This window comes from Aethalodelphis obliquidens, unplaced genomic scaffold (genome assembly GCF_003676395.1).
Source record: "Aethalodelphis obliquidens isolate GAN/ISIS:26980383/991018 unplaced genomic scaffold, ASM367639v1 scaffold14, whole genome shotgun sequence".
NCBI lineage: Eukaryota > Metazoa > Chordata > Mammalia > Artiodactyla > Delphinidae > Aethalodelphis > Aethalodelphis obliquidens.
Window position 1 is genome coordinate 16,742,032 of NW_020837958.1, and position 72,089 is coordinate 16,814,120.

Here is a 72,089-nt window from a genome sequence, read left to right on the forward strand (position 1 = left end):
ATGAGTTTGACTTTTTAGATTCAGCATATAAGTGATACCTTTATTATCAATGTTGAAGATAAGGCAATTGAGGTAGAGTTGTAATGGGACTAGAGCCCCACCACTGCTGTTAGAGTAGGTAAGGTATGTTTCAATAACTGAAATATGGCGAGGTTTTAAAAAGAGATTCATACAGGCAATGGTGTGAAGTTGGGAGTAAGATATTATTTTCAAACAGGTTATACTTGGTACAAAAAAGGTTACTGGTGGACTTTGAAAGATGATGAAACCTTAGAGTGAATAGGGTTAAAGAAAGAACTGATGTTGGAAAAATAGGGCAGTGGGTATAGATAAGACTTCTCAGACATTGAGGTTGGTCCATATTTTTTTGAGCCTCACAGTATATTAAATAATTTAAAAATGTCAAAACAAGATTTTAAAACCATTGGATGTATTTTACATGACTATACTTAAAATTAACTCTATCAACAACTCCTCCCTAATAAGACATAATTGTTCTATTTTTTGTATTACAAGATTCATAAAAATATTAATTCATAATCCATATAGGTAGCTTGGTCTGGTGACGGGACAAAAGTTTTATAACAGCTGTCTCTTTGGTTGACTCTGTCACTGTATCGCTTTGACTGTAGGTATAACTTTTTTAGGAGGTAAGGAAAAAGGCTAAATTTGTGGCCTGTTTTGAGTATAAGACTGAGGACAAAAGCCTTCCTCAGCCTCAGGATTGAAGCATCTGAGATCCTGGAATGGTTGAGGACTGTAGATGGGGAATGAAAGTCACTTAGTTTGGAAACCATACACTAGAGTTTACTTTAGGAAGGAGATACATGTTTCAAGAAAGCAAATTCACACACACTCTAGACAAGGTATGGAAAAAAGTATTTAAAAATTTTTGCCTAAATCTGATTTGACCTTTCACAACAAGGTACCACTCATGGTAGTCGGGGAAAGGTAAAAACTTTTTGGTCGAGGCCAGATAATTTAACTAATTCTTTTAGATAACGCCCAGCCTTTTGGCTAAAGGGGCTCAGATACTCATATTTCTGCCCTTCTGTGTTCCTTCCCAGAACGGTTTATTGGGGAAGGGGGGGTTAAGTCACAACTGGTATTGTTTCTCTGCAGGTACACATAGACCAAAAAGGGGTAGTTTTAAGAAATGACTGACTAGATGCTCAACTTTCATATGTACTTTGTACTAAAATTATCCTCCCTGAGAATGTGCCTGCAGCAGAGGTGCATGCCACTTCTCCTTTCCCATCTTCCACCATCTTTAGGCAAAGCACACCTCTCCCTTATCCTGAATCTACTCTGGTGCTTCACCCCGGAGTGTAAAAACCTCCTGGATATCAAACAGAGGGACATTTTGAAATGTTGGTGCCATAACCTTCTTGTAGGGCTCTGAACCTTTCCTTGTTATAAAAGTGTTTCTGTTAAAGTAGAAATGGGATAGAAATATATGAAGTTGATGAGAAAAAGGAACAGGTAGCCTTCTGATTGTTAAAGAAGAGCTTTCCCATATAGTTTTATTATTATTTTTAATATCTTTATTGGGGTATAATTTCTTCACAATGTTGTGCTAGTTTTCGCTGCACAGCAAAGTGAATCAGCCATATGCATTCATATATCCCCATATCCCCTCCCTCTTGCGTCTCCATCGCACCTTCCCTATCCCACCCCTCTAGGTGGTCACAAAGCACCGAGCTGATCTCCCTGTGCTATGCAGCTGCTTCCCACTAGCTATCTGTTTTACATTTGGTAGTGTGTATATGTCAATGCTACTCTCTCACTTCGTCCCAGCTTACCCTTCCCCCTCCCCGTGTCCTCAAGTCCATTCTCTACATCTGCATCTTGATTCCTGTCCTGCCCCTAGGTTCATCAGAACCATTTTTTTTTTTTAGATTCCATATGTATGTGTTAGCATACGGTATTTGATTTTCTCTTTCTGCCTTACTCTGTATGACAGACTCTAGGTCCATACACCTCACTACAAATAACTCAATTTCGTTTCTTTCTATGGCTGAATAATATTCCATTGTATATATGTACCACATCTTCTTTATCCATTCATCTGTCGATGGACACTTAGGTTGCTTCCATGACCTGGCTATTGTAAATAGTGCTTCAATGAACATTGGGGTGCATGTGTCTTTTTGAATTATGGTTTTCTCAGGGTATATGCCCAGTAGTGGGATTGCTGGGTCATATGGTAGTTCTATTTTTAGTTTTTTAAGGAATCTCCATACTGTTCTCCATAGTGGCTGTATCAATTTACATCCCACCAACAGTGCAAGAGCACTTTCCTCCACATCCTCTCCAGCATTTATTGTTTGTAGATTTTTTGATGATGGCCATTCTGACCAGTGTGAGGTGACACCTCATTGTAGTTTTGATTTGGATTTTTCTAATGATTAGTGATGTTGAGCATCATTTCATATGTTTGTTGGCAATCTGTATATCTTCTTTGGAGAAATGTCTATTTTGGTCTTCTGCCCATGTTTGGATTGGGTTGTTTGGTTTTTTGATATTGAGCTGCATGGGTTGCTTGTATATTTTGGAGATTAATCCTTTGTCAGTTGCTTCGTTTGCAAATATTTTCTCCCATTCTGAGGGTGGTCTTTTCATCTTGTTTATGGTTTCCTTTGCTGTGCAAAAGCTTTTAAGTTTCATTAGGTCCCATTTGTTTATTTTTGTTTTTATTTCCATTTCTCTAGGAAGTGGATCAGAAAGGATCTTTTGTGATTTATGTCATAGAGTGTTCTGCCTATATTTTCCTCTAAGAGTTTTATAGTGTCTGGCCTTACATTTAGGCCTTTAATCCATTTTGAGTTTATTTTTGTGTATGGTGTTAGTAAGTGTTCTAATTTCATTCTTTTACTTGTAGCTATCCAGTTTTCCCAGCACCACTTATTGAGAGGCTGTCTTTTCTCCATTGTATATTCTTGCCTCCTTTATCAAAGATAAGGTGACCATATGTGTGTGGGTTTATCTCTGGGCTTTCTATCAATTTCCATTGATCTATGTTTCTGTTTTTGTGCCAGTACCGTATTGTCTTGATTACTGTAGCTTTGCAGTATAGTCTGAAGTCAGGGAGTCTGATTCCCCCAGCTCCTTTTTATTCCCTCAAGAATGCTTTGGCTACTTGGGGTCTTTTGTGTCTCTATGCAAATTTTAAGATGATTTGTTCTAGTTCCATAAAAAATGCCATTGGTAATTTGATAGGGATTGCATTGAATCTGTACATTGCTTTGAGTAGTATAGTCATTTTCACAATATTGATTCTTCCAATCCAAGAACACAGTATATCTCTCCATCTGTTGGTATCATCTTTAATTTCTTCCATCAGTATCTTACAGTTGTCTGCATACAGGTCTTTTCTCTGCCTAGTTAGCTTTATTCCTAGGTATTTTATTCTTTTTGTGGCAATGGTAAATGGGAGTGTTTTCTTAATTTCTCTTTCAGATTTTTCCTCATTAGTGTATAGGAATGCAAGAGATTTCTGTACGTTAATTTTGTATCCTACTACTCTGCCAAATTCATTGATTAGCTCTAGTAGTTTTCTGGTGGCATCTTTAGGATTCTCTATGTATAGTATCATGTCATCTGCAAACAGTGACACTTTTACTGCTTTTCCGATTTGGATTCCTTTTATTTCTTTTTTGTCCCTGATTGCTGTGACTACAACTTCCAAAACTATGTTGAATAATAATGGTCTGAGTGGGCAACTTTCTCTTGTTCCTGGTTTCAGTTTTTCACTGCTGAGAACAATATTTGCTGTAGGTTTGTCATATATGGCCTTTATTTTATTGAGGTAGGTTCCCTCCATGCCTGCTTTCTGGGGAGTTTTTATCATAAATGGGTGTTGAATTTTGTCAAAAGCTTTTTCTGCATCTATTGAGATTGTCATATGGTTTTTATCCTTCAATTTGTCAGTATGGTGTATCACATTGATTGGTTTGTGTATATTGAAGAATCCTTGCATTCCTGGGATAAACCCCACTTGATCATGGTGTATGATCCTTTTAATGTGCTGTTGGATTCTGTTTGCTAGTATTTTGTTGAGAATTTTTGCATCTATGTTCATCAGTGATGCTGGCCTGTAGTTTTCTTTTTTTTGTGACATCTTTGTCTGGTTTTGGTATCAGGGTGATGGTGGCTTATAGAATGAGTTTGGGAGTGTTCCTCCCTTTACTATATTTTGGAAGAGTTTGAGAAGGATAGGTGTTAGCTCTTTTGTAAATGTTTGATAGAATTTGTCTGTGAATCCATCTGGTTTTGGACTTTTGTTTGTTGGAAGAATTCTAATCACAGTTTCATTTTCAGTGCTTGTGATTGGTCTGTTCATATTTTGTATTTCTTCCTAGTTCAGTCTCAGAAGGTTGTGCTCTTCTAAGAATTTGTCCATTTCTTCCAGGTTGTCCATTTTATTGGCATATAGTTGCTTGTAGTAATCTCTCATGATCCTTTGTATTTCTGCAGTGTCAGTTGTTAGTTCTCCTTTTTCATTCCTAATTCTGTTGATTTGAGTCTTCTCCCTTTTTTTCTTGATGAGTCTGGCTAATGGTTTATCAATTTTGTTTATCTTCTCAAAGAGCCAGCTTTTAGTTTTATTGATCTTTGCTATTGTTTCCTTCCTTTCTTTTTCATTTATTTCTGATCTGATCTTTATGATTTCTTTCCTCTGCTAACTTTGGGGGTTTTTTGTTCTTGTTTCTCTAATTGCTTTAGTGTATGGTTATGTTGTTTATTTAAGATGTTTCTTGTTTCTTGAGGTAGGATTATATTGCTATAAACTTCCCTCCTAGAACTGCTTTTGCTGCATCCCATAGGTTTTGGGTCATTGTGTTTTCATTGTCATTTCTTTCTAGGTATTTTCTAATTTCCTCTTTGATTTCTTCAGTGATTTCTTGGTTATTTAGTAACATATTGTTTAGCCTCTATGTGTTTGTATTTTTTACAGTTTTTTTCCTGTAACTGATAATAATCTCATAGCACTGTGGTCAGAAAAGATACTTGATACAATTTTAATTTTCTTAAATTTACCAAGGCTTGATTTTTGACCCAAGATGTGGTCTATCCTGGAGAATGTTCCATGAGCACTTGAGAAGAAAGTGTATTCTGTTGTTTTTGGATGGAATGTCCTATAAATATCAGTTAAGTCCATCTTGTTTAATATGTCATTTAAAGGTTGTGTTTCCTTATTTATTTTCATTCTGGATGATCTGTCCATTGATGAAAGTGAGGTGTGAAAGTCCCACTATTACTGTGTTACTGTCAATTTCCCCTGTTATGCTTATGTATTGAGGTGCTCCTATGTTGGGTGCATAAATATTTACAATTGTTATATCTTCTTCTTAGTTTGATCCCTCGATCATTATGTAGTATCCTTCTTTGTCTCTTGTTATAGTCTTTATTTTAAGATCTATTTTGTCTGATATGAGAATTGCTACTCCTTTCCTTTGATTGCCATTCTCATGGAATATCTTTTTCTATCTCCTCACTTTCAGTCTGTATGTGTCCCTAGTTCTGAAGTAGGTCTCTTGTAGACAGCAAATACACAGGTCTTGTTTTTGTGTCCATTCAGCCAGTCAGTTTCTTTTGGTTGGAGCATTTAATCCATTTACATTTAAGGTAATTATCAATATGTTACATTCCTGTTACCATTTTCTTAATTGTTTTGGGTTTGTTTTTGTAGGTCATTTTCTTCCCTTGTGTTTCCCACTTAGAGAAGTTCCTTTACCTTTTATTGTAAAGCTGGTTTGGTGGAGTTGAATTCTCTTAACCTTTGCTTGTCTGTAAAGGTTTTAATTTCTCCATCGAATCTGAATGAGATCCTTGCTGGGTAGAGTAATCTTGGTTGTAGGTCTTTCCCTTTCATCACTTTCAATATGTCCTGCCACTCCCTTCTGGCTTGCAGAGTTTCTGCTGAAGGATCAGCTGTTAACCTTATGAGGATTCCCTTGATGTTATTTGTTGCTTTTCCCATGGTGCTTTTAATATTTTTTCTTTGTATTTAATTTTTGACAGTTTGATTAATATTTGTTTTGGCATGTTTCTCTTTGGGTTTATCCTGTATGGGACTCTCTGCACTTCGTGGACTTGATTAACTATTTCCTTTCCCATGTTAGGGAAGTTTTCGACTATAATCTCTTCAAATATTTTCTCAGACCCTTTTTTCTTCTCTTCTTCTTCTGCGACCTCTTTAATTCGAATGTTGGTGTGTTTAATTTTGTCCCAGAGGTCTCTGAGGCTGTCAATTCTTTTCATTCTTTTTCTTTATTATGCTCCCTGGCAGTTATTTCCACCATTTTATCTTCCAGCTCAGTTATCCGTTCTTCTGCTTCAGTTATTCTGCTATTGATTCTTTCTAGAGTGTTTTTAATTTCATTTGTTGTGTTGTTCATCACTGTTTGTTTGCTCTTTCATTCTTCTAGATCCTTAACAAATGTTTCTCATATTTTCTCCATTCTGTTTCTGAGATTTGGATCATCTTTACTATCATTACTCTGAATTCTTTTTCAGGTAGGTTACCTCTTTAATCTTCATTTATTTGTTCTTGTAGGTTTTTTACCTTGCTCCTTTGTTTGTAACATATTTTTTTGTCTTGTCTTTTTTTTTTCTTTTGATAGGTGGGGCTGTATTCCTGTCTTACTAGTTGTTTGGCCTGAGGTGTCCAGCATTGCAGTTTGCAGGCAGTTGGGTAGAGCCAGGTCTTGGTGCTGAGATTAGGACCTCTGGGAGGCCTCACTCCAATTAATATTCCCTGGGGTCTGAGGTTCTCTGTTAGTCCAGCAGTTTGGACTTGGAGCTCTCACCACAGGAGCTCAGGCCCAACCTCTGGTCTGAGAACCAAGATCCTGCAAGCTGTGTGGTGTGGCAAAAATGGAAAAAAGAAAAAAAGGAGCAGTACAATATCAAAGAATAAAAAACAAAATAAAATTAGAAAGATAAAAAGTATATTAGGAAAAATAAAAATATAATTGAAACAACCGGTCACTGAGGGTTCCTCCCATCCCCTTAGGTGTCCGTGGTCCCCCACCAGTGCCTTGTAGGTGCCCTAATTATGCGGAGACATGAATTCTGTGTCCTCCTAGTCCACCATCTTGACTCTGTCCTCCATATAGTTTTAAAAATAGAAGATGTTTGACATAAAATTGTTCTGGTATTTAATTTCATTGGATAGATTTAAAAGAAAAACTTAACAGTTTTAATTAGTAGTACCAATATTTATAACATGCCAGAAAACACATCTTTCACCACTGTTTGTAAGCTAATAATAAAAATATTTTAATGTTTACTTAAAATGTTGGTGTGCTTTCTAAGTGGGGGGAATATAGTTTTCTAAGTTCTTTTAGATAGTGCGTGAGTAAAATATTTTGGAGTCCTCATGGTGCCAGGGAGGGAAAATGGTCATTTGAGCCATGTGATGCCAACTGCTGAGGTATCACTGGTCTTGTCTGTTGCTGAGGTTTGCAGTGGATATAAGTCCTGAACTTCTACTGGCTGCTCTCTGCTTGGTCAGGAGTGCTCCCTGGAAGCTTTAGCCTTAGCTTGGCTCTCACTGAGTTTCTACCACATTTTCCATCTTGCCCATGGCCTACGTAGGTCACCCTGCAGCCTCTGCAGTGCAGTCACTGGGGACATTTGACCCTTAATATTTGTGTCCCATTTGGCTTACCATTTTGCTACCTTTTAGTTCCCTAGAGGCCATGTGAGAATATGTAGGTCTTATCCATACCCCAACTGAAAGCAACTCAACACTATTCCATTGCATTTACTCTGTGACTCCATCTCCCCCCGTTCTGCCCAAGGCTGGTGAAGGGGGCAGCCTCAATACAGACCCTTCCCAGAATACCAAATGAGAATCCAGATTGACATCTTTTGTCCTTAGCTTTCTCCTCAATTTATCTAATGCCCCTACCCCTCTTTCTGCTAAAGCTGAGAGATAGCAGACCATAGTAAAAAAAAAAAAAAAAAAGTAATTTTACATTATAATTCAGTATTATATACATACCCCTCCACATATGAATATAAAACAAGAGTTTTTCAAAATAAGATTTGACCTTACAACTTTTGACTGTCAAAATACTGGCTTGGACTCACTAAGTTGAATTCACAGCCCACTGACATATAGTATCAGGGCTACATTTCATCCTATATACTTCAACATGGCTTTTTATTTTTAATTTTTTTAATTGAAGTATTGTTGAGTTACAATATTGTGTTCATTTCATATGTACAGCAAAGTGATTCAGTTATATATACATATAATGTTCAGATTATTTTCCATTATAGGTTATTACAAAACATTGAATATAGTTCCCTGCATTATATGGTAAATCCTTGTTGCTTACCTAGTTTATGTAGAGTAGTTTGTATCTGTTAATCCCATACTTCTAATTTATCCCTCTTCCCCCTCCCTTTCCCCTTTGGTAACCATGAGTTTGTTTTCTATCTGTAGGTCTATTTCTGTTTTTAACATGGCTTTTTAAATTTAAAAATTTACCTCATATGCTATTCTTGAATTTTTCAAACATAGAGAAATGCTGAAAGAATTTTACAGTGAACACCCGTACACCTACCACCTAGAATCTAGTATTAACATTTTACTATACTACTTGATTTGTCAAATGGCTATCCATCTATTCATCTCTTTATCCATCCATTCAACCACTCTTTGATGTATTTCAAAGTCAGTTTCAGACATCACATATTCTTTCCCCTCTCTCCTTCCTTCCTTTCTGTTTCTCTTTCTCCCTTTCTTCCTTTCTTTCCAAGCTGGCATATGTTGTAATTGTTTTGTATCTGGTATGTACTAGGTTGTTAAATATTTTGAATATCACTAGGGACCAGAGGTAGAATAGAAGCACAAAGCTATGAGCAGAACTAAAGTCACAGGCCTGCTGGGGTCCTCGTTTGAAGTAATATGTGGTACTTACTAAAGAATTACAGGGACTTAAAAGGCTCTATGTGAGATGGGGTCTGGGAGCTGGTTCACTGTGTGAATGCAAAGACAGGGCTCCCCAGTCCTCTCAACCTCAACCTTGTTCTAGCTCAGGAAAGGAGGCTGAACAAATTTGCAGACCTACTGATAGGACCAATGGATTTATAGAGACCCCTTGACCTACTGAGTGAAGGGCAGCACAAAGTTTGATTCCTCAGAATTGAGCCAGCCACTTACTGCTTCTGTGACCAGATATTTACTGTTCATAATAGCATCAGAGAGTAGGAGCACCAAACAGCCTTGTAGGACTTGGTTCTGCACTGGAATCAGTGAGTTAGGTAAAGATGATGGAAGCATTCCTGGATAGGGAGGGAGGAATACTCTAGAAGGAGACTCAAGATGGGTTAAACTTCAGAAAGAAGAAAAGGGAACTCAGAAGGAAGGAAACAAAGTCAGGAAACAGTGGTGACTATATAAATTGATAGAATGGAAGTTTATCAATATTATTGGTATTTTCTAAGAAATAACTTTTGATTTAACTGATTTTTCTTTTTTTGGGTCTGCTTTTTACTTTATCGATTTTTTTCTTTGTTAATTTCTTTCTTCTGCTTTTGTAGGGCTAAATTAAGTCTTCTTTTTCTAGTTTTTTACAGCGAAAGCTTAGAACATTATTTTTAGACCATTCTACTTTTCTAATACAAATATTGTAATGCTATAAATTCCCCTCAAAGCATTGCTTTAGCTGTGTATATCAAATTTCAATATGCTGTATTTTCATTTTTATTCAGTTCAAAAGATTTAAAAATTTCCTTGTGATTTCCTTATCCATTATTCAGAAGTATGTTTTAAAATGTCCAATTATTGGGGGATTTCTATGTAATTTTCTTTTATGATTTCTAGCTTATTTCCATTGTGGTCAGAGAACATACTCTGTATAACTTTAATTCCTTGAAAAATTTTGAGATTTGTTTTATGGCTTAGAATATGATGTAAACTAATGTGCCATGTATGTTCTACTTTGTTGGTTGTGAGTGTTCTATAAATGTCAGTTTGCTCAAGTTGCTTGATGGTGTTGTTCACATCTTCTGTTATCTTTGCTGTAATTGTGGATTTGTTTATTTCTCCTTTCAGTTCTATGAGTGTTTTCTACATATACTTTGAAACTGTGTTAGTGAAGCCATATACATCTAGGGTTGTTATATTTTCTTTATGAATTAACTTTTAAAAATCATTATGCAATGTTCCTCTTTATTTCTGTTAATATTTTTTGTTCTGAAGTCTACTTTGTTTTATATTAATATATAGTTGCTCCAATTTTCTTTTCACTAATGTTATTAGGAGATACTGTTGTCCATCCTCTTACTTTTAATGTATCTGTGTCTTTATATTTAAAGTGTTTCTTGTAGAAAGAATATATTTGGGTCTTGCTTTTCCTTCCAGTCTTACGATTTCTTACTTTTGAGTGTTTAGACCATTTATATTTAATATAATTATTGATATGATTGGGTTTAATCTTGTCATTTGTGTTCTATTTGTCTCAATTGTTCTTTCTTCCTTTTATCTTCTTTGCTAACCTCTTTCGAATTAGGTATTCTTTTAATGATTTCATTTTGTCTCTACCGTGGGTTTATTAGCTGCATATCTTTGTTTAATTTTGTGTGTATGAGTGTAGCTGCTCCAGGATTTACAATATATATATTTAACTTTTCATAATCTTTGAATAATATTTATTATTTTATTATAAGCTAAGAAATTTATACCATACAATTCCATTTATCTCTCCTGTTCTTTGTGCTACTATTGTTATATATCTTGCTACATATGTTAAACTCAGAAAATCTTGTTGTTATTATTATTATATATATATTTTTGCGGTACGCGGGCCTCTCACTGTTGTGGCCTCTCTCGTTGTGGAGCACAGGCTCCGGACGCGCAGGCTCAGCAGCCATGGCTCACGGGCCTAGCCGCTCCGTGGCATGTGGGATCTTCCCAGACCGAGGCACGAACCTGCGTCCCCTGCATCGGCAGGTGGACTCTCAACCACTGCGCCACCAGGGAAGCCCTTGTTATTATTTTTTATGTAAACACTTATCTTTTAAAGAGACTTTAAAGTGAGAAAAAAAAGTCTTTTGATCATTTACTCATATACTTATGGGTTTTGCCACTCTTTATCCCTTAACAAATCCAAATGCCCACTTCAATTGTTTTTCTTTTGCCCAAAGAACTTCCTTAAACATTTCTTTTGCTAAAACTTTTTTTTTTCTGAGAAAGTGTATGTTTCCTCTTTGGTGTTGAAAGATATTTTCACTGGGTGTGGAATTCTAGGTAGGTTTTTTGTTTTTTTTTTTTAGCTTTATAGTGCTGTTCCACTGTATGTATTCTGGCTATACAGGTTCTGATGCTACATTGGATATCATTCTTATCTGAGTTTCCCTTTTGTAATGAGATGTTTTTCAACTGCTTTTATGATTTTATATTTCTCACTTTTTTTTTTTTTTGCAATTTGATCATGATGTGTCTTTTGTTTTTTTTGTTGGGGAGCAGGAGGATTTATCTGCTTGAGATTTGTTGAACTACTTGGATCTGTTGGGTGCTATTATTTATTGAATTTTTGGCCTTTATTTTTTAAAATACTTTTTCTGTTCCTAACTCTCTCTCCTCTTTTTCTAGACTCTAGTTACTCATATGTTAGCCTGATGTATTTTTTTCCCCAGTCCTTTTTCTCTGTTTTTTTCATTTTGAATTGTTTCTGTGGTAACCATTAGAGTGATCTAGGGAACAAATCACTTCCAATTCCATGAGAAACCATTACAGAAGAAAGCTGCAACTACAACAGTTTGCCTGGAGTTAAGGCATTCAGCTTCAGAATTTCAAATAGGAGAGGAAATAATATTCTAAACATAAACACATTCTTTCCATCTGTATTCTTCTGTGTGGTTTCTTAAGTCTTCTATTATCAAGACTCTCTTACCAGTTCAAATTTATTTCTTCTCATTCCCTAATACTAGAGCTCTTCTTAAGTCAAGTCATTCTTAACCACTGTCCAGTAATCAGACCATACTCCTTCCTAGCTTTGTTTCCATTCTGTTCTCTTATATGGAATGGAAATGTCTTTCTTATTTCACCTTATTTCAAAACAGTGAAATATTTGAGACAAAAGATTAATATGAACATTTGTGTAACCCAAATCCTTTCTTCATATTTTATTCTTAGGAAATAAAACATAAAGATAGAATTTCTGGCCTTTCTCACCTTCTGAAATGGCCCACGCTCTGTCTGTGGAGTGTGTTTCTCTCTAAATAAATCCACTTCTTACCTAAAAAAAAAAAAAAAGGGCTTCCCTGTTGGTTAAGAATCTGCCTGCCAATGCAGGGGACATGGGTTCGAGCCCTGGTACAGGAAGATCCCACATGCTGTGGAGCAACTAAGCCCATGCATCACAACCGCTGAGCCCGCGCGTCTAGAGCCTGTGCTCCGCAACAAGAGAAGCCACCGTGATGAGAAGTGCGTGCACCACAACAAAGAGTAGCCCCCACTCGCTGCAGCTAGAGAAAGCCTGTGTGCAGCAATGAAGACCCAAAGCAGCCAAAAATAAAATAAACAAATAAATTTATATATAAAAAAAAGAATTTCCCCTCCCTTTGCCTCCTTTCCAGATGTAATCATTATCCTGAATTTCTAGGGATATTTTGTATGACTACATACACGTATACTCTCTATATATGTACATGTAATCATATAAAAGTTTTACATTTTCATACTTTATATAAATAGTATATTATGTATATTGCTCTGTATCTGCAGCATTATGAGTTGTATTCATGTTGATTTATAAAGCTGTTATGCATTGATTTTTAACTGTTATGCAGTATTTCATTATGTGAATATATACAATCTACATATCTGATTACTTGCTGGCACGGTTTGTTTCCAAATTTGCTGTTACAAAGAATGCTCCTACAAACATTTGTGTATATTATTCCCTATGCACACGTATGAAGATTTCTCCAGGGTATATATATATAAAAGCAAAATTGTGAAAAGAGTATGCACATTTTTGTGGGTTATTGGTTTTTTTAATATTACAGTGCAATTATGTCACTTTATACTTACATCAGCAGTTTATAACATTTCTATTTCTCTTTACCTTTCCCACACAAGCATACCTTCTGTGACTTATTTACCTAATAATAGTAATACTTTTAAGCAATGCTAAGGAGGTCTGTTATGGTTATGTCGTATTGTATGCGATGATTAATTTTATGTGTCAAGTTGACTGGGCTAAGGGATGTCCAGATAGCTGGTAAAACGTTATTTCTGGTTGTGTCTGTGAGGGTATTTCCCTAAGAGCTTGGCTTTGAATAGGTAGACTGAGTAGAGAAGATTGCCCTCACTAATGTTAGTGGGCATCATCCAATCCATTGAGGGCCTGAAGAGAACAAAAAGGCAGAGAAAGGTGAATTTGCTCTCTTGCTTGGGCTGGGACATCCATTTCCTCCTGTCCTGGAGCATTGGTGCTCCTGGGTCTCAGGCCTTAGGGTTTGGGGAACTATACCACCACTTTCCTGGGCCTCCATCTTACTTACTGCAGATTGTGGGACTTTTCAGCCTTCACAATTGCATGAATGAATCTCTCCTAATAAACCTCTTTCTATAAATCTATATGTATCCTATTGGTTCTGTTTCTCTGGAGAACACTGATTAATACACTGTACTTTATAACCATTCTCCTATTGTAATACAATTATATTGTTTTTTTTTCTTTTCCTAAAATAAAATTCTTTGTAATTATTTACTTAGGATAATGCTGAGAATGAAAATTATTATTTAAGTTTATAAATACATAAAGTTCTTGATAAATCTTTCAAAAGGGTTGAATCAGTGTAACCTTTTCAGGATCAGGTATTAATATTTTATTTTAAAATTTATTTATTTATTTATTTTTATTTTTATTTTTGGCTGTGTTGGGTCTTCATTTTTGCACGCAGGCTTTCTCTAGTTGCAGCGAGTGGGGGCCACTCTTTGTTGTGGTGCGCGGGCTTCTCATTGCGGTGGCTTCTCGTTGCAGAGCACCAGCTTCAATAGTTGTGGTGTGTGGGCTCAGTAGTTGTGGCTCATGGGCTCTAGAGTACAGTCTCAGTAGTTGTGGTGCACAGGCTTAGTTGCTCCATGGCATGTGGGATCTTCCCAGACCAGGGCTCAAACCCGTGTCCCCTGCACTGGCAGGCAGATTCTTAACCACCAGGGAAGCCCAGGATCTGGTATTAATATTTTAATGTGTTTGATAGTTTAATATGTATGTATTTCATTGTTTTTATTAGCACTTACTATATTACTCTTGAGGTTAAACATTTTCCACATACCTGTTAATTAAACAAGTATTATTCAAATTATTCAAATGGTCCTTTGCACATTTAAAATAGATTTCTAACATGAATTTAAAAATTGTACTTGTATTGAACCTCTAAAATTTTGTTTTACATAAAATTTTAATACAAAATTCAAAGTGTAATTGCAACATAATGCATCAGATTTTTTAAAAAATCAGCAATTACAAGCCTCTATATAGTACACAGACTTCAATCTTGTGAGGTTACTTTAACGATACTGCTTTGCTCAAAACCATTTTGGATTTAAATTAATTATATTTGAATATCCTCAATGATAACATTTCTATCTTTGTATGTTGAATTTAATTGTTTTGAAATACAAAAAGTCATTTTTGCCAAATCTGGTGAAAAACTTAGGGTTAAGTATCAAATAGTTTCATCAAGAACATACTATGAGGCTAAGAATTTTCATTAGGAACTAATTTCTAGGTAAATATTGCCCATTATATGTTTCAGAGAACCTTCCAAATGCTTCAGCAATTATACACAAGAATCCTTATTGAATGTTTTACCTGTGGTTTGAGTTTTATATGAACAACGTCATTTATGTCAAGGAAATAAAGTCATTTTAACCTGTGATTTTGACATGGACTTAGAATATAGGAATTTTGGTATCAAGTCCACTCTTTCTATTCATTCAAAATTCATGGCATGTCTTCAGAGCAACTTTTTTATTCTCTTGTCAAGCCAGTTTACTATACTACTTAAGAATGTGGGTGCTAGGGTCAGATTGCCTGGATTCAAGTCCAAGCAATGTGATTTGACCAGCTCTGTGGCCTTGGACAAGTTGATTAACCTCAGTTTCAATTTCTCATCTGTAAAATGGGAATAATAATAGGGCTGTAGTGAGATAATACTTGTAAAAGCTTAAAAATGAGATAATATCCTGAAATGATAATATCTATATGTGCTTAGAACAGTGCCTGGCACATAGAAAACATTCAATAAATGTTAGCTGCTATTATTGTTATTGTTATTAATTATTTTATCATCTGTCTTTTCTCATATTCAATCAGTTACCTTACAAGGCATGGTACCTTGTTCTTAGTTGGTCACCTTTCTTTCAATTACCTATTTGGATACACTAAATACACGTTTGACACTGTCCTGATGTAAGTGGTTTCCAAGCCTGACAGCATTAGAATCACATAGATATCACCACTGCTCAATTCATATTCAGCCAGTCTGGGGCAGGACCAGGAGTCTAGTTTATTAAAAATGCTCCAGAGATGATTCTGAAATTCAGCTAGTTTGAAGTATCATGAGCGCCTTCTCTACTTTCCTGAAAACCTTTTTGAGGTCAGTTAAAAAAATTTTTTTTGACATGACTTTATGCCCTCTAGCTTCTTTTAACAGGTTGTATATTCTTTTGCAGATTTAATTTCACATACAAATAATTATTTAATCTAAATTTATTCTGAAATTTTTACTCTAAAACTTTTTTTACTGTAAATTTTTTTTTTTTTTTACTTGAAATCATTTGTTTCTGATATGGGCTGTGTATGTGTATGTGTGTGAGCCTGTGTGTGGGTTTCTTTAGCACCATCTCAGGCACGAGGGCTGGCCAGCCTTTGGAGCACTGTGGCTCCAGGTTAACGCTTGTTTAAACTTGTCCTTGCTACGATCACACCTTTCCTGGCTTCTTCAAGCCATGCATGAGAACCAGCCTCATTTCTTTAAAGTAGCATCTCATATGCTCAGAAAATTCTCCTATTCAATTTCAGCAAAATTATCTATTTATCTACCAAATTTTACTGAAAAGTAGGAGCTTGCCATAGAATTGGAATGTTTTCCAGGTTTGGTGTGTGACCAATAAGTGGAGGAGAGTGGGTGAAAGTGGAAAGCTTCAATTAAAAGTCATAATATAGGTTTGAAATACCTCTATCAATTTTTATTAATGTTATTTGAAGTTAGACTCTGAATTTTTAATCCTTTCAACCCATCATCTGTTTGACATTTAGTTGTTACCTCTTATTGTGACCCTTTTTTCTTTTTATAAAAGTATACTTATACTGATATCATAAAAGATAGAATTTAGTTCTTGAACCCCTCTGCAAATGTCATTGGACACTGGACAGTAAATGTAGCCCAAATAACCCGATGTCAGGAAATATAAAAATCAAGGCAGCATTTTAATGACAAAAGCTTTAAAAAAGTGATGTCCGTTTAAGGAAAACAGTCTTTTGTAACATTTAGGTAGTGACTATAAATTAGAAACATAGAAATAGGACTTTAAAAGGAAGTCATTGCTTTAATCTTTTTCCTTTAAACATTTATTTTCGAGTATCAAGAGGAAAGATTTTGGGAAGAAGAATAACAATGGCGTAGAAGACTATATAGTATGTTATATATTTTTTATCAATGTGTAAACCAATTACATTATTTTCCTCACATTTTGGCTTTTGTGAGAACTTCAGTGCATATTAGAAATGCTATCTCTTATTTCTCTTCCCATGTCCTTATTAATTAAAAAGCAATCTTTCTATAATTAACAACTGTATATTTTCTTTGACAATCTCTATATGATTGATTTTTTTTTAACAGTAAAAGACTAAGAGACAAAAATGCACTATGAAATATTTCTCCATTTAGTGGGAACATACTTTACAGAGGAGTTATTTCTGCATCTTGTAATGCTTATATTTCTTTGAAATAACATAGGGTTTCAAATAATGGTCAGTTGATAAATACAGGTCGAACACAAAATCTTTGTTAGAAGACACGGACAGAAACATAGAGTATAAATTACAAAAGAAACTATTCTTTTAGTTGAATTCCACTTACATATTATTTCTCTAAAAATTTGTTTCTACAAAAATGAAATGACATTACTTTAGTGACTTTTATTCTTTAAAGGCAGGGAAAAACCCATGTAGTATATTATACTATCAAATGTTGAATCATTTATAACAGCGTGTGTTTTACTACTTCTTACTTTTAAAGTATTCTGTCTTATAATAAGTAATTCCCCTTTCAATCGAGTATGCACCTGCCTTAAACAGAATAGTCTCAGGGTACAATCACTGGAATGAAATGTGTAGAGTGCATTGTTTTTCTATGTAAGATGTAGTTTCTAGTGACAACATCTGGATTTTTTTCTTACAGTTACTTCTCGTTTTCTCTTTTATGTCTAACTGCATATGGATTATATGGACTACTTTGTGCTATTCCTTTGCATACATAATGCATGCTTTTCCCATTTATGATTTTATTTACTGTGGCAGATTTTCAAAATCTACTTGGGTTGTTTATAGTCCTCCAGATCAGAAAATCTAAACATTTAGTTTTTTCATGATTTGACTTAAAATCATTTTGAAGTTCAGATGTATCAGCCTGCATTTACAAATCGACCTACCCATTTTCAAATGTACAAATAAGCAAAGACCAAATAAACACACCTCCCCTACCTCTTGCCATAATTTCTTTCTCTCCGTGGAAATGAGGACTGCTGGCTTTGGGAACGTCTGTGAAATGTTACCGTTTGAGTGTGCCTTCCTGTCCCCCTTTCCCACCCTCTTCCTCCTCTAGCTGCAGGCTCAGTGTGGTGGAGGGGGAGCGGATTGTCCCAGCAGGAAGTATTCTGCCTTATTGCCCATCTCACCCCATTTATCATGTTGTTTCTGAGGAAAATGTATTTTGAGTCTTATGCTAATTAATAAACACATTTATTGAGACAAAATCCACTTGTAGTGTTAAAAAAATATGTATATTTAGATCCAAAGACAGAGAGAGGAGTGGAATTATTTCACTTCTGGACATGGCACAACCTGATTTATGCTTTAGAAAGACCACTCTGGCAGCTCTGAAACCAGAAGCAGGAAACACAATCAGTGCAGAGTCTAGGCTTGGACATGAGGTTCTGGGGAGGGGAAATGGGGTGGGTGTTTTAAAACCAAAGGCCACACACCATCTCTGTCCACTTGGGACAGCTACATTTTTGAGTGGATAGCACTCTCTTGGCTTATCTATGAGGAAGTGTTGGATGGCTGGAAGTGGTTTCTGCTGCAGGAAAAATGAAGCATCTGCCTTGGGGTTATGGCATACAGCTGCCTTAGCTGATCTGGTGCAAACAATTTGATTTTATGACATCCACTAGTCATTTCAGCAGAAGGGAGGTCTGCAGTGGACTGAGTGGCCAGGTTAGGGTTCTTAAGTAGCTTGGATTGTGAGGTACAGATCTGCCCCTTTTGCAAATGAATACTGTCCCCAATCACAGCTAGGTCAAAGTTCTTCTCAATGGTGCAGAGTAGTATCAGAACTCATCCATGGATTCTGAAACCTGAGTTCAAGTGTTGTAGACTTTTACAGCATAAATTCACCTCAAGATTTTTCTATGTATGTATTATAAATTAATAATGATTTTAAAGTTTCATAATCATTCATAAGCATTAGGAAATTTATCTTGGGTCTAATTATCTATCAATCTTCTATCTATCTGTTTATATCTTCTATGACTCCTGCCACAAGGAGAAAATAATATTCATATTACTTTATATTATTCATATTAATAGTTACAGCCCCCTTCTGCCCAGATTACTAGGAATTCCAGTGTTTCTTCTGGAATTCTCCCCTTTTGAAGTTTCTTGGTTTCCTTTCCTATTAACACATCTCAGTGGGGACCATCTCATTGCATTAGCGAAGCTGTACTAACAGCTGTAATACCTCTAAAGGAAGGGGTCAGGAACTCCATCATATTCTGCCCTAGATGCTCCTTGGCTCTGCACAGAAGTGTGGGAGGGGCAGCTTTGTTAAACCACAGATAAGATTCTGTGACACGCTTCTCCTGGAGCAGTAACTGCCTGTTTGTGTTATATTTATGAAATTAACAAGGGCCACTCCAGAGCTTTTTTTCCAGAACCAAAAAGGCCTGCTCTAAGAAGATGTGCCATCTCCATTTTTAGGCAGAGAAGTGGCTGATAAGATTAAAATGGCAAGTTTTAAAAAATCAATACATTTGGCTAACTGGGGGTTTTGTGAGTACATACACACACAACACACATATATATGTTATGCATATATATCATCTATACATACACATAACATATATCATAATCTCTCGATTACTAGTATTGAACAAAATGTATATTTTAGTTGTTTGGACATGCTTGAATGTAGACAAATTTAGTTTTTCTTTTTTTAAGATTTATTTATTATTTATTTATTTAAGTTTATTTTTGGCTGTGTCGGGTCTTAGTTGCAGCATGTGGGCTCTTCATTGCTGCGTGTGGGCTTCTCTCCATTTGTGGTGGGTGGGCGTCTCTCTAGTTTGGGCTTGTGGGTTTTCTCTCTCTAGTTGAGGTGCGTGAGCTCAGTAGCTGTGGCGCTCAGGCTTAGTTGCCCTGCAGCCTGTGGGATCTTAGTTCCCTGACCAGGGATCGAACCCACGTCCCCTGCATTATAAGGCGGATTCTTTACCACTGGACCACCAGGGAAGTCCCAGACAAATTTAATTTTTTAAATGTGGGATTTCTAACCCTATTTTGGACATAGATTTGATGAAAAAACTCACCCATATTCATGCATATAAATCAGTTAAAGATATAACTATTAAAATATCTTGTTTATACTACTTATGAATATCTTAAAAATTGAAATATAGTAATTTGCATATTTATATTGAGTTGTACAAGAATTTACAGTAATGTCTTATATTACTAAGGTAAGAAATTTACCCTAAATTAGCATATCTTTTAAATTTAGCTGCATTATATAGTGAATAACCTCCTTTTCCTTCACCGGGAAACTTGTATTAGTGAAGTAAAATGATAAAAACACATTTCCGTCATCTTATTTGTAACCTATAATTTCTGAAGACGAATTTAAGGTATATTGTCTCTTTAAATGACATTAAATTAGACCTCGGTTTCTGTTTCCTGTCACTTCCTATTATTTTGTACTTGTTCATCAATCCTTGGGGGAAATCAGAGCCTGTATGGCTCTCCCTGATCTGCATAATGCTCAGTGAGGGCGTGGTCAGGAGGTGCCTCCCCTCCCCCCAGACTGACATTCTTACCCAATCTCCCACCCATTGTTAATCCCACTGGTTCCTGGCCCAATGAAGCAAAATGAAAGCCACTTTTAAAAAGTAACTTAAAAAGTAAACTCTACTATTTTCAATGTTTCAATCTACTTTCACAATATACGTTTTGAAATTTAGTCTTTTTTGTTGTTGCTTACTATTTCATGTCTCAACAACAAAGTTTCTTATGGTTAAAATACAGTATTAACCATGGTTCCAGGATTTTCACCTCGGAAAATTCATGTGCAAATGACTTTATTTTGTAATAGTCTGTGGGATTATATATGCACACATTTCTAATTACGGAAACATATTGTTTGCATCAGTGAAAAAAAAAAAAAGAAGAATCCAGGCCCCATGTGGTCACTTGGTCACCTTTTGATGAAAACAATTCTTCTGTTTCACAGTGAATTAAGATATTTTTCATCCACTTTATTTTAAATGTAGGAGTTGTCATAAGTGAATAAGTGATCTTCTGTAAAATTACATTTATAAAGTATAAAATGAAAGTCTCCCAAAGAAAACCATTCCCCAGTGATAACTGCTGTTAATAACATTTTCTAGGTGTATTCATATATATACATACTTTCCTTTTTTACAAATAATATTATGTAATTTGTTTTATTGTTTATTATACCATGGACCTCTTTCCACATTACATAGAGAGTGACCACTTTTCATGGCTGTATGTATGCCACTGTGTTAGGCTTTGGGATCTAATGATACTTAAAAAAAAATAAATTTATTTACTTATTTATTTTTAGCTGTGTTGGGTCTTTGTTGCTGCGCGTGGGCTTTCCCTAGTTGCGGTGAGCGGAGGCTACTGTCTGCTGTGGTGCGCAGGCTTCTCATCGCGGTGGCTTCTTTTGTTGCAGAGCATGGGCTCTAGGTGTGCGGGCTTCAGTAGTTGTGGCTCGTGGGCTCTAGAGTGCAGGCTCAGTAGTGGCACATGGGCTTTGTTGCTCTGTGGCATGTGGGATCTTCCCGGACCAGGGATTGAACCCGTGTCCCCTGCATTGGCAGGCAGATTCTTAACCACTGAGCCACCAGGGAAGTCCCGGGATCGAATGATACTTTTAGATGTTAATAAAAACTTTGATAAATAGACTTAGGGCCAGGGAGGAATTAAAATACTGTCTTCACTTTACTATTGACAAGGCTAAATTTGAGAAGATGGCTTTGACATGAGGCTAAAATCACCCCTGAGTTGTACTCTGCCAGAGGTGAAGTGACCAAAGAAGTGCGTGCTTACCCTGGAGCACAGCAAATAACTGCCCTGGCAGAAAAGGAAAAGCATGCCAGAAAAAAAGATGGAAAGAGGGAGAGGAAGAGAGAATGAGAGAGAGGTTGGGAGGGAGGGCACACTTCTGCTAATAATACTGAGAATTATTGGAACAAAGAAGACCTACATTTAATTTTTCCACACATGTTGCCTAATAGCTCAACAAGAAGTTTGAGCTCATTTACATTGTACCCAAAGATGAATTAATGTGCCATTTCTGTGCGTCCTCACTTTTATTCACCTGTGCCAGCTTAATAGATTAAAAAATTATCTCATTTAAGAAAAATCTGTTGATTGATTATTAGTGAAGTTAAGTGTATTTCTGTATGTTTATTGGTCACTTGTATTTCTTTTGTAATTCATTCATCGTAACTTTGCCTAATTAACTATGTTCATCTTCTGTTAATGAGTTGTGAACATTCTTTGTGGATTAAGTGTATATAAATTATCTGTCATTTAGAAATGCAATACATTTCTCTCTAAGTCGGTCATTTATCTTCTAAAATTTCTAGTGTCCTTTGAATATAGTAGTTAAATTTCTGTTTACTTGGCTTTGTCACTTTTGAAAACAATAGTTTCTGGGTTCTGTATCGTACTAAGCAAAATTCTCACATTCTAGGAATATGAGAATATTTTTCCCCTAGTATTTTAATTTTTTTATTTTTAAGTCTTCAATTCATATGGAATTTATTTTTGTAGTCATGCTGGGAGTATAAACGCCTACACTTTACTATTATAAAAGTTAATTCATTTATCTGTATTGGAGAATTTGTAAAAGTACTAATTAACTGTGCTTAGCTTTTTATTTTAAGCTTGTAAATGAATTACTCATTTACTCATTACAAGGAAGTTTAAGTATTCTATAATATCTTATCTTGAATTTTAATTATGCATATAGACTCTACATTATGAATTCCTGTAGCAGAAATGATAAAAAGAAAACTGCATCACTGATACCTTGTAGGTAGGAGGTCTTCAAAATATTGAACATGATTATTCCATTTGAATTTTTTTCTGATTAAAGAACTAAAAACCTAGGCATGTCCGTAAGTAATTAACTCATTTAATCTTGATCCAGGAAGCATGTTTGATTTATCTCATATTGAAATTAACTCTCAAATCCCATGGCCTCACAACTTAAACAGTAGAGTTGGGATTGGGAAATAGGGGAAGTAATTAAAAAACAATTCAGGTAGTAGCCAATGTGGATAGTAGCCACTAATTTGGGGGATCCAATTGGCTGTATTTAAATATTTGTTTCTGCTCAATATAGATGTTCTTAAATAAACAGAAGAATGAATAAATCCTAGTCGAGCCATATGTTCTTCATTATACTAATCATTGTTGCACATTGGTAGATTTTTATTGTTAGGATAGTTTGAATAAAGTCCTGTGAGAAATATGAAAGTTTGAGCATATGAGGGCAGTCTGGCTCTGACCCCCAATCTCAGTCCAGTTGATAAAGATGGAGTCTGGAATATGCTCGTTGAGTCATGGAAGGTGATCATCTGTAGATGAGAACAATGACCTTGTCTAGAGTTTAAAAGTCATGTGTTTTCTGAAGTAGCTTATGGACCAACCAAGCAAACTAAGCCTTGAAAAATAGGCTTCCTGAGAATTTATGCTACTTGCCTGCCTAGGGCAAAGAAGCAGATTGTAGGGGAATAGAAATATTTACCTTTCATGGATCAGGGAGGCATTAGAATCCAGAGGTTAAAGGCCAGACTTCCTGGGTTCAAATTTCTGTTTTCCTCTTACTGTGTGACTGTGAATAAGATAATTTCTTTGTGCCATGGGGGTTCTCATTTATTGAATGGGAATAGCTGTAGGGGTCTGTGAATATTAATGTGTTAATGTATAAAAAGGGCTGGGGACAGTTCTTGGCCCATTCTGAGCTCCACAGTAGGAGTTCAGTAAGCAATTATTCATCCATTCAACAAACATTTCTTTGGTACCTACCTTGCGCCTCATACAGGAAGGTAGTACTTAGGAATGGGAATGATTGATGGTGAGTGGCATGGTGTCTTCAGCCATGTAAAAGGATTTGCTACCACCTTCTCTTTGCTTGGGAGGGCAGTGGCTTTGGTTATTGAAGAAAAGCTGAGAAAGCCAGGGAGTTATGGCAGCCTGAGGAACTGACACACCAAATTCTTAAGTATGCTTGAAGGACGATTTACTTCTGGTAAGAAATAGATGGGCATATGGGTATGGGAAGAGACCAGGATTAACTGAGCACCTCCCATGTGGCAGACATTGGTAGACATTTATGTTTGCTCATTGATTAATAATGGAAGTGGAAGGAGGAAGAAATATCCCTCCTTGGTGTTAGCCTAACCCCTTCATTTGTTTTCTCTGGTCCCATCCCATCCCATTATCTCTGGTGGACCTTCCCTCTTTCTTGCACTTTCCTGTATCTAACATAGTGGCTTTTCTCTCCTTCATGCCTATTTCTCTATCCTAGGAGAAATCCTTTCACAACTCTTCTGCTCCCTTGATGTACTCTCCCGCTGTTCCCCTCTGTTGCTAAGAACACAGAAGGAGATTTTTTATTCTCTGCCTTAAGTTTCTTACCATCTAGTCATTGCTCACCCTCTCAACTGACTTTTGCCACAGTCAGACTGCACCAACTCTTGTGTCAATCAGCTTTGACTGAAATCTACAATGCAATAGCTGTTCCCCTGAGATATGTGAACCATACATTGTAGATGTTCCAGGACTTCAGACTTCATTTAATTTTATTCTTTAATCTTTTTAATACTGTTAATTTCCTAAATGTTGAAAAGGGTAATAATGCCCCTTAGCTATTAAAATCGCTGGCCTTTTTCTGTCTTCCTTAACCTCTCTGTAATATTTGCCACTATTTTTTTTTGAATTTTATTTATTTTTTTATACAGCAGGTTCTTATTAGCTATCCATTTTATACCTATTAGTGTATATATGTCAATCCCAATCTCCCAGTTCATCCCATCACCACCCCCTCCACCCACCCCCCCCCCCCCCCCCACCCCCCCCCCCTCCGCCACTTTCCCCCCTTGGTGCCACTATTTAATTACTTTGAAAAGTCATCTGCTTCCTGGCTTTTGTGAACCCGTCTAGTTTTACTTCCTTCAGACCATTCACCTGTGTTCTCAATTTTTAAAATCTCTGCTTCCCCACCTCCCCACCCTCCCCGCCATGTATGTTTCCTTAGAACAATATTGTCTACGCTGACTTCTATGCTGAGGACAGCAAATTTTGTGTTTCTACAATTACAACTTCTTTACATTCAAGCTCTGAGTTTCCAAATATCCATCATGTTCCCCTAACACTTTAAATTCCACATTCAATGGCATGTATTTATTTGAGTGCCTGCTATCTGCCAAGAACTCTAGGAATTATGGAATTTAGAGATGCAGAAGACCAAGTTCCTGCCTTAAAGAGCTTGAAGAGGAGGAAGGCAGAAAATAAGACATAAACAAGTGAATAAACAAGATAATTCCAGGTACTGTTAGGTACTATCCAGGGACATTAAAGTAGGGTACTGTTTCAGAGAATGGCTAGGGGGTTGATTTTTGTTGATAGTGCAACTGATGAAGAAGGTATTTGAGTAGCACTTTGAATGATAAGAAAGAGTCAGGTGAACATGTGAGGAAGAGCTCTCTAAAAAGAAGTGACAGCAGTTGCAAAGTCCCTGAGGTAAGAAAGAGGGGTGCATTTCCAGGATAGAAGAAATAAGGCCATCATGGCTTGAGTGTAATGATTGAAGAGGAGGTCATGAAGAGTTTTGTAGAGCATGGTAAGGAGTTTGTATCTTATTCTTGGAAGATATTAGAGAATTTTAAGCATGGAAATGAAAGACAGTGCTGATTCCTATGTGGAGGAGGGACTGTATAAGAGAGTAAAAGTGAAGGCAGAGAAATTACTTAGGAAGCTCCTAAACTATCCAGGAAATCGGTGATTTGCGTGGACTAGGTTGTGGAATTGGAACAGTAGAAATTATGAGATATGGTAAGATTCAGGATATATTTTGGAAATAGACCTCACAAAATATACTGTTGAATTGGACTTTGGGTGTGAGGGAAAAGCAAGAATGGAAGATGTGGTCTATTTGGCCTGAGCCCAAAATATTGGTCCCATTTACAGAAATAGGGAAGATTGAGGTGAGGGAAGGGGTATGTGCCATTAGATAGTTAAGCAGAGATGTGTAGGCAGTTGGAGATACAGAGAAGAGGTCTGGATGAGAGATACGAGTTTGATTAACTATTAGTATTTATTTATTTATTTTTGCTGCATGGCGTGGCATGTGGGATCTTAGTTCCTTGACCAGGGATGGAACCCGTGCCTCCTGCAGTGGAAGCATGGAATCTTAACCACTGGACCGCGAGGGAAGTCCTGGAGATAGTATTTAAAACTGTGGTGATGGTTGAGATTAACAAGGATGAGAGGATAGGTAGAGAAAAGGCAGATGACAGAATCTGGGATTCTTCAATGTCCAGAGGCCTGGTAAAGGAAGGATCAACTAAGGAAGCTAAGAAGAAATAGGTGATTGTTAAGGCACAGAGCTCAGAGAAGAAAATGTTTTAAGAAGGAAGATTATGAACATGTCAAATATTGCTGAGGATTACAGTGGGAAGACAGTGGAGAATTACCATTTGCCTCGACAAGGTGTTGATCATTAGTGACCTTGATAAGAACCTTTTGGGTGGTGTGGTGAAGATGAAAATCTGATTTGAAGGAAGTAGGGAAAAGAAGACAGGAAGTATAGATAACTTTTTCAGAGTGTTGCAGTAAGCAGAGTAGAGAAATGGGGGGCGCTGAGTGTTCACAGGGATGGCAGGAGGAATTTCTCAGAGTGAATTATATTAAGGCATGTTTGCATGCTAATGGTAATAATCAGATAATGGAGGAGAAATTGATGATGGAAAAGACCAACTGTGTAATTTCAGGAGAATGGAGAGTTCATCCAATGTAGTAGGGAAACGGATAGAGCTTGAGAGCACAGATGCAAGTGGGCTTGTTAGCTAGGAATAGTATAGCTCAACCAGTACTTACTGTGGCCCAATTTCCAGTTGGGAAGAAAAAATTTATCAAAGAAGTGACATGTGGATAAACTTCTGCTTAGCTTGGTTTTACACCTTGTATATTTTATAATCAGAATTGACATCTTTATAATTAGTTTTAGTAATAATAAATACTTTACGCTACTTATTATGTGCTAGCCACAGATCTAAGATCTTTACAACAATCCCATGCACAGGGTTCTTTTATTATCCTCATTGTGCAAATGATGAAAGAGGCCAGAGGGGTTAAGTATAAATAATTTCCCAAGGTATGCCATACTATACTGCCTTTCACTGCAGTAGCTATAAAAGTGTATATTACTAAATCTTTTGTAATATAGGATTCTGTTATTTGTAACATTCTTAGTAACTGTAGACAAAACTCTGCCTCCCATCCCTGATTCTATTTCAAAGTTGAGTGTAAACAATATTTAGATAGATACAGAATCGTAATGTTTTATGAAAATATCTGTGACTTCTCTTATTGACAAACGTCCCAAATATTGCTAAACCCACTGTAATCCATTGTCTACATTTATAATGGAAAGAAATGTTAAATTTTAATCAGGAGTTAGAGTAGATAGAGACTTCACCTTTTCCCCATCCAAGGTCATGAACCTCCTAATTTACAGCTGATGCTTTGTATTTCACTTTGCCTTACATCTCAAGGCACTTAATGTTTGCTCTCCCATTGTCAGCAATGAACATTTTTTTGCATACGAAAAGCCATTGCATTGTAGCAACATTTATTATTATTATATTCATGATAGATTGTAATGCCATTCTCTGTCATATATCAAGTTTTCATATATGTGGGTCTCTTTTTTTTTTTTTTGCGGTACGCGGGCCTCTCACTGTTGTGGCCTCTCCCGTTGCGGAGCACAGGCTCTGGACGCGCAGGCTCAGCGGCCATGGCTCACAGGCCCAGCCGCTCCGCAGCATATGGGATCTTCCCGGACCGGGGCACGAACCCGTGTACCCTGCATCGGCAGGCGGACTCTCAACCACTAAGCCACCCGGGAAGCCCTATGTGGGTCTCTTTTTTGGCTTCTCTTTTCTGTTTCATTATTTGTTTTTCAGGCTCTGTGCCAATTCCATATTTTCTTAATTACTTGACTTTTATAATAAGTCTTGATATTGGGTAGGGCAAGTACCCCACCCTGTCCTTTCCCCTTTTTGCTTGAAAGTGTCCTTCATATTTTTGACTATTTTCTCTTCCAAAAATCAGCTTGTGGAATTCCCTGAAAAACTTTGTTGGAAACTTGCTTGTAACTATACTAAATTTATTGATTGTTTTGGGGGGAGAATTTGATCCCAGTATCTGAAAAAGTGACTGAGAACTTCCCAAAATATAAGAAAAATGAAGGACCTCAAGTTGCAAGGGCCTAATGATATTCTAATAATATTCCATTGACTGGATGTACCATAGTTTACTTATTCACTTCCCTACTGAAGGACATCTTGGTTGCTTCCCAGTTTTGGCAATTACAAAGAAAGCTGCTATAAACATCCATGTGCAAGCTTTTGTGTGTACAGAAGTTTTCAGCTCCTTTGGGTAAATACCAAGGAATGCAATTGCCTCATCATATGGTAAGAGTGTGTTTAGTTTTACAAGAAACCATCAAACTGTCTTCCAAGGTGGCTGTACCATTTTGCATTCCCAGCAGCCATGAATGAGAGCTCCTGTCATTCCACATCCTCACCAACATTTGATGTTCCCAGTATTCTGGATTTTGGCTATTCTAATAGGTATGTGTTGGTATTGCATTTTAATTTGTATTTTCCTCATGACATATAATATGGAGCATTTTTTCATATGCTTATTTGCCATCTATTTATTTGACAAGATGTCTAAGGTCTTTAGCTCCTTTTTTAATCAGATTGTATTCTTATTGTTCTTACTGTTGAGATTCTTGTTGTTGAGTTTTAAGAGTTCCTTGGATATTTTGGAAAACAGTCTTTTATCATACATGTCTTTTGCAAATATTTTCTCCAGGCTTGTCTTTTCATTCTCTTGAGGCACGGTATTTTTCATTTTTCACAATTTGTATCGATTCTTTTTAGTATCCATTTTTTCTAGTTTCAATTTTGCCTTTTTTTCATATTTTTGTTCTTTGTCAATAAATTTTCCTTAATTTATCTCTTGCAGCATCCTAGAATGCTTCTTTCATCTAGACTGAATTCATGTTTCATTGTTGAAAAAATTTTGGCTGTCTTTCTTGGCATTTTACTTTTTCATCTGGGGTTTGGGGTTTTTTTCCTCTCTTTTCCTCTGTGCTCACCTTCCACTATCAAGCAGTTTTATGATTGTCTCCTTGGTTTTGCAGGGAGTCCAGAACCCAGTCTTTTAATGCATGCTGGAATTTCTACCAACACGACCTTGTCTTTTTTCTTCTACCACCCTCTACTCATTCCACTGGCTTTCTATAAATTTATTCAAGCAGTGGGTTAGCTGCTGTTTTTTTCCCCAACCCATTTTCTAGGGAAATGCTCTTACTGAACCCCTGATTATGTGGATTACTTTTATCCTCATTATCCCACAAGAACCAGCCTCTCAACAGCCTCTATATACTTCCACTCTTTAGAACCAGCAGGCCAAGAGCTTCAGTCCTTTATTTTTCTCTTTGAAGTTGTTTATCTTGGTTTTGAGCCTGGCTGTGTTGTTTGGATTTTGTTTTTCTTTTTAAAATTTTATCTATTATTGTTATAAATTTGAAGCAGTGCAAAGTTGTTTTGGTGTGAATAGTTTGATAAAATTGCATAACTTTAAAGTTCAGTCATTTAAGAAAAGTTAAAGGAGAATAGCCAGTATGAGAGGATCAGAGTACCCACCAAGCCAGACTTGTGACTGGACTGGAGATTTGTGGACTGGGTACTTGGGTGCATATTTCTGAGTGCATTGTATTTTTTATGGCTCATGGTTCAAAAAACTTTCGAGATTTTTGACACTGTGATGCACTGTGCGGGAAGATTGAAAATTCATAGTCACTGTATTTCCTCGCCTAAATCAAACTGAAGCAAATTGGAAATCTAAAAATGATTTATCTATTTAAAATCAAATAACATTTAATACTTAGAAGGCACACAAAAGGAAAATAAGAAAAACCCTGAGAGGCATAAAAAAAAGATGCACTAGCTCTGGCACATCCTGTCTGATGACGGTGAGCTACAGTTTAAGGAGTTGAAATGAATGGCTTGTCTAATTTGTTCTCTTCATTTTCATTTCTTTTCTCCCAACTGTCTTATTTTTACCCCACCAATAATATATCATACTTTTAAACCCCTGTCTTACTTTGCAAATTTCACAGTCTTATTTTTCTTAATGTGGTCAAAGTCTTTCTGATTTAATGCTTCATCTTGAATTTCATTATCTTTTCTCCTCCCCCCTCTCCTGTCTTGATTCTTAATTTGGGCCCCACTTCTTAATATTTTTTAATTTAATGATTGATTACTTTAGGCAACATAGGTTGTAAAAAGGGTATTAGGCAAGATAGGTGGTAAAAAATGATACATGTCATGAGACCTTAAGAAACTATTCTGGGTACAAGTGGTAATTATGGGTATTGTGACACTTTCTTCCTAATCTGAATATCACATTTTCTAAGCCCGATATCTCTTTAAATTCTCATTACCTTTTTTTTTTTTTTTTTTTTTTTTTTTTTGCGGTACGCGGGCCTCTTACTGTTGTGGCCTCTCCCGCTGCGGAGCACAGTCTCCGGATGCACAGGCTCAGCGGCCATGGCTCACGGGCCCAGCCGCTCCGCGGCATGTGGGATCCTCCTGGACCAGGGCACGAACCCATGTCCCCTGCATCGGCAGGCAGAATCTCAACCACTGCGCCACGAGGGAAGCCCTCTCATTACTTTTAAAGTGGGTAGTTAGTATGGTAGAGTTCAACTTTTATAAAATGACCATATGGAAAGAGTGTATAGCTGATACATATTAACTAATAATATTAATGTATTATTTAATTTTAATAACATGAATTTTAATCTAATAATATTCAATATATTATGTGTTTTGTATATGTATCTCATTCAAGAAATATTTGAGTTGGCATTACAATAAAAGACAGATACAAAGAAACCACTGAAATAAAAAATAAACTAGTAGGAGTCACATTCATTCATTTATTCACTGGGCATTTATTAAGTACCCTCTAAGTGCAGGGATATGGAAAGATGATAGGCCTGGTCCTTGCCCTCAAGGAGCGTACAGTATAATGGGGTTGACATAATCATATGATTTTGTGACGTGTGGGAAGTGCTCTAATAGGGGATGTGTAGGGAGACCTTGATTGGAAATTTGGGGGCCAGAACGTCTTTCTCTTAAGAGCAAGTAATGCTCAATTTGGTGGTGATCCTATAATTTTTAGACTGCTTGGGAGCTTATGTCATAAAAAGTAATACGCAACATTTAAAATAATTAAATATTATTATAAGATAATAACAGAAACCAACCAATATAAGCTGGCTGTTAGTAGCCAACTATAGCATGCTGTCAGTCATTTTTATTTATTTTAATGAATTTGTCACCTTATTTCTTGAAGTAACAGATGAGGTATGAAAATTACTAAAGCAATCTATCTAAACAAAATTATCAGAAATTCATGGCTTTTAAAAACAACGATGGTCTTTTTAATGTGAAGATTAAATATTTGCTTGAATAGATGAATAAAATAACTAACCTTATTAATTTTTATGTTAATTATAACTCTAACAATGAAATTGACTTGTGTTCCTTCTTAACTTGTTGAATTTCTGATCACTATGACATAAAGGAGAATTTCTTCCTTACTCAAAAAATTATATTGTTGCCACTGTGGTACTTCTCCCTGGTTTTGCAAAAATCCTTTTGCTTTTTCATTTAAAATTACTAAATATGTTCTGTAATGCTTGTCACACATTTATGTCAATGACTCTAAGCTATGTTTAAGTTATCCACTGGCATCTAGTAATTATATAGAATCATGAAATGCAAGGCAGTATCTTCTGATGTGTAAAATTTCAAACCTGAAGAGAATTCCTTAATTTAAAACATATCTTTAGACAGTTTTAATTTACATTTTTTATATTTAAAAATTATAGATACTTTGCTTAATTAAAGTTCTCCTTTTGATCAATAGCTTCCTAGGGTCCTGTGTCTCTAAACTTATTATAAATTATTAGAGAGATGGCATAAGTATTCACAGGGTCGTTCTGGGTCATTTTTTTAAAACTCTCAGATTTTTTAAGCAAAATTTTTCATTGTATAAAGATACCAGATTCCTTTTATAAAAGGAGATTAACTGTATATGTTAAAAGTAGTCATTCAGAGCAAATTATCTCGTATGGAATTTGTTTTCATATTTTGCAAAAACATGTGTTCATCCTATGTGATGGAAGAGCATTGAAATAGCTATTTTGTCATAACTGTTTAAACTAAATTTTATTTTCAGTCCTGTTTTGTGCTAGCATTAAAACCCCCAAACAACCAAACCTGAGAATTATGTTGGTATCAGGCACAGAGTATGTGAATTCTGATACCTTTTACACTAGGAATTCTATTTTTTAAATGATATCCTGCCAGCTTTTTCACAATCCATTAATTCCTGGATCAACATCAGAAGGAATGTCAGAGCAGAGTGAAATTCTTGTAAGACACAGATGTCAGGATCAAAAGTCAGAGACATTCTCAGAGCAGCAGGGAAGCAAGCTTGTTAGACTTTAATCGGAACAATTAGTATCTGTCATGTGACAGTCTCGATGCCCTGCCTTACACTTCTAAGTTCCAGGCATGCTGAAAGACAAAGTCCTCTTCCAAGTTTGATGGAAAATTTCATGAGTTTTTGGTCTGATTATTTTTGGCCAGGATTCTTAAGTTTTGTTGATCCTCTGCAAATTTCCTTAAATGGTAAATTATTGATACACTTAGACTAACTAGGGTCCAGCTTATTTTAGAGACAAATTTTCATCTACTCTGAGTACATGTAATACAAAGTGACTTGCTTTATGGATGTTTGTGATCGTTAGTACCGAGGAGGCTTTTCCACCTATTTTATAATATCTCAGAGAGTGAGAGCTTTTATGGTCTGGTCTCAGCTTGCTCCAATGGATGCTCAATAAATGTGAATCATTGATGAAGGAAAAAGTAATTAAAATTAGATGTTGAGATTTTAGTTAAGGAATTTCTTTGAAATCAGCTATTATATTTTGCTTGGCTTTTCATAAAACCAAAATAACCTTCTTTGAATAAAAAAAAATCAACCAGTTTTCTTCACTACATGTTGTCAGTAACCTAATATGATTCGTTTATTTTTTCAGTAATAAGTTGCTTTGATTTTTGCAGTCATCTCTTTTGTAAAAAATATGTAACAACAATTTATTTATTCAGAGGTCAGCTTTGGGGACAACCTCAAACATGAGCTGTAAGTTAACATTTCTGGCAACGAGGAATGGTTCTTTGAGGTGTGAACGTTAATGAAAACAGTTGAGAACATCCAGACACCAAAATTGCTTTTGTTGTGATAGGATTGATCAGTTCGCTTTTGGTAGAAAAGAGCACTCTAATTGGTTAGTGATAGCTGTAAAAACAAGCCAAAAGCCATGGGAGAGAGTACAAATTAAAGAATAGAGGAGAGGGACTTCCCTGGCTGTTCAGTAGTTAAGACTCTGAGCTTCTGCTGCAGGGGTCTCGCGTTCGATCCCTGGTCGGGGAACTAAGATCCCGCAAGCGGGGCATGGCCTAAAAAAATATAGAGGAGGATATAGAGGAGGCCAAGAGCATAATGACATTAAAAGGGGCAGGAATCTTAAGCAGTGACAAGCCTGGCAAGTGGTGGGCACTTTAGTGGCAGAGACTTGACCCTCTGCTCTCTCCATGAGTCCCCCATATAATGATGATGTTATATTTTGATATGACTTGCTGATATTTTCTCAACATTATTCAAAAAAAGTATATTTTGAATTCACTTTTTTTATTCTATAACATTATCTAAGTAAAAATATACACTTGCTAGAGAAAAAAATGCCTTCAAGCAAAATCCCATCATCACTATTTCCAACTAAAATTGTTGCCCTAGACATTTTTTTTTTTTTCGCGGTACGCGGGCCTCTCACTGTTGTGGCCTCTCCCGTTGCGGAGCACAGGCTCCGGACGCGCAGGCTCAGCGGCCATGGCTCACGGGCCCAGCTGCTCCGCGGCATGTGGGATCCTCCCGGACCAGGGCACGAACCCGTGTCCCCTGCATCGGCAGGCGGACTCTCAACCACTGCGCCACCAGGGAAGCCCTAGACATTTTTTATATAAAATTCTGGAACTACCATTGAGACAATCTTATAGTTGAGTGAAAGAAACACTAGCTAAAACTGTAATGGAAGGATGGATGATGATGAACTCCATGATAATCCTTACATATATTCTTTAGTAGTAGAGGCAGATTGTTGCATAGCTTTGCTGTGTAGGGAATAGTAACATGTGCCTCTCAGTAATACTTACGGGCCTTATTAATGCGTATTTTGATGATGATGATGACAAAAAAAAGAGTTGTAGGATTCACAACTGTATACTTAATCAAATACTTGCAAATACATCGTATCATAGTTCTCAAAACAACAGTGAAGTAAACATTATTCAATGTTAGAGATGGTGAAATAGGCTCAAAGTAGTTAAGTATTCAACCTCACTTGGCCAGTAAATGCTGGGGCCAGTGTTGAACTCCGTACCCTGTCCATTGTATCATCACTTCTTCAAATGGTCCAGGTGTGGCAGAAATAGTAAAATGACAACCAAAGATGTGTACTCTGTCAATAAAGGAAAGATTAAATAAATTATGGTACCTGCATACAATTGAATTGAACAGCCATTAAAATAATGCTTATGGAATTATTCAGTGATATAGAGAAAGCTCACAGTATAACATTAACTACTGTGTAAAGCTACAGAACAGAATAAAGAATACAGTCTCAGGTATATAAAAATATGTTTTTATGTGTAAACCAAAACATATGGTGTGTCTTTTCCTAAGTTGTGGGATAATAGGTAACCTAAAATTTTTTCTTACACTTTTCCATATTTAAAAAAAATTTCTAAAATGAGCATGTAATCAGAAAAAATTACCCCCTATAATACTTATTTAAATCAATTCATATTGGTTGAGTTGATGTCATCAGAAATACTGGTAGAGAACTTATGGGTAAATGTGGGGGTGAACGATTCCCCTACCGGTTATAAATGAATTTCCAGTGTGCCCATGAGGCGCAGCAAGAGACAATCTTGTCAACACTGAATCAAAATCAGGGGCTTCTGATATCCTGAAAACAATTAGCAATGATGCTATAATAGAACTTTAGTTTTTGAAGGCTTTTTGTAGCTAAATGACTGCAGTGGTGCTAGAGCTAAGGATACCCAATGTATTTATTTTCCTATTCTTCTCATTGATTCTGTAAAGGGTAGAGCTTGTCGATTTTCCCATTAATATTATGATCAAGAGCTGGTCCAAGATAGGCCTGGATCTGAACTTCTGTACAGTTCAGTTCTACTGCCTGCAGTCATTTACTTGCTACGTGTATCCTGTTAAGAATTGGCATGAGGGCTTTCTCAAAATATTTTTCCCTTGGTAAATTTAGGCAAAACATTTTGATCCACAAGGCCTGGGTGGTAGCAAGTAAGTGATTCTTTCTGCTGAGTCAGCATGGTCAATAGAGTGAAATATTCTACTGGTTGTTTCCCCCAAAGGGCTAGTGAATGGCTTTCAGTGTCTGGTGTGATGGCTCTCTCTGCAGGAGGGTGAAGCCATTCGAAAGCAATGGGACATTTACTTGGTGGCCTGTGTGCCATCTATTATTTTTCCAAGGGGAATGAGTCTTATCACTTTATTCATTTATTTATTGGGCACTTGCTCTCTGTGAACCCTATGAATATTCATAGGAAAAATTTTAAAAATAGAAATCACAGTCTGTGCCCTGGAAAGGCTTAGAATCCAATTAGAGAAGTAAGCCACATACTGATATGAGAGCATACATATCACAACATATGAACACAAGATTGGTGTAGCATAAGCTGTGTTACTGTTGAAAGATCAGCACAAAGGAACAGTTTGCCTTTATCACCCAAACTGTGAAACATCATACTCAACAACATGGATGAACCTCACAGACATTGTGCTGCCCCAAAGAAGCCAGGCACCAAAGAGTATATACTGTATGACTTCATTCTTTCATGAGGAGGCACATATGTCTGGTTGTCTTTCTCTTTGTGATATTAGCAGCTGTTCATGCTTAGTGCCCAGATCCGCTAAATCATTAGGCTTTGCAAAATGGGTATAATAATTTATTTGTTCTTTAGTAATTAGCATGAATCCACAGAGAGACACTTTCCCTTCTCAATTGTTTGGTTACCCAGTGGTGAGGGAAGATAAATTCTCAATTCTTTCTCTTTATTTACCAACATTTAATGATTTCGTTTTCTGTCATCTTCTAAAGATGACCAATTAGGTTCTTTTTTTTAATCATTGTAAATTCATTTATCTAAACGTATTTAATGTGTTTCAATCCATTGCAGTTATTATCTTTATTGAAGCTCAAAAAGCCCAATTTGTGGCCAGTGGGATTTATGAATGATTTGAGTGAGTTAGGACTAATCCAGGGAGTCTGACTTTAGAAGCTATTGCAACTATACAAGAAAAAAAAGAAGATAATCAATAAACATTAAACTTTTTACCAAATAGCCAAATTATGATCTAATATTTAATGCTCAAACATATGTCATTACATCATTGCAATGAGGAAATACATGTTTTGGAGGGAATCTTCATTTATTACTAAACATTATGCATTTCTATATTAACATAATTTACATTTTTCTGTTTAAATTTTAATTATTTTTCTCCTTTTAAAAATTGAGTATAACCTATATACAGTAAAGGGCACATAAAGTAAGTATATAACTTTATGAAATTTTAAAGATGTAATTCACCTCTGTAACCACCATCTAAACTAAGACATAGGACATTTCCAGCAGCCCAGAATGTTTCTTCTTGCATTTCCTCATTAATAGTCCCCTAAGGTAATCACTGTTGCGACTTTTATCACTGAATTAGTTTTGCCCATTCTTGAATTTCATATAAATGAAGTTTATATGAAGTTCCTGTCTTCTTTTGTGCAGCATAATGTCTGTGAGATTCATCCATGTTGTTGAGTATCTTAATTTATTCTTTTATATTGCTGTGTAGCATCCATTATAAGTATACCACACTATACCCCAATTTATCCATTCTCCTGTTGATAGATATTTGTGCTTTTTCCAGTTAGTTTTCGACTATTTTGGATAAAAGTATCTGTTCTTGTACATGTCTTTTGGTGGATATATTTACTCATTCCTGTTGGATATATACATCTTGGAGTGGAACTGCCAGGGTATAGAGTATGCGTATGTTTAGCTTTAATAGATACTGACAAGGTATTTTCCAAAGTGATTGAACCAATTCATACTCCTACCAGCAGTGTATGGGGGTTCCAGTCATTCTGTATCTTCGTCAACACTTGGTATTGTCAGTCTCTTTAATTTTAGCCATTTTGATGAGTGTGTAGTGGTTTTCTCATCATTGTTAATAGTTCCATATACATGTGCTCCAGTTTCTTAGGTTTTACTTTATTGTTGGGTTTTGGTATTAATGTCCTTTAACAAATATTTATCCAGTGCTTACTATGTGCCAGGGACTATTTAAGTTGCTGGAGTTACAGCAGTAAACAAAACCATTACATTTAATAGGAATATCTTTGCACACTGTTTTGTCTTTAGTAAATCCCAAAGAATAAGGCTTTATGGCTCTTTTTATACATTGCCAGATTTTTTTAAAAGGCTTTGAACAAGTTTGGGAATTGAAAGGAAACAGCAGTGTGGGTTTTCCCTCCTAGCATCTGACCTGAGAATTAGGAGACTAGTGTCTGCCACTGGGCACTCTTTGAACCTGGGCACCATGTCTGTTTGCTTTCAGACTCAGTTTTTCACATCTATAAATAATGAGACTCAACAGGATGAGCTGAGGTCTTTCAGTCAAGAATTTGCCTCAAACAAACAACCCAATCCAAAAATGGGCAGAAGACCTAAATAGATATTTCTCCAAAGAAGATATACAGACTGCCAAAAAACACATGAAAGAATGCTCAACATCATTAATCATTAGAGAAATGCAAATCAAAACTACAATGAGATATCATCTCACACCAGTCAGAATGGCCATCATCAAAAAATCTAGAAACAATAAATGCTCGAGAGGGTGTGGAGAAAAGGGAACCCTCTTGCACTGCTGGTGGGAATGTGAATTGGTTCAGCCACTATGGAGAACGGTATGGAGGTTCCTTAAAAAACTACAAATAGAACTACCATATGACCCAGCAATCCCACTACTGGGCATATACCCTGAGAAAACCAAAATTCAAAAAGAGTCATGTACCAAAATATTCATTGAAGCTCTATTTACAATAGCCTGGAGATGGAAACAACCTAAGTGCCCATCATGGGATGAATGGATAACGAAGATGTGGCACATATATACAATGGAATATTACTCAGCCATAAAAAGAAATGAAATTGAGCTATTTGTAATGAGGTGGATAGACCTAGAGTCTGTCATACAGAGTGAAGTAAGTCAGAAAGAGAAAAACAAATACCATATGCTAACACATATATATGGAATTTAAGAAAAAAAAATGTCATGAAGAACCTAGGGGTAAGACAGGAATAAAGACACAGACCTACTGGAGAACGGACTTGAGGATATGGGGAGGGGGAAGGGTGAGCTGTGACAGGGCGAGAGAGAGGCATGGACATATACACTAACAAACGTAAGGTAGATAGCTAGTGGGAAGCAGCCGCATAGCACAGGGAGATCAGCTCGGTGCTTTGTGACCGCCTGGAGGGGTGGGATAGGGAGGTTGGGAGGGAGGGAGACGCAAGAGGGAAGAGATATGGGAACATATGTATATGTATAACTGATTCACTTTGTTATAAAGCAGGAACTAACACACCATTGTAAAGCAATTATAGCCCAATAAAGATGTTAAAAAAAAAAAAAAAGAATTTGCCTCACTGATCTGTCAGAATTCAACAATGTGGGGTTGGACCCTACAGCCACTTTTGGGGCATTAGACTCATAAACTAGGTGCTCAGAATTATTATCGAGGGCAGCTTTTCAGTTTCACTCATGTTTGTAGTATTTCTCTCATTATGTATTGATAATTACATATAATTATTTTCTTATTTTAGGTGTGTTGGACAGGAATGTTAAAAGGGTCTATGTTAAAAGAGCATATTAAAAGGATTTAGTGCGCAAAGAACTACAGCCATTTTTAATAACATCTAGAAAAAGAATAATGAGATAATTTTATTTGTTTATACATTTCAGAATATTTCCTTTTTAAAAGTTTTTTTGCCTTTTTTTCTGAAATATAATTGACATTATATTACTTTCAGGTATACAACACGATAACTCGACATTTGTATATATTGCGAAATGATCACCACAATATGTCTAGTTAACATCCGTCACCATATAGTTACAAATTTTTTTTTTCTTGTGATGAGAACTTTTTTTGTGTGTGTGTGGTGAATTAAAGTGCAGTATTTATGACAGGGAGCCAAGCTAGGAGTTCAGGACAGCTAGTGCCTGAAAAGCCTGAACTCTGATGAGAACTTTTAAAATTTGCTCTCTTAGCAGCTTTCAAATATAGTCTCTCAGCAGTGACTATAGTCACTGTGCTGTACATTACATTATTTCCTTTTTAAAAAAACTTATGAATATGAAAATATATTTGACTTAATTTTCATACTTAAATTTTAATCACATTACACCTTTTTAAAAACATCTTTATTGGAGTACAATTGCTTTACAATAGTGTGTTAGTTTCTGCTTTATAACAAAGTGATTCAGCTATACATATACATATATCCCCATATCCCCTCCATCTTGCATCTCCCTCCCACCCTCCCTATCCCACCCCTCTAGGTGGACATAAAGCACCGAGCTGATCTCCCAGTGATATCACATTACATTTTTTTTTATACAGCAGGCTCTTATTAATCATCAGTTTTATATACATCACTGTATACATGTCAATTCCAATCGCTCAATTCATCCCACCACCACCACCACCCGCCTCCGCTTTCCCCCTTGGTGACCATACATTTGTTCTCTACATCTGTGTCTCAATTTCTGCCCTACAAACCGGTTCATCTGTACCATTTTTCTAGGTTCCACATGCATGCGTTAATATATGATATTTGTTTTTCTCTTTCTGACTTACTTCACTCTGTATGACAGTCTCTAGATCCATCCACGTCTCTACAAATGACCCAACTTCGTTCCTTTTTATGGCTGAATAATACTCTATTGTATATATATACCACATCTTCTTTATCCATTCATCTGTTGATGGGCATTTAGGTTGCTTCCATGCCCTGGCTATTGTAAATAGTGCTGCAATGAACATCGGGGTGCATGTGTCTTTTTGAATTATGGTTTTCTCTGGGTATATGCCCAGTAGTGGGATTGCTGGGTCATATGGTAGTTCTATTTGTAGTTTCTTAAGAAACCTCCATACTGTTCTCCATAGTGGCTGTATCAATTTACATTCCCACCAACAGTGCAAGAGGGTTCCCTTTTCTCCACACCCTCTCCAGCATTTTTTTTTTTTTTCCTGCGGTACGCAGGCCTCTCACTGTTGTGGCCTCTCCCATTGTGGAGCACAGGCTCCAGACGCGCAGGCTAAGCAGCCATGGCTTCATGGGCCCAGCCGCTCTGCGGCATGTGGGATCTTCCCGGACCGGGGCACGAACCCGTGTCCCCTGCATCGGCAGGTGGACTCTCAACTACTGCACCACCAGGGAAGCCCATCTCTCCAGCATTTTTTGTTTGCAGATTTTCTGATGATGCCCATTCTAACTGGTGTGAGGTGATACCTCCTTGTACTTTTGATTTCCATTTCTCTAATAATTAGGGATGTTGAGCAGATTTTCATCTGCTTCTTGGCCATCTGTATGTCTTCTTTGGAGAAATGTCTATTTAGGTCTTCTGCCTATTTTTGGATTGGGTTGTTTGTTTTTCTAATGTTGAGCTGCATGAGCTGTTTATATATATTTTGGAGGTTAATCCTTTGTCCGTTGATTCGTTTGCAAATGTTTTCTCCCAATCTGAGGGTTGTCTTTTCGTGTTGTTTATGGTTTCCTTTGCTGTGCAAAAGCTTTTAAGTTTCATTAGGTCCCATTTGTTTATTTTTGTTTTTATTTCCATTACTCGAGGAGGTGGGACAAAAAAGATCTTTCTGTGATATATGTCAAAGAATGTTCTTCCTCTGTTTTGCTCTAAGAGTTTTATAGTGTCTGGTCTTACATTTAGGTCTCTAATCCATTTTGAGTTTATTTTTGTGAATGGTGTTAGGGAGTGTTCTAATTTCATTGTTTTACATGTAGCTGTCCAGTTTTCCCTGCACCACTTATTGAAGAGACTGTCTTTTCTCCACTGTATATCCTTGCCTCCTTTGTCATAGATTAGTTGACCATAGGTGTGTGGGTTTATCTCTGGGCTTCCTATCTTGTTCCATTGATCTATATTTCTATTTTTGTGCCAGTAACATATTGTCTTGATTAGTGTAGCTTTGTACAGGGAGTCTGATTCCTCCAGCTATGTTTTTTTCCCTCAAGACTGCTTTGGCTATTCAGGGTCTTTAGTGTCTCCATACAAATTTTAAGATTTTTTGTTCTAGTTCTGTAAAAAATGCCATTGGTAATCTGATAGGGATTGCATTGAATCTGTAGATTGCATTGCGTAGTATAGTCATTTTCACAACATTGTTTCTTCCAATCCAAGTACATGTTATATCTCTCCATCTGTTGGTATCATCTTTAATTTCTTTCATCAGTGTCTTATAGTTTTCTGCATAGAAGTCTTTTTTCTCCCTAGGTAGGTTTATTCCTAGGTATTTTATTCTTTTTGTTGCAGTGGTAAATGGGAGTGTTTCCTTTATCTCTCAGATTTTTCATCATTGGTGTATAGGAATAAAAGAGATTTCTGTGCATTAATTTTGTATCCTGCAACTTTACCAAATTCATTGATTTGCTCTAGTAGTTTTCTGGTGGCATCTTTAGGATTCTCTATGTATAGTATCATGTCATCTGCAAACAGTGACAGTTTTACTTCTTCTTTTCCAATTTCTATTCCTTTTATTTCTTTTTCTTCCCTGATTGCCATGGCTAGGACTTCCAAAACTATGTTGAATAATAGTGGTGAGAGTGGACATCCTTGTCTTGTTCCTGATCTTAGAGGAAATGCTTTCAGTTTTTCATTATTGAGAATGATGTTTGCTGTGGATTTGTCGTATATGGCCTTTATTATGTTGAGGTAGGTTCCCTCTATGCCCACTTTCTGGAGAGTTTTTATCATAAATGGATGTTGAATTTTGTCAAAAGCTTTTTCTGCATCTATTGAGATGATCATATGGTTTTTATTCTTCAGTTTGTTAATATGGTGTATCACATTGATTGATTTGCATATATTTATGAATCTTTGCATCCCTGGGGTAAATCCTACTTGATCATGGTGTATGATCCTTTTAATGTTTTGTTGGGTTGTTTGCTAGTATTTTGTTGAGGATTTTTGCATCTATGTTCATCAGTGATATTGGTCTGTAATTTTCTTTTTTTGTACTATCTTTGTCTGGTTTTGGTATCAGGGTGATGGTGGCCTCATAGAATGAGTTTGGGCATGTTGCTTCCTCTGCAATTTTTTGGAAGAGTTTGAGAAGGATGGGTTTTAGCCCATCCTTAGCCCACAGATGCCTGTGAAGACATCTGGTCCTGGACTTTTGTTTGTTGGAAGATTTTTAATCACAGTTTCAATTTCATTCCTTGTGATTGGTCTGTTCATATTTTCTATTTCTTCCTGTTTCAGTCTTGGAAGGTTATACCTCTCTAAGAATTTGTCCATTTCTTCCAAGTTGTCCATTTTATTGTCATGGAGTTGCTTGTAGTACTCTCTTAGGATGCTTTGTATTTCTGCGGTGTCTGTTGTAATTTCTCCTTTTCATTTCTAATTTTATTGATTTGAGTCCTCTCCCTCTTTTTCTTGATGAGTCTGGCTAATGGTTTATCAATGTTGTTTATCTTCTCAAAGAACCAGCTTTTAGTTTTATTGATCCTTGCTATTGTTTTCTTTGTTTCTATTTCATTTCTCTCTGCTCTGATCTTTTTGATTTCTTTCCTTCTGGTAACTTTGGGTTTTGTTTGTTCTTCTTTCTCTAGTTCTTTAGGTGTAACATTAGATTGTTTATTTGAGATTTTTCTTGTTTCTTGAGGTAGGCTTGTATAGCTATAAACTTCCCTTTTAGAACTGCTTTTGCTGCATCCCATAGGTTTCAGATCATCGTGTTTTCATTGTTATTTGTCTCTAGGTATTTTTTTATTTCCTCTTTGATTTCTTCAGTGATCTCTTGGTTATTTGGTAACGTATTGTTTAGCCTCCATGTGTTTGTGTTTCTACGTTTTCTTCCCTGTAATTGATTTCTAATCACATAGCATCATGGTCAGAAAAGATGCTTGATATGATTTCAATTTTCTTAAATTTTCTGAGGCTTAATTTGTGACCCAAGATGTGATCTATTCTGTAGAAGGTTCCGTGTGCACTTGAGAAGAAAGTGTAATCTGCTGTTTTTGGATGGAATGTCCTATAAATATCAATTAAATCTATCTGGTCTGTTGTGTCATTTAAAGCTTGTGTTTCCTTATTAATTTTCTGTTTGGATGATCTGTCTTTGGTGTAAGTGAGGTGTTAACGTCCCCCACTATTGTGTTACTGTCGATTTCCTCTTTTATAGCTGTTAGCAGTTGCCTTATGTATTGAGGTGCTCCTATGTTGTGTGCATATATATTTATAATTGTTATATCTACTTCTTGGATTGTTCCCTTGATCATCATGTAGTGTCCTTCCTTGTCTCTTGTAACATTCTTTATTTTAAAGTCTATTTTATCTGATATGAGTATTGCTACTCCAGCTTTCTTTTGATTTCCATTTGCATGGAATATCTTTTTCCATCCCCTCACTTTCAGTCTGTATGTATCCCTAGGTCTGAAGTGAGTTTCTTGTAGACAGCATATATATGGGTCTTGTTTTTGTATCCATTCAACAAGCCTGTGTCTTTTGATTGGAGCATTTAATCCATTCACGTTTAAGGTAATTATCAATATGTATGTTCCTATGACCATTTTCTTAATTGTTTTGGGTTTGTTTTTGTAGGTCCTTTTCTTCTCTTGTGTTTCCCACTTAGAGAAGTTCCTTTAGTGTTTGTTGAAGAGCTGGTTTGGTGGTGCTGAATTCTCTTAGCTTTTGCTTGTCTGTAAAGCTTTTGATTTCTCCCTCGAATCAGAATGAGATCCTTGCTGGGTAGAGTAATCTTGGTTGTAGGTTCTTCCCTTTCATCATTTTAAGTATATCATGCCACTCCCTTCTGGCTTGTAGACTTTCTACTGAGAAATCAGCTGTTAACCTTATGTGAGTTCCCTTGTATGTTATTTGTCATTTTTCCCTTGCTGCTTTCAGTAATTTTTCTTTGTCTTTAATTTTTTCCAATTTGATTACTGTGTGTCTTGGTGTGGTTCTCCTTGGGTTTATCCTGTATGGGACTCTCTGCACTTCCTGGACTTCGGTGGCTATTTCCTTTCCCATGTTAGGGAAGTTTTCGACTACAATCTCTTCAAATATGTTCTCATGTCCTTTCTCTCTTCTCCTTCTGTGACTCCTGTAATGCAAATGTTGTTGCGTTTAATGTTGTCTCAGACGTCTCTTAGGCTGTCTTCCTTTCTTTTCATTCTTTTTTCTTTATTCTGTTCCACATCAGTGAACTCCACCATTCTGTCTTCCAGGTCACTTATCTGTCCTTCTGCCTCAGTTATTCTGCTATTGATTCCTTCTGGTGTATTTTTCATTTAAGTTATTGTATTGTTCATCTCTGTTTGTTTGTTCTTTAATTCTTTTAGATCTTTGTTAAACATTTCTTGCATCTTCTCGATCTTTGCCTCCGTTCCTTTTCTGAGGTCCTGGATCATCTTCACTATCATTATTCTGAATTCTTTTTCTGGAAGGTTGCCTATCTCACTTCATTTAGTTGTTTTTCTGGGGTTTTATCTTGTTCCTTCATCTGATACATAGCACTCTGCCTTTTCATCTTGTCTGTCTTTCTGTGAATGTGGTTTTTGTTCTAAAGGCTGCAGGATTGTAGTTCTTCTTGCTTCTACTGTTTGCCCTCTGCTGAGATAATTTTCTAAATTCCTATTAACCTTCATATTTTACTTCTCTTTCTTGGGTCTAGAAAGGTGCTCAGTGACAGACAAGGCCGCACCATCAGGGGCTTATTTTCAATTTTTACTGATCAGAGGCCTAGGAACCCTATCATTCTGGTCTTACAACCCCAAATTTGAATAGTGTTTATAAGCATCACTTTCAAAACATGGAGTCATGTTGTACTACTTACTTGTGACCCAAACACTTAGATGTAGCATTCCCTCACCTTGTTTAGTACTTTGATTTTACTCTGTGGAGCTCATGCCTCTAATATATATTGAGCAACTAGGAAATTTCATGCCCTTGAACTTGTCTAGGGAATACTCAAAATAGCTTTCTGTTGTTCGTGTTTTCTAGCCATCATAACTTCCCCACAGACAGTTTTGAATCTCTGGCAGGGCTTTAAAATTACCCTTGGAAGCTCAGATATAGCATCTTATTGTCTTGTTTGAGGTGCTTACTGGGGTGGAAATGAGTGTGCCAGAATATGACAGAGTTTTGGTGCAAACAGGATTGTTCTCCTTTGTATTCTTTGTCTCATTGCTGTTACTGGCTGTGGAAACTAATAAACTGACATGTAGCAGGAGGAGGAGTTCACTTTCAGAATTCTACTGCCACATAGTAGAAAAGTAGTAGAAAGGCGAGAGGAGCAATCAATCGACAAATATTCATTCATTCAGTAAACGTTTACAGATACCTGAGTGTGTACCAGGTATCTGTAGTGTTAAGAATGAAATATACAAAAAATGGGGCTTCCCTGGCGGCGCAGTGGTTGAGAGTCCGCCTGCCGATGCAGGGGACACGGGTTTGTGCCCCCGTCCGGAAGATCCCACATGCCACGGAGTGGCTAGGCCCGTGAGCCATGGCCACTGAGCCTGCGCGTCCGGAGCCTGTGCTCCGCAATGGGAGAGGCCACAACAGTGAGAGGCCCACGTACCACACACACACACACACAAACCAAAAACCAAAAAATGGAAGTTTCAGACCCTCGTCTGAGATGCTTATAGTTTAGTTTGAGGAGACAGTCCTATAAATAAATATATCCAATATAATGTAACAATTACTATAATATAGATCTGAACAAGGTGCTACGGTAGTGCAAAATAGGGAGTAACATTTTCCATTTGTGTGTGAGTGTGTGTGTGTGTGTGTGTATGCACATATACTAGGGAATGCTTACTAGAAGATATGATGTTTAAGCTGAATTGTGAAACATGATTGGGACTTAGGAAAGGTGGGAGGAAACTCCTGCCAGAGGAATGGCTTATGCCAAGGAACAGTAGCCTAGTGGAGCAATGGAGCATATGAGGACCTCTAAGTATATAATTGATATCATTGGATATATAGTTGATATAGTTGCAACATAGTTCAGTGGAGAAAGATGATGGGTGGGACACACAGCTGGAAAGTCAAGCAGACACTGGACCATTAGGTACTTGTGTGTCATGCTAAGGAGTTTTCTCATGAAGGGTTTTGTTAGGAAGTGAAAGGATTAGAATTGAATTTTTTGGAAAAAAAATGTCAGTATGGGAAGGGATAAATCAGACTGGGCTAATTTTGGAAGCAGAAAGAATAGTCAAAAGGCTATTGCAATAATCCATGTGAGAACTGATGAGGAACTGAATTAAGATAGTGAGAGTGAAGATAAAGAGACAGGAAAGGATTTGAAAGATTTTGGTGAGTCAGAGTTGGTAGGAGTTTGCAATTGGCTACACAACAAGAAAAAGAAGGGTGTGGGTCCCTGGTTTCTTGTTTGTGTGATCAGATTGCACCATTTACCTATGGAGGGAAGCCTGCCTACTTTAGAGGACCTACCATGTGCTGGGCGTACCAGGAGATACAATGAAGTTTAAAATATGGCCTCTACTTATTTATAATATATGCTTCTTTACAATAGTATATATTGGACAGATGGAATTGAGTGAAAAGAGCATGTTAGATGAAGGAACACGTATGGTCAAGCAAAAGCACATAGAAGAGAACGAATATGGTGAATCCTTAACACCCTGAGAAGACCTGTTGGACTGAAGAAAACCTTCGCTCTCCATCCTTCATCCCTTCACTTCTTGGCTTCAGTTAAAACTAACTCTCCACAGACATCACTTTTTTTCTCATGGCCTCATTTTGAGTTTTCTCTTTTATCCTTTCTGCCTCCTGCCCATGCTTACTATGGGAAGAAGACTGATCAGCACCAGAAGAGCCCACCCATTGATCTTGATCTTGTACCACCATCAATCAACAACACTTCTCTTTTAGAGTTCACACTCCTCATCTATACCACCATCTCCATATTTTTTGACATTGTCTATGACCCCTAGAACACTCTTTCCTCTTCCTTGATAATATCTGCTGTGATTAAAAAAAAAGAAAAACCAAAAACTTAGTAAAAGTTATCATTAAAATAGGAAAAAATTGAAAGACAAATGATAGACTAGAGAAAAAATTTTGCAACACATATGACAAAGGCCTAATTTCTGAACATACAGAGCCCTTTCAAGTCAAGAAAAAATAGATGGACAGTAGAAAAATAGGCCAAGGATGTAAATAGTAAATTTACAGAAAAAAGGAAACACAAATGGCCATGAAAATATTGAATAATGTTAACTGACCTTGTTGATAACTTTAAAAGTGAAAATCAAAACATAAGCTTTCACCTTATATATACTATTATGATAGTATAATAACAATTAAAATTTTGCTCACATCTAGAGTTGGTAAGAGTGTGAGTAAAATAGATATTTCCGTACACTCTTTGTGAGAGTGTGAATTTTTTGGAGGGTGATTTGGTACTATGTATCAAAATAGGGATTTACGTTAACAAGTAAGTATTTGAAGCTAAATGTTCAGTGTCATTCATTATAGCAGTATTTGCAGTTACAACTTGGAAACAACCTAAATGTTCACTAATAAGGAAGTGCTTAGATTAGAGTAAATAAGTTGAATGAAATATTATTCTGCACTTGATAATGAGTTGCATTGTGTACTGACTAGCATGGTCTTGGATAATTTCTACCACTTTGCTTTTTTGGTTTTTTTAGTTAAGAAGTGGATTTATTTAGAGAGAAACACACTCCACAGACAGAGTGTGGGCCACCTCAGAACATGAGAAAGGCCTACTACTTGGCTTTTTAAAAAAATTTTATTTTATAATGGAGTATAGTTGATTAACAATGTTGTATTAGTTACCATTTTGCTTTTGCTCTCAATTTTTATGGGTTGAACACATTCAATATTTTGTTCGTGATTATAGTCTTTGCTTGAAACATGGGGTGATGCTAAAAATCTGATCGATAGGAATGGGACACAATTACACTTCTGTTTGGTGCCTTTACAACTCTTTATTATCATTCCCTTGTGGAGTAAAGGTCTCCAGAATCTCTTTTCTTCTTAGAAGTCTCCACAAGCCCACTCACTTAATGAAATAAAATTTCTTTGCCCACCTATAGAACACATAAGTTATAATGTAGTTACCAGTGTTTCCTGCTATAAAATAAGGGAGAATTGTAGAGTTACTGACTGACACTGGTGTCACATTGATCCATAGGTAAGAACTCACACTGGAAGTGTTTAGCACAGGGGAGAAAGCAGAGGTTTTTCAGTGTCACATCTGGGTTCAAATCCCTGCTCTGCCATTTAATAATTATATGATGTTGAACAAGTTATTTATTTTCTCTGAGCCTCAGTGTCCTTATCTATAAATAGAAACAATGTAGCTAACCGTTTTGGTTGCTTGGAAGATTAGATCATATAATATGTTAATCAACTTGCATGAAACTAGCACATAATATAGGTCCTCAGGGAATGGTAACTCTTAATGACATTCCTAGCTGACTCATGGGGTAAAGTATGTACTATCTTCACCAAATTAGGTAAGTGATCACGTGATATTCTTTACACTGATTTGTGGAAAGTACCCTTAAAATGAGTGGTTCAGTATTTGCAACTATCTTGTATTACTGGTCACCATATTTATAGGATTATCTAGGAATAATGCCAATATGAAGAGCCCTTCATGATCAATGATTATTTACATCAACTTTGGTAAATGTGATAGGCTGAAAAATGGCCTCTCAGTGATGTCCACACCAAATCTCCAAAAACTTTGAATACGTTACCTTATATGGCAGAAGGGATTTTGCAGATGTGATTAAATTCAGGGTCTTGATATGGGGAGATTATTCTGGATTATCTGAGTACACCCAGTGTAATCACAAGGGTTCTTATAAGAGGGAGGCAGGAGCTTTAGAGGTTGGAGTGATATGGGGCCATGAGGGAAGGAATGCTGACAGCCTCTAGAAGTTGGAAAAGGCAAGGAAACATTCTCTCCTAGAGTCTCCAGTATTAACAAACCCCAGCCCTTTAGACTTCTGACCTCCAGAACTTTAAGATAATTAATCTGTGCCATTTTTTTTCTTAAGCATAGGTCTTCTTAGAAGCCCATATGATTTAAATTTATTTATTTATTTATTTATGGCTGTGTTGGGTCTTCGTTTCTGTGCGAGGGTTTTCTCTAGTTGTGGCAAGCGGGGGCCACTCTTCATCACGGTGCACGGGCCTCTCACTATCACGGCCTCTCTTGTTGGGGAGCACAGGCTCCGGACGCGCAGGCTCAGCGGCCATGGCTCACGGGCCCAGTTGCTCCACAGCATATGGGATCTTCCCAGACCAAGGCTCGAACTCGTGTCCCCTGCATTGGCAGACAGATTCTCAACCACTGCGCCACCAGGGAAGCCCATTTGTGTCATTTAATGTCACTAAATTTGTGATAATATGTTACAGCAGTCATAGAAAACTAATACAGTGGGTGTTTCACTCCTGAGACAATAAGGAATTATGAGAAAACAGAGGTCAGAGCAGAATGATAATTTAAACTCTACAGTGAAATGTTTAGTCCACAGTGCATGATTACCATTGTAATGATGGCATTTTTATACTCTAGGGGACACTATAATCTACTTTTCTGTGTGTGCATTTAATACATTTTAGATTTTTTTTTTGTGCCTTTGGAATGATGTATAACCTTCCCATATTCAGGTCCTTTCCATGGCCTTGGATAATTTAGTTTTATGAAGAACCCCTTACATTGCTTCTCATCTTCCCTTGAATGGTGAAAATTATTTCTCATTTTGCCTTGGATGGTGAAAATTTCATCATGAGCCATAACTGTACTGCAGTCCAGCCTTTGGGAACCACTGCTGTAAGGCAGAGCTGGCAAAATGTGTATGCATCTCATGTCCAAAATAGGAAAGATTAAATGATCACCCGTTTATTTTGTCCATATGACACCCAATATTAAGATGTTTAGACATTATGATAATATAGGCCATTTGACATGGACCTACTGAAAATGTCATATTTGTCTTTGGACTAATTTCCTCAGCCTCATCTTAAAAGTGTACATTCTCTGGCAAGTTGTTTATTTCTCTGTTGCCTGCCTTTCTGTTTTTTAATTTAAGCTCCATAAAAGTATAGGCTTTGGCTTGTTAGCTATGGCGTTTCTAGTCCCTAGAACGGTGGCTGACATATAATAGGCACTAAAGAAATTCATTCTTATTGAATGAATGAATAAATGAATGGGTGAATGAATTACATAGTCTTATCTTTGCGATGGATTACGTGCTCCTCATAATTTGATGCCTGGAAATGCATCCAGAATAGAAAGGGTGGACTTGGAGCACGAAGTCAGTTACTGACTCTGTGATCATGGGCATATCTTGTTACTTCTTTATTTCTGCCTAATTTTATAAATTGGGAAGTATATGCCTACCTTTATAGGGTTGACGTAAGACTAAATAAAGTGATAGAAATACAAGTGCTATATAAATTATAACAATATCGAGCATTATCATTACAAATGGATTAGTTGATAAAAATAAAATGGGCCAGAATTTGGAGCAGGGATGGATTCCTATCCCTTTGATTGTATTGGTAGAGGATGATTAGTGATGAGAGTGTGAATCCTTGGCTGTGTAAATAATGAATCAAAAAATGTTGGATTTTTTTAACTAACTCTGTAAAGGACAGTAACTGTGCATTTTGATTTCCTGACTAGTGTGGGACTTAAATTTGTTTCAAAACAATCATCTTTATTTTGTGCTGCTATATGAAGTTCATGGCTATTTATCTAGGACATTCTCTTTGATTTCTTTTTGACCTTATAATAAAGAAACACTTGTCAGTGTATAATTTTAACCTTATATAATCATTTTTTTCATGAAGTTCTGATTAATTTTTTTTGCTTATTTATTTGGCCACAGATTTATGTTCACTTTCTCTGACCTGATTTTAGGACAAGAGTGTGACGAGGCTCTTTGAGTGATTTTTCCCCCCTTAATCTTGCCAATGCTTTCCAATTCCTTAATCATTTTGAGAGCAGCTGTGTGCCAGGTACTGTGCTAGACACAGCACTCAACAAAACAGATATAGTCCCATTGAATCTCTAGTTGCCTTTATGGTCATATTGACCCACACACCTGGCATTAGATGCTGTGCTGTTGTGCTCTTTTTATTCATTCAACAAATATTTATTGAGCACCCATTTTGGGTCAGGCACTGCTCAGATCCTTAGTGAATAAGACAGATAAAACGTCTCTACTCAAATAAGTTCCAAGCTTTTACATTCTGGATATGTTGGGATGGGGGTCGATAACTCAGGAAGGCTGGAAATAGGAAATAGACATATAAACAAAGAGACAAGAAAATATCAGGAAATGAATTAAAATAATGTCACTATTTTACCCTGGGCTTCCTAGAAAATGGAGCCTGAGATAAATGCTTGCATGATAATGCTTTATTGCGGAGTATGATACAAGGAAGAAAGAGTGAGGGGAAAAGGGTAAAGAGGCAGAGAAAGAAGGAGAGCCATTTTAAAGGGATGCAGTACCAAACTGGCCACAGGTTTGCAACAAATATAGTTGGTTTCTTGTCTTGCAGGATGTTTCTAGAAAGGTTGCATGAAGTTTCTGACTTTCAGAGCAGCATATAGAAGGGTGGAAGGAAGTCTGAATAATTGATCTGCTGCTTCCTTGCATCTCTAGTCTCTGTTAACTCTGCTAGCTGCCCTGCAAATTTCTCCAGGCAGCCTTTGGCAGAGCCAGATTCAGAGTCTGGGCAAGCAGCAGCAGGCATAATGGTCTCTGCTTGTTAGTTGACGCTGTCTGTGGGGCTTGTTGGTCTCTAAAGTCTACAGTGGTGGCCGTGGTCAAGGCTTTATGACTAGAGGAACTTTAATGAGTGGTTAGTAGGGCCATTCTGGCAGGGAAGCAAGGCTAGTGGCTGAGGACCCGGAGTGTCAAGGGACACAGATAGGTGAGCTTCATGGGCCTGTGGTGGGGCACAAACTGGACCCAGGACAGTTTAGTTATACAGTGAGTGATTGGGTGGCTGGTCAAGGAGGACCTTTCTGAGGAGGTGACATTTAAACCAATAAATACCTGAAGGACAATGATAATCTAGCCACACTTCAGGAATAGGGAATAGTTAGTTCTAAAGACTCTGGATAGAACGAACATGGAGTGTTTGGAGGGGAACAGGAAGCAAAGTGTGACTAGGTGAGTAAGGGAGAGAGTGGAGTGGGCTGGACTCTGAGAAACAGGGCGGGGGCCAGGTCTTGGGAGGCTAGCAGGCCAGCTGGAGGAACCAGGATTTTTATCATAGGTGTGGTGGAAAGTCGGAGCATCTTACGCAGAGGAATTAAATGAGCTGATTTCTATTTCAGGAAGGTCTCCCTGACTTCTCTGGGGAGAATGGGTGCAGGAGCCAAAACAGGGAGGCCAGTGACAGGTATTTGAGAGCATCATCCGAATGAGAAAATGAAAGTCATTTTAGCACCAAGTTGCTACATTCATTGTTGTTTGGCTTAAATTTTTTAATGTAATTATTATTACTTTTTTTTTTTTTTGCGGTACACGGGCCTCTCGCTGTTGTGGCCTCTCCCGTTGCGGAGCAACAGGCACCGGACGCGCAGGCTCAGCGGCCATGGCTCACGGGCCCAGCTGCTCCGCGGCATGTGGGATCCTCCCGGACCGGGGCACGAACCCGTGTCCCCTGCATGGGCAGGCGGACTCTCAACGACTGCGCCACCAGGGAAGCCCTATGTAATTATTGAAATGAATTAATGCTTGTAGCTTAAAGCTTCAGGTTCAGGGTGTTAACAACCTCAGATTACCTGCTAAACATCTCAAACTCCCCTAAGGTAATCCATTTTTGAATGAGCTTGTCTTTTGCGTGGCAGCTCCAGTCTTCAGTTCTTAAATCCAGCCCACCTCCTTTCCCTTTGACAACCAACAAAACTTGGTGTGGAATATAACTTGTGATTGGCATACAAATCTTAAAGCAAGGCAGATAACCAAGTTTTGACATACTGTTATTTTATTTTCCACACGATTGACTGCCCTGACAATGAATCTAAAACCTTCTTTCAGATTGCTGAGCAGAGTTTTGGAAGCTAGTACTTGGTGGTGAATGATGCAGAGCATTTAAAAAGGCGGAATATTTCTCCACTGATCCTCACTATACATCTTGATTGTGAATTCAGCACTACTGTTTACTTGCTACTTAGTGACTGCATTAATCAGGGTTCTTGATTATAATATACAAAATCCAGCTAGCTATGTTAAACAAAACAAAACAAAACAAAAAAGTAATGGAATGACAAAGAATCAACAGAAGATGGAGGAAGATGCTTGAAAAATGGGCAGAAACCAAGAAGGCAAAAGAGGCTAATAATGCTTTTTTTGTCTTTGGGTCACTCATTCTAAATGGAAAGTCCAGGAAGCAGCACTGGAGGGGTTGAATCTCACTCATGTGTCTGCACCGTATGCTCCCAGGAAGGAGCCTCCCCCTTGGCGTCCAAGGGGGAAGACAGAGCACTACCCGCACCATAACTAGATTCAGTGGGAATGCCTCCTAAATTAGAAGGGAGTTTGGATATTGTATAATTTTTTAGATGAAGAAAAATAAATAAAGAAAAAAATTTTTACTTTAGAGATCCCTATATTCCCAGCACCTAGGTTAGTGCCTCCATCTAGTTGATAAAGCAACAATATTTCCTGAGAAAATGAATGAATTCTGTTATAACCTCGAAGACAGCAGCTATTGTGGTGTTCTCCCTGTCCTGATAAAATGGCCTGGTTTCTTTAGCCACAAAACACAAATCTAAGTACATTTTCTTCATCATATATAATAGCTAAAAAGGGCTATGATCTTTAGCAAAACTTAAATTTTGATAAGTTTAGCCATCAAATAGCTATCTTGGAACATTTTTTTCCCATTTTCCTCTCCAAGTAAAGTTTTGGGAAACACCAATGGGCAAGAATTCTTGAGAATCTTTCCAGTTGTGGGGGTTCTTTATATTCCTTGTGATTTAAAAGGCTATTTCCCAAGAAGTTCATAACCTTTGTGGCTATATGCTGCTAATGTTTCAGAGCTTTCTAATCTGGCATGCCACAGAAAATCACATTTTGGTTTTTTTTGTTGTTGTTTTTACCTTTGGTTCCTATTCTGCAATGTTTTAAACATCTTTATTGGAATATAATTGCTTTACAATGTTGTGTTAGATTCTGCTGTATAACAAAGTGAATCAGCTATACCTATACATATTTCCCTGTATCTCCTCCCTTTTGCATCTCCTTCCAACCCTCCCTATCCCACCCCTCTAGGTGGTCACAAAGCACGGAGCTGATCTCCTTGTGCTATGCGGCTGCTTCCCACTAGCTATCTATTTTACATTTCATAGTGTATATATATCAATGCCACTCTCTCACTTCGTCCCAGCTTACCCTTCCCCCTCCCCGTGTGCTCAAGTCCATTCTCTACATCTGCGTCTTTATTCCTGTCCTGACCCTAGGTTCTTCAGAACCATTTTTTTTTTAGATTCCATATATATGTGTTAGCATATGGTATTTGTTTTTCTCTTTCTGAATTACTTCACTCTGTATGACAGACTCTAGGTCCATCCACCTCACTATAGACAACTCAATTTCATTTCTTTTTATAACTGAGTAATATTCCATTGTATATATGTGCCACGTCTTTATCCATTCATCTGTCAATGGACAGTTAGGTTGCCTCAATGTCCTGGCTATTGTAAATAGTGCTGCAATGAACACTGTGGTACGTGACTCTTTATTACAGTTTTCTCACGGTATGTGCCCAGTAGTGGGATTGCAGGGTCATATGGCCGTTCTATTTTTAGATTTTTCGGGAATCTCCATACTGTTCTCTGTAGTGGCTGTGTCAATTTGCTTTCCCGCCAACAGTGCAAGAGAGTTCCCTTTTCTCCACACTTTCTCCAGCATTTATTGTTTGTAGATTTTTTGATGATGGCCATTCTGACCAGTGTGAGGTGATACCTCATTGTAGTTTTGATTTGAATTTCTCTAATTATTAGTGATGTTGAGCATTCTTTCACGTGTTTACTGGCAATCTGTATATCTTCTTTGGAGAAATGTCTATTTAGGTCTTCTGCCCATTTTTTGATTGGGTTGTTTGGTTTTTTGATATTGAGCTGCATGAGCTGCTTGTATATTTTGGAGATTAATCCTTTGTCAGTTGCTTTGTTTGTAAATATTTTCTCCCATTCTGAGGGTTGTCTTTTCATCTTGTTTATGGTTCCCTTTGCTGTGCAAAAGCTTTTAAGTTTCATTAGGTCCCATTTGTTTATTTTTGTTTTTATTTCCATTTCTCTAGGAGGTGGGTCAAAAAGGATCTTGCTGTGATTTATGTCAGAGTGTGTTCTGCCTATGTTTTCCCCTAAGAGTTTTATAGTGTCTGGCCTTACATTTAGGTCTTTAATCCATTTTGAGTTTATTTTTGTGTATTGTGTTAGGGAGTGTTCTAATTTCATTCTTTTACATGTAGCTGCCCAGTTTTCCCAGCACCACTTATTGAGAGGCTGTCTTTTCTCCATTGTATATACTTGCCTCCTTTATCAAAAATAAGGTGACCATATGTGCATGGGTTTATCTCTGGGCTTTCTATCTTGTTCCATTGATCTATATTTCTGTTTTTGTGTCAGCACCATATTGTCTTGATTACTGTAACTTTGTAGTATAGTCTGAAGTTAGGGAACCTGATTCCTCCAGCTCCATTTTTCTTTCACAATATTGCTTTGGCCATTCGGGGTCTTTTGTGTTTCCATACAAATTGTGAAATTTTTTGTTCTAGTTCTGTGAAAAATGCCATTGGTAATTTGATAGGGATTGCATTTAATCTGTGGATTGCTTTGGGTAGCATAGTCATTTTCACAATATTGATACTTCCAATCCAAGAACATGGTATATCTCTCCATCTATTTGTATCATCTTAAATTTCTTTCATCAGTGTCTTATAGTTTTCTGCATACAGATCTTTTGTCTCCCTAGGTAGATTTATTCCTAGGTATTTTATTCTTTTGCTGCAATTGTAAATGGGAGTGTTTCCTTAATTTCTCTTTCAGATTTTTCATCATTAGTGTACAAGAATGCAAGAGATTTCGTGCATAAATTTTGTATCCTGCTACTTTACCAAATTCATTGATTAGCTGTAGTAGTTTTCTGGTGGTATCTTTAGGATTCTCTATGTATAGTATCATGTCATCTGCAAACAGTGACAGTTTTACTTCTTTTCCAATTTGTATTCCTTTTATTTCTTTTTCGTCTCTGATTGCTGTCACTAAAACTTCCAAAACTATGTTGAATAATAATGGTCAGAGTGGGCAACCTTCTCTTGTTCCTGATCTTAGAGGAAATGGTTTCAGTTTTTCACTATTGAGAAAGTTGTTGGCTGTGGGTTTGTCATATATGACCTTTATTATGTTGAGGTAAGTTCCCTTTATGCCCACTTTCTGGAGAGTTTTTATCATAAATGGGTGTTGAATTTTGTTGAAAGCTTTTTCTTCATCTATTGAGATGATCATATTTTTTTTTCCTTCAATTTGTTAATATGGTGTATCACATTGATTGATTTGCATATACTGAAGAATCCTTGCATTCCTGGGATAAACCCCACTTGATCATGGTGTATGATCCTTCTAATGTGCTGCTGGATTCTGTTTGCTAGTATTTTGTTGAGAATTTTTGCATCTATATTCATCAGTAATATTAGCCTGTAGTTTTCTTTTTTTGTGACATCTTTGTCTGGTTTTGGTATCAGGGTGATGGTGGCCTTTTAGAATGAGTTTGGGAGTGTTCCTCCCTCTGCCATATTTTGGAAGAGTTTGAGAAGGATAGGTATTAGCTCTTCTCTAAATGTTTTATAGAATTCGTCTGTGAATCCATCTGGTCCTGGGGTTTTGTTTGTTGGAGGATTTCTAATCACAGATTCAGTTTCAGTGCTTGCTGTTTATAATTTCTATTTCTTGCTGGTTCAGTCTTGGAAGGTTGTGCTTTTCTAAGAATTTGTCCATATCTTTCAGGTTGTCAATTTTATTGGGGTATAGTTGCTAGTAGTAATCTCTCATCATCTTTTGTATTTCTGCACTGTCAGTTGTTACTTCTTTTTCATTTCTAATTCTGTTGATTTGAGTCTTCTCCCTTTTTTTCTTGATGAGTTTGGCTAATGGTTTATCAATTTTGTTTACCTTCTCAAAGAACCAGCTTTTAGTTTTATCGATGTTGCTAATCATTTTCTTCATTTCTTTTTCATTTATTTCTGAACTTTATGATTTCTTTCCTTCTTCTAACTTGGGGCTTTTTTGTTCTTCTTTCTCTAATTGCTTTAGGTATAAGGTTAGGTTGTTTATTTGAGATTTTTCTTGTTTCTTGAGGTAGGATTGTATTGCTATAAACTTCCCTCTTAGAATTGCTTTTGCTGCATCCCATAGGTTTGGGGCTGTCGGAAAAATCACATTTTGAAGAGTAAAAAAAAAATCCTGGATCTATTTTTTAAAAATCTGTGAAATTATGAATAAGATGGGATTCAAAGTAAGGTCACATAATGCCGTTTCAAAGTCTATTTATACAGACAGAACATTAATGAGATTGGATTCTCCTTTGAGGAATATGCACGTCCTAAGTTAATGAAAGTTTGTTCAGATTTGGTTTTTTTTGGCTACCACCTTCAGCTATCTAAAAAGGCGTGTGTGTTTGTTTAGAGAAGTGTGGGAAAATCTTGTAAAATTGATTATAGTAATTTCATATTTTGGACAAGGTTAATGGCAGTAGTTGAGAAGTGAGGCTCTTCCAGATAGCTAGTCAAGCCTTTTCCCAGTAAGGTAAATTTTTATTTTCTGTACATCTTATTTAATGGCCTAATGTCTGCAAACTGAAATAGTGTCTGAAGGCAGATGTTGAACCCTCTGATTTATACAATCTTGAGATAGAATAAACTTTAATTCAACACAATGGAGGATGTTACAAAAATAAGTGTTAGAGAATATGAAACTCCTTTTTGAGTGTTGCATCACAATAAATAATCAGCTTTGATTTTTACATACTCCTCTTAAAATGTGAAATTCTTATTTTATCAAATGTAGTGTAAATAACATCCTTAATTGTACTATACCTGCATGAATGAGCATCAGCTGATATAATGTTACACACAGAGTTAATTATTGGGTTCACTCCAAATTCTTCCTCACTTTATTATCTTCATATCTTCCTTAAGAAAGTATATTTACTTTCTATAGTTTTTTATTGTAAAAACAAGATTTTTCCAAATTATTTTATAATAGCAATGTGATTTTGAAAGTAAATGAGCATCTCTCTTTGAGGCATTGGTATATAATTTTCATGGTCACTTGTTTTTCCGTTTGAGAACTGAGTGATGTAGAAAGTTGGATTGATTACTTCTCAGTGTCTATTCCAGTTTGTAAGAGTCTATGATTCTGTTTATATGTGCCTCATTTTAAAGGGGAATTTTATCACTTTTATTAGTATGTGCAATTGGGAAGTCCTTTTTTTGTAACTACTAGTTTATGGACTTCTTTATGTTGATGTCAGTAAGTAGGTAAAAATGTGGGTAGAAAGTCTTATTTTCAACTTAATCTCATTAATTTAACAATAAATGGCACTTCCAGGAAATGTCCCTAGTTCTTTCAAAAATTAAAATATAACTCGTAGTGTCTATTCCTATAATTAAAATAATCTTAGAATTCTTAGGCTGAAGCTGATAATTACTTTTGTCAAAAGATACTAAGAAAAAACCTGGTTGATAGATATTAGAAGGTATCATCTTGAATCTGAAGTTTAGTTGATAGGGAAAATATATAATTTTTAAAAATTATTATTAAGAACCATAACTGGATCTATAATTATATTTGCATATCTAAGCTATTTTGCACCTTTTACATGATGGAAATCTGTCACTCTGACCATCAGGTTTTCATTCAATCACTTGTTTTCTCTTTCGTCAATTACTCTTTCTAAGTGTATTACATAAAGTGAAATATGCCAAATGAATTTTTCACAGAAGAATAAATCTTTTGAAAGATCATGAGTCTTTCAACTATATCTATCTAGAATGATTATTAGATCAGTTGAAATGTCTATAAGCTTACCTTGATGGGCTACAATTTGTCAGTGCTATACAAGTGAAACTTGTTTGAATGAAAGAAAACTTTTCCTAAAACAATCTTTGATTTAGCCTAGATTCTGGTAGTCACTAATGCTCTTTGCTAAATAGTTCAAGCTCTGCCTTCCATAGATCATACTAGTCATATGATTATACTAGGAAGCCCCTAGAGTGACTGAGGTAACTAGTTATGGCCAGTAAGTTGTAAATGGAAATAATATTTGTCACTTCTATGATGCAACATTTGATTTCCTTATTCAAGACCCTTCATAACTTTCTTCCCTTCTGCCCTTGTGACTGGTGGGGATGGTGGCTTCTGCATCATTTTGGGTCCTGAAATATAGAGGTATGATACATCCAGTCAACCTGTGATGAACATGTAGGTTGAGAGAGAAATAAATATTAGGTGTTATAAACCAAGGATTAGCAAACTGTAGCCCATGGGCCAAATCTGGCCTGCAACCTGTTCTTGTAAATAAAGTTTTATAGAAACATAGCCTTGTCTGTTTGTTTATGTATTGTCTATAGCTGCTTTTGTGCTACAACACCAGAATTGAGTAGTTGCAACAGAAGCTGTACAGCTAGCAAAACAGAAAATATTTATTATCTAGACCTTTAAAGAAAAAGTTTGCCTTCTCCTGTTCCACTGATGGAGCCAGTGGTCTTTTCTCATGGGTCAGAACTTGTAAAGATTCAGGTGTAGAACTGTCATAGCAGGAAGCTGATTTCCCCACCCAGTCTTATCTAAGCCCAGCTATAGAGGCTTTTGTGCCCAAACAAAGAATAAGTATGAGGCAGGTAACAGAAATCTTTGATCCTGAAGTGCATTATCCTTTAGGGAATGTGGTGCTGTTCTGTTGTGCAGGTGACTGAATGAAATATGAGATTACAGGATGCGAAATATGTATGTACAAATACGTAGATCTGTTACTGTTCTTAATCTCCAAGTGGATAGGATTTAAGGTGTTTTTTATTTGAGGAATATTATAATTCTTCTAAAAATAAGAGGTTTTGCTATAAAGGGATGGAAAACAGAAGGTCCAGATGTCCTAACTCTACCTGGAAGCAATGATACCTTTGGCCATTAGTACCTGCTCCCTACCCCCCACCCCCACCCTCACCCGGGAATGTTCGGCATCAACATGATGTGTTCCATGTTTTCCCTTTTGGGGCCTTAGCTTCCGCCACTTCCTCCCAGGGAAGGCAAAAATGCTCCTTAACCCAAATCTTTGTTTCTCCAAGGCCCAGTTTGGCCGTAACCCCTTCTCTAATGTCCTCCCTTATTTCTCTCTCCTATAAACTTCTGCAATTATTCCTGTATGTATCTCTTATGTCAAGAACAGCTTTCTGCCTTGTATTTCTGCTTTGTTTATATGCATGCTTTATCTCCCTAACTAAGCCACAAACTCATTTTTTATAACTTAACACCTAGTACAGGATCTTGGAAATAATAATAAGTATTTGTTAAATGAATTAATAACTCAGCTGCCCTTTCAGTGTCAGTAATGACAAAGAGGGAAAGTGGGACAAAGAGAATGTGTGGGTCACTCTCTGGCCCGGTTCTCTGTCTTCCTTATGGGCCACAGAGTCTGAGTTAAGGACCTTGCTCTGAGTAGATGCATAATTTTATTTGAACTGCCACTTTATATTATTTCATTTATTAAATTTGTCTCAATCTACATCCCCAGTCTCCCCACAGTCATAAAAATTCTCGTTTTATTCTTTTAATCCTCAATCGTAATTCTTTCATTGCCTTTATCCCATCAAAAATAATTAACATTTATTAAATGCTTATTATATGCTAGGTACTGTTTTTACAAATGTGCATGTGTTCTCATTTAATCCTTACAACAACCTTATGGGTAGGCATAATTCTTTCTCACAAATGAGAAAACTGAGGCTTAGGGATGTTAAGTGACTCCCTCGAGTGATATTACTGCATAGCTGGTAAGTATAGGAGCTGGATGAGTAACCCAGTCAGTCTGTCTCCAGAGCTCACTCTTCCAGTTTATAAAACTGCTTCCTCAAAGGATTTCCCTTTGCTTATCTCTGCTTTTCAATACTATGTCAAGTCTGGTTTGACATATCGGTCAATGTACGTTTAAGCATCTAGCATTATGCTGAGGGTAGGGATATGTCATAGAGCTATAAAACCATGTTCCTTTAAGGAACCTGCACAACAGGTTCTGTTGGCAACAGAAAATATATACAGGTATCAAATAATCAGTGGAAAACATCATCTGTAATGAGTGCTAAATTTGGCAGTACAGACAAATCATAAATTCATAGACTGTTAGAGTCAAAGGGAGGGACTTTTGAGGTCAACTAGGCCATTGTGCTTGTTTTTCAGATGAGCAGCTTGACAGCATATAGTAAGGTGCTAATTGTGTGATACAGAAAAAATGACAACCCAAGTTGCCTAAAGAGATTGGGGGTGGGTGGGTACATCAAATAGAGTTAGAGAAGGAGATTGGTGTTTATAGTTGTCATCAAAGAATGATTCACAAAGGAAGTGGGACTTGATTTTAAACTCGAAGGATAGGTAAGTTATGTCTGGGGGAGGCTGTAGGTGTATGTGCACGTGTGTTTATATGAGTGCACACATACCCAGGGCACTTGTTAAATTAAGGTATAGTTGATTTACAATATTACATTAGTTTCAGGTGAATGACATAGTGATTCAAAATTTTTATAGCTTATACTCCATTTAAAGTTATAATAAAATATTGGCTATATTTCTTGTCCTGTACAATATATCCTTGTAGCTTATTTATGTTATACATGGTCATTTGTACCTCTTAATCCCCTACTCAGGGTATTGTTTGAATAAAGTCATGAAGTGGCTGGAGTGTAAGATTTATTCTGTCTGCTTGTTCACTATTTTTTCTCCAGCATTAATTGGTGCTTGTGGGTGGGGTTTTAAAGATGTGAGTGCCTGAGCCTCACTCAGATGAGTTGAATCAGAATCTTTAGGGGTTGGCCTGGGGCATCAGTAATTTTTAAAAGCTCTCCATATGGTTCTACTATGAAGACAGGACTGAAACGATGGAAAAGTATGGGCATAGTATCTTATGATGTTACCATTTAGTAGAGAGCTAAGACATACAAGAGTAAAATAAGTGTGATATAGAGCCCATGGTCAGTGCTCTGTAGGCAGAAAATAGCATAATGAAATGAAAGGATTTGAGATAAGATGAGATAGATGGATGAGATGGGGAGTTGGAAGAGACCATTTAGAAAGCAATTATAGTAATTATGGAACAGAAGATTGAAGCCTAGTGTAGGGTGTTTTTTCTGAAAATAGAGAGGAAAGTTGTAATCTGAGAATTTTCAAAAAGTCTTGCTAACTAGTAAAATCTAAAGGATGAGGAAAAAAAAAGAAGAGTCCAAGAACTTAAGTGGCAAATCCACAACAAATAAAAGTTTGCCTTATTAAATATTTTTAGGCTGATGTTTGGGGTTTGAAAATATTTCCTGAAAAACTAACTTGGAAGAAATCAACATTTAAGACCAATTTTTTTTTTTTACATCTTTATTGGAGTATAATTGCTTTACAATGATGTTTAGTTTCTGCTTTATAACAAAATGAATCAGCCATACCTATACATATATCCCCATATCTCCTCCCTCTTGCGTCTCCCTCCCACCCTCCCTATCCCACCCCTCTAGGTGGTCACAAAGCACAGAGCTGATCTCCCTGTGCTGTGCAGCTGCTTCCCACTAGCTATTAATTTTACATTTGGTAGTGTATATATGTCCATGCCACTCTCTCACTTCGTCCCTGTTTACCCTTCCGCCTCCCCGTGTGCTCAAGTCCATTCTCTACATCTGCGTCTTTATTTCTGTCCTGACCCTAGGTTCTTCAGAACCATTTTTTTTTTAGATTCCATATATATGTGTTAGCATACGGTATTTGTTTTTCTCTTTCTGACTTACTTCACTCTGTATGACAGACCCTAGGTCCATCCACCTCACTACAAATAACTCAATTTTGTTTCTTTTTGTGGCTGAGTAATATTCCATTGTATATGACCAATGATTTTTTGATGATTTTAAAAAATCTCATATTGTGGTTAAGAGTTATTTTCTATTATGTTTGCTTGGACATCCAATGATTTTTCTTAGATTTATGCTTCAACAAATTTATGGCTTCTTCTCCAAACACCTTCTCACCACTAATGGAGTGAAATCTAGTTGCATAATAGTTCCACTTACAGAAATTCATGACATGTTTCATGGACTGTAATAATTAGTATTAGAGTTGACTGCAATATGAGAGACAACTTACTTAACTGTGGCTTAAATCATTAGATGAGAAGTCTGGAGGGAGGCAGTTACTGACATCAGTTTAGGGGCTCAAGGATATCAGAGTTGAAGTCTCTAACATTCTCTGGCTTTCCTCTCGTCGTCCAAGGACAGCTACTGGCACTCTAGTCGTCATGTATATTCCAAGGACCAAGAAGGAGAAACTGTGGTAGAGCATAGAGAGTTTTCTTGGAAGTCCCACAATTTGCATTTATATCTCACTGGCCACTCTTATTTCCAAAGGAGGCTGGGAAATTCAGTGTTTCAGCCAGGCACATTGTTCAAGGTTCTCTAACAGTGAGAAATGCACATAGGCTAACCATAATTTTGTGCCCCCCCTTTCTCTTCCATTCCTCTTTATTTTATAGTTTATTTGAAAAAGGAAAACACATGTATTAGCATCTACTATGTGTCAAGCATCTTGCACAGTGAACAAGACGAACATGATTCCTGCTCTCAAGGAGCTTAGAGTATGGCAGGGGAGACATGAGGCAAACAATAGCACATACCTTTAGTTAACGGAAGGTGTGATAAGTGATACAGAGGAAAAGTAAAAAAGTCATTTTACTTATTTCTTATATTCTTCCTTTTTAACTTTTTCTTTCTTATTTTATATTAATCTTAGATTCATTTTTTGTGTGTGGACTTAAATTATTTTGAAACAAAGCAGGAGTATGAAGAAATAAAAGTATCCAATCTACAAATACAACTAATAGGTCCACTTTTATTTAAACTGTTTTTAATACAGTTTCAAAGACCCAACAAGATATTTAAAATTTGATGTTAAATTATGCTTCTGGTCTTTTAATGAAGTATCCTGACTCAGTGGGCTTTGAACATTAATACAAAATCAAAGTCTAGAGACATTTTAAAAGCCAGAAAATTACGGGAGGACTTGTGAAGAGTCACAGTGAAGCTTGTCAGGAACTGAAAGGTCTGAGATTTCTACCCTGTTTGCAAGCAAGATGACCACAGCTTCATGGATGCTGGCAGAAGACATGAGACTATTGGATTAGTTGCAAAGGACTTTGTTAATCACAGCTCAGCAAGAGTCATGAGCTTCATGTTCACTTTGGCTCTCCTTGCCCCCAAATTTGTTGGGGGCAATGCAGAGTGGCCCAGCTGGATACTGTGCAGGCAGTAAGTTTATACCACAGTTGAGGAACCCCAAAGTTGGAAATCCCTAGTCTTATAAGAAGATTAACTAGCAAACCTGCCCAGACTTTGCCCCAGAGAGATAAAGAGCTACTTTCCTTATGATCCTATTCAGGAAACAAATCTTTGCTCCAGAGGACGACGCTACTTCTGTATTTCAAGCTGTTCACTATTAAAACATTCTTGAGAAGATAGTCTAAAACAAAAGCTGTCATTGTCTCTTCTCATAAGATAGGCAGAAATGCTAGAGAAACCCATGGAGAATTATTTCCCAACAAAGTCCTGCCTATCGACTTTGTCAAAGACCAATTTTAGCAGAGATGTTGCTTTTCGACTAAAAAATGAAAACTCCCAAGAAATCCTGCCATTTTGGCATCATTTTTGCAAATAATGCTTCAGTAGAAATATCAGAAAGTGTAATTGTGAAAAACAGTTGATCATTCCTGTGATGTGGAGACAATGTTCACTCTCTCTGACACCGTTACTTATGAGAAAAAGTTTCCTAAGGGAATCTGAGGCTGCTGCTATTTGCAGAGATCTTCAAACTAAGCCAATGAACAATGTGTGATAACTAGCTTACAAATAAAAGCTGGAAACAGTCTGTGATTTCAGTAGAGAGTCTCATCACCAACTAGAAGTACAGCAGCTTAGTTTCCAAAAGGGAAAATCTGATAGTTCCCTTTCCCTGTCTTGCCCTTGCCTGTTTCTCCCCAAAGAAAGCACCAAGGTGGGCATCCTGGCCATTTAGCCTCTTTCATAGCCTTCAGTGTCCTTTTCAGGTGCCTACTGAGATTCAGTGGTCTCCAATTCCACATTAGAATTTCCTCATTGAGTACTGGGTGGAATTCTTCAAGGATGTTTGAGTATTCAGAGGCAGGTCAGGGTGTATCTGAGGGGAAAACTGACTTCTTTGACCTGGAAAAAGAAGCGGGGATGGGCTCTGGGAAGTGGCAATAGTCTGAGAACCCTTGGGAGACAAGGCTAGCTGTACTTTCATAGTTTTGTTCCATGATTTTAGTCTGTCACTGATAATAAATCCCCAAAAGACAGAAATTATGCCAATACAACCTCACCTGTGTAGTATCTGGTATTGTAACAAGGAATGCAGTGACTGGGATTAAAATTTCCTTTCCCATTTAATGAGCACTCTTCTAGTACCTGTTGTACTATGTATTCTGTGATGCATAGAATTGGGGTTCTTTGCAAGGATGTGTGGGATGTGGGTGATTCAATAAAAAATAACACTGGCTATGTTTCTGACACTCTTCTAAGTACTTTATTAACTCATTTACTTATTTAATAACTTAATTAATTTATGTAATTCTCACAAGTGAATGTGGGCACTATTGCTATCCTCATTTTACATGTAGGATAACTGAGAAAGTCAGCAATGTCCTAGGTATAGTTAGATACAGTTTTGTCCTCTAGCACATTGTAATTTACCTGAAAAGACAAGATCGGCATTCTCAAAGTAAAGTGATAATATTAATAAAAGAAAATGTGCTATAGTAAAAACACCCAAATCAGGGTGAGGTGCCTAGAATAAGAGGAATAACATGGCCTCAACATGGCTTGCAGGCCTCAGCCTGCTTCCCGTGTCTCATTCCGTGTTGTTTCCCCATTTTCTCTATGTGCCTCAGCTACACTGGCCTTATTTCCTTTATTTGAGCAGCTCAAGCTCCTCCCACTGCCCAGCACAACACATTTTCTCTGCCTAGAATGTTTTTCCTTCCTCTTTTCCCCTGGCTGACTCCTACTTATCATTCCTATTTCTCAGAGATATTCTTCTGGGCCAAAGCTGGATTTAAGTAATTTTTTAAAAAATTCATGATCCTTCTGAACTGTAGGCTCAGGGTCTGTCTGCCTTTTCTTTCACTGTATGCCCAATGCTTGACAAATCACAGGCTCTTAATAAACATTTTGTTGAGTGAATGAGTGAAAGATCTAACTGATGAAGGGTTTGGTTAATCAGGAAGGACTTCATGGAAGAGGTCTAGTTTTTTTTTTTTAATTGAGGTATAGTTGATGTACAATATTATATGTTACAGGTGTACAATATAGTGATTCACAATTTTTAAATGTCATACTCCACTTATAGTTATAAAATATTGGCTATTCCCTGTGTTGTACAATATATCCTTGTAACTTATTTTATACATGATAGTTTGTAACCCTAATTCCCCTACTCCTATCTTGCCCCTCCCCCTTACTTTCCCCACTGGTAACTACTAGTTTGTTCTCTATGTCTGTGAGTCTGTTTCTTTTTTTATTATAGTCACTAGTTCGTTTTATTTTTTAGATCCCACGTATAAGTGATATCATACATTATTTGTCTTTCTCTGCCTGACTTATTTCACTTAGCGTAATACCCTCCAAGTCCATCCATGTTGTGGCAAATGGTAAAATTTCATTCTTTTTTACGGCTGAGTAACATTCCATGTATATATATATATACATATATATATATATATGTATATATATAACATCTGCTTTATCCATTCGTCTGTTGAAGGACACTTAGGTTGCTTCCATATCTTGGCAATTATAAATAATGCTGCTATGAACATTGCAGTGCATGTATCTTTCCGAATTAGTGTTTTTGTTTCTTTTGGATATATACCGAGGAGTGGGATTGCTGGGTCAGATAGTAGTTCTATTTTTAGTTTTTTGGCAAACCTCCATAGTGTTTTCCACAGTGGTCGAACCAATTTATATTCCCATAAACAGTGTACAAGGGTTCCCTTTTCTCCATATCCTCGCCAACATTTGTGATTTGTGTTCTTTTTGATGATATCCATTCTGACAGGTTTGAGGTGATATCTCATTGTGGTTTTGATTTTCATTTCCCTGATGATTAGCGATGTTGAACATCTTTTCATGTGCCTGTTCTCATGTCCTCTTTGGAAGAATGTCTATTCAGCTCTTCTGCCCATTTTTTAACTGGGTTGTTTGCTTTTTTTGATGTTGAGCTGTATGAGCTGTTTGTATATTTTGGAAAGTAATCCCTTGTTGGTCACGTCGTTTGCAAATATTTTCTCCCATTCCATAGGTTGTCTTTTAGTTTTGTTTATGATTGTTTTTGCTGTGAAAAAGTGTTTAATTAGGTCCCATTTGTTTACTTTTGCTTTTGTTTCCATTACTCTAGCAGACAGATCCAAAAAAATATTGCTGCGATTTATGTAAAAGGGTGTTCTACCTAAGTTTTCCTCTAGGAGTTTTACAGTATCCAGTCTTACACTTAGGTCTTTAATCCATTTTTAGCTTATTTTGTATATGGTATTAGAGAATGTTCTAATTTCACTCTTTTACATGTAGCTATCCATTTTCCCAGCACCACATATTGAAGAGACTGTCTTTTCTCCATTGTATATTCTTGCCTCCTTTGCCGAAGATTGACTGACCATAGGTGTGTGGGTTTATTTCTGAGCTTTCTATTCTATTCCATTGATCCATATGTCTGTTTTTGTGCAAGTACCATATTTGCTTTGATTACAGTAGCTTTGTAGTATAGTCTGAAGTCAGGGAACATTATTTCTCCAGATCTGTTCTTCTTTCTCAAGATTGTTTTGGCTATTCAGGATCTTCCATGTTTCCATACAAATTTTAAAATTATTTCTTCTCGTTCTGTGAAAAATGCCCTTGGTATTTTGATAGGGATTACACTGAATCTGTAGATTGCCTTGAGGAGTATGCTTATTTTAACAATATTAATTGGAAGAGGTCTAGTTTTTAATTGTCAGGAAGGAAGTAATGGATATGAATTGCTGGAGAGGAAATGAGAGGGCACTCTAAGTGAGAGGAATGCCTTAAATCAGTGTTTTTAAAAATGTATACTTAAAGGGTTACACAAACATTTGATTTCTTTAAATATATACACGTATATGCACACACATACACATATATATATACATATTATATATACACACACACATTTGCACACATACACACACACATATATATATTGTAGAATATTGTAGTAAAACTACATATTTAAGTGGTTATGTGCCATATTTTCAGCGGGCTGCAAAAAGACCAGTGCTTAAACTTGTGCTTCCAGGTGAACTTCATTTTGTGTAACCTCAGATTAAACTTCTTTTAACTTTGAGCAGGTTTGCTTGTTCATGTTTTAATTTGAATGGGAAAAAAATTTGCTTATGGTTAAAACCTTAAGCAATCCAGAGAGTCACTGTGAAAAATTGATCCCACCCTTGTTCCCTAGTTTTGGACATTACACAGTAGCTTAAGTAAATTCAGTTCCTGACTATACTAAACTGAGTTTTTGTTTTTTAACAACAAACTCTTTTTTGGCTGGACTCATAGATGGTAGTTAGTTCAAGTACATAGTTATTCATTTTATAAATAATATTCCTTAATCTTTTTTTTTTTTTTTTTTTTTTTGCGGTACGCGAGCCTCCCACTGTTGTGGCCTCTCCCGTTGCAGAGCACAGGCTCCGGACGCGCAGGCTCAGTGGCCATGGCTCACGGGCCTAGCAGCTCCGCGGCATGTGGGATCCTCCCAGACCGGGGCACGAACCCGTGTCCCCTGCATCAGCAGGCGGACTCTCAACCACTGCGCCACCAAGGAAGCCCTCCTTAATCTTTTTAAGAACTACTTTTTTAGGTAAAAAATGATAACAATACATGCACCTGTAAAAAAACAATCAAATACTACAAAAGAGTGTACTGAGAAAAGAAATCTCCCTTTCCCCAACTCCTAGAAGTAGCCACTTATTAGGCCCTGGGGTATTCTTCCATCAATGTTCTATTCACGAACGAGCTTGTAAGTATATATCACCTCTCTTCTCTTCCTCCTCTTTCTTCCTCTCTTCTCTTCCTCTTCTTTTCCCACTAATTCTAGCATGTTTATTTACACTGTATGGTATGTTATTTTCTGTTAACAGTGTATTTTGAGAAGCATTTTGTGCCTTGCATATCTACCTTATAGTGTATGGATTTACCATAATTTATTTAGCCAGTCCCCTGTTGATAAACATTTGATTTTTATCCAATCTTTGGTTATTATAAACAATGCTGCAATGAATATTCCTATGTACACTTTTGGGGGCTTTGTATGAGTATCTATAGGTAGTATTCCTAGAAGCAGAATTGCTAACTGAAAAAATCAGATTGTTATAGATACTATCAAATTACCTTCCCAAGACAATATTATAGTATATGAGAGTATCTGTTTACCTATGCACTGATGTTCTTAATTTTTGTCAGTGTAATAAGTAAGCAACTTAATAGATAAGTAATCTCACTGAGTTCTGTTTTGCATTTCTCTTCTTATAAATTGTATTGAATATCTTTTTACGTGTTTAAAAGCCATTTAAAATGTTCATTTCTTAAAAATTTTTTCTTCACATCCTTTACTCATTTTCTATTAGATTTTTAGAATTTTTCTTGTTGGTTTGTAGAAACTGTATGTATTAAGGGAATTAGCTCCTTGTTTTCATATGTACTGTGCATAGATTTGAATTTCTTTTAAATATGCCATTGATTAGGAGGTTGTAATACTAGAATTACCTTTACGATAATTCAGGTTCTGCATGCAAAAAACTCTGTAGCAAGCTTTATCTTGTAGTATCCATATGCTGCTCAGTTCAATGACAGGTAAGGGTCAGGTGAATTCACATAATAAATGTGCTTATGATGGGCTAAAATTCACTTATTCAGTACCATATCACAACATGGTAAAATCTGATTAAATAAACAACCTCATCTGTATAGTATGATTATAGCAGCAATGAATGCAGTTCCTAAGTCTAATCTATTCATTTCCCATTTTACTAGAGGTGATTTTGTACCTGCTATATTGTGCGTAGCTATCAGTACATGAGTTCAGTGTCATTGCCTTTTGTAAGTTCTGGGTGATTTTTGAACTAATTTTAATATTTTTTTATTTACTTACCCCCCCACTAACTTTAATATTTATTATTAGAAATTCAAGCAGTTGTTCCATATTGCTAGTGATGTAACTTTGAAACATTTTTCCTTTTATTCTCTTTCAAGTTTCTGTTTGTTTTGTTGAAGAATATTCTGAAATTTCAAGGAAACCTATTTAAAACTATTACTATTTGCAACTATTTTATGTGTGAAATGGACTCATTTCAATGCTGTGAAATGTATTGAAATACAAAAATAAATTGGATGCTAAATTTTATATCAGATTTATATCTATGGATTCTTATATCAGAACCCATAGAACTTTATAGGAACACGAGTGTACCTTAATGTAAGAAAATTTTTTTAAAAAATTAGGAAATTGAGGGATTCTAGGATGTATGCAGACTGTCACAAAAGAATCAGGTATATTACAAATTTATGAAACAAACTTCACTGAGACACTGACACATTGTACGTGTATACTGGAATTAAATAATTAAGAAAATAAATGGCAGATTGTGGGAGGCAGGTTTTTTGTTTTGTTTTGTTTTGTTTTTTTTACTGTGGAATGGGAGGTTACAAACAAACAAGGGAAGAAGGCTAGAATGATCCCTATGGTGATAGATCAGAGTTGGAGACATTTGTATGAACTCATGTTTAGCCTAATATAGATACAGATGGTTATATATAGAAATATCTATAGATATATGTATATACATGGTTTAGTAAAAACATATGTATTTCCTTGCTCTATCAGCTGAGACAGCCTAGAAGTAATAATACTCTTAGTGTTCAGATTTTGGTTTCTAATTTTATTCTTCAGTAAAAGAAACAAGGGATTCTTGGAGAAGTGTTAGATTCTAGGACTGGGGCAGGAAATAATATGGGATAACCCTGAAGCATCTTATAGTACCTAAAAGTAAGAAACTGCTCGTCTTCAGGGAAAAAAACGGAGCTGGAGGAATCAGACTCCCTGACTTCAGACTATACTACAAAGCTACACTAATCAAGACAATATGGTACTGACACAAAAACAGAAATGTAGATCAATGGAATAAGATAGAAAGCCCAGAGATAAACCCATGCACTTATGGTCAACTAATCTATGACAAAGGAGGGAAGGATATACAATGGAGAAAAGACAGTCTCTTCAATAAGTGATGCTGGGAAAACTGGACAGCTACAGGTAAAAGAATGAAATTAGAACACTCCCTAACACCATACAGAAAAACAAACTCAAAAGGGATTAGAGACCTAAATGTAAGACCAGAC